Here is a 72,089-nt window from a genome sequence, read left to right as displayed (position 1 = left end):
TAATCTCTAATTTACCTCACATTAAAGAAACACTATAGTTCCCAGAAGCACTGCAGCTTAATGTAGTGGTTCTGGTGTCTATAGCCTGTCCCTGCAGGCCTTTTAATGTAAACACGGCGGCACTCCAGCACTGGCGTTAGTTAACATGGCAGAAAAATAATTGGAAAGGGTTAGGGGGCTACTAATAAGGATAGGGGGAGAGGGGTAGGTAGAAAAATAATTGGAAGGGTTTAGGGGGGCTACTAATATGGATGGGAGGAGGGGGGAGGTAGAAACATTATTGGAAGCGGTTAGGGGAGTACTAATATGAATGGAAGAGGTAGGGTGGGTTCTAATATGCATGGAAGGGGTTAGGGGGTACTAATATGCATGAAAGTGGTTAGGGGGTACTAATATGCATGGAAGGGGTAGGGTGGGTTCTAATATGCATGGAAGTGGTTAGGGGGGTACTAATATGCATGGAAGGGGTAGGGGGTTAATATGCGTGGAAGGGGTAGGTGGGGTTCTTTTGTGCATGGAAGGGGTAGGGGTGGTTCTAATATTCATGGGAAGGGTAGGGGTGGTTCTAATCAGGAGGATCCCGGCGCTGTATCCGGGTAAGTAAAACCCCTTCCTTGTAGTGACCCTTTAATGTTATTATTTAATCATTTATATAGCGACTGCAAATTCCGTAGCGCTGTACAATGGGATAAACAACTCCTAGTTTACGGAATAAGAATATACCCGGCGAGTAAAAATGCTATCCCCCCCAGATTTTTTGGGGTTCCTACGCCCATGGGAGATAGGGAGGGTGACAGGGGGGTGATAGTGAGGGTGGGTGACATAGTGTGATGGGGTGACAGAAAGAAAGGGGGATGACAGTAAAAGGGGGGTGACAGTGTGAGAGGGGGTGATGAGGTGAGGTGACAGGAGAGGGGTGACAAAGTGAGAGAGGGTGAGAGGGGATGACAGAGTAAGAGGGGGGGTGGCAGGGTGAGTGACAGAGTAAGGGTAAGGGGGGGTCACAGGGTGAGAGGGGGTGACAGTGGGGGGGGTGACATAGTATGATGGGCGTGAAAGGGTGGGGGGGCAATCAAAGTAAAAAGGGGTGATGGGGTGAGAGGGGGTGACATGGTGTGAGAGGGAGTGACAGGGGAATGACAGAGTAAGAGGGGGGTGACAGGGTGAGTGACAGAGTAAGTGGGGGGGGTGTGACAGTGTGATGGGGGGTGACATTAGTGTGAGAGAGGGATGACCGAGTGAGAGGGGGTGATGAGGCGAGGTGACAGTAAGGGAGGGGTGACAGGGTGAGTGACAGGGTGTGGGGGGGGAGGGGGGTGACAGGGTAAGAGGGGGGAAACAGGGGGATGACAGAGCAATAGGGGGTGACAATAACAATATCTGATATTAGGCCACATGTGCAATTATTATGAAATTATTAAGGACAACATACTTTTTCACTTTTTTGTTAAATTAGAAATTAAATATTGTTTGACTTTTTTATATTGCCACTTTGAAAAAGATTAAAATTCTTAACAATTTTGAAATCTACAGTATTTTGGCTGGAATTTTATAACCTGACAGGAGGCTTCGTATTTGCTTAAGTCTCTATTTACTAGAACTCCACAGCAGCACAAAAAAAACAACCAATCAGAAAAAAAGTTAGGTACTATAAAAACTCCCCTCCCCATGCATCATTTCCTCTTTCTTTGCTGCTCTGCAGACAGTACAGGTCAGAGTACCACTGCCTCCTGCTTCTAGTTTGTGGCTTGGGGATTTATTTATGATTTATATTATATTATATTTAGTTTATTTGGGATTATCTGTCTTTTTGGTCCTGGGGATTCCTTTTCAGTTTGCTTCCCCTGTAATTTCCCCCTGTTTTAGGCTCTTGATTACTGTTATTTAAGTTGCAGTGAATTTCTAATAAGATTCTAACTTTGCAGAAATCCATGTGCTAAAGATCTGTTATTTTAAAATAACTCATTGCTGGAATCTCCAGATTTGTCATACTATTGTCCCCTTTTTATGTTATTAGTATAATATCCATTTTAGAAATCACCTTTTATTGAGTGTGCTGGTTGTCTTTGACATGTGTTTTTCTGGGTGTGTGCCATGGAACTATCACTATTTCATACACACAGGAGACACAAAGTATATGCACATTATATTCTTGCGTTTCGATATGTGTTCCTTACGTACAAGGCTTTCTGTCAGTTTCCCGCCCTTTTCCCCCGCGAGCTGCGGGTGCGCCGCTCGAGGTTTTCGGTGACTAGCCGTTTTATGCATACTGGCATCGGAGGTACTCGTGGTCGGACGCGAGTACCAAGCGGCCGGATCTGCTTGCGCACATGGCCGCCTCGCCACAACCGGCTCCTTCTCAGAGCCGCGGGCATCCGACCAGCGGGAGGAGGGCGCGCCTGCTCGCGGCCCCTCCTCCACCCACGGTGGTCGGATCTCGTCAAGGTTGCCCTGCAGGGATTCACCGGCTGATTTTACAGGTTTCCTGTAGTTTAGCTATAGATATACAGTTTATATCCCAGGTATCTGTGAGTTTTCAAGGACAGTGTATATATATATATATATATCACAACTTGCAGTGAGTTTTTTCAGTGTATATCACAGCTTTCTCTCAATTTTTACTGACAGTGTATATCTCAGATTACTGTGAGTTACTAGTATATATGAACGCAGTTATACAGGCTCTGTACAGGGTGTATGCAGAGTCAATGTGTTAGTTAACTCTAGGATTGATGTGCTTCACAGTAGATATATGCTGGTCCAGCTATGGAGTCTCAGATGAGACTACTCTGGTATGAATTCACTGTCCATGGCATAGGTTAAAAGCTAAGCAGACCTGGCTCAAACTGGTATGGGAGACCAGTCTATGCTGATACTATTCTATATGGAGATTCATTAGGTTGGCTATTGTTTAGCCCTACTCCTGAAAGAGACCATGGGTACAAGACTCTTCAGGTGATATGATGTTGATGATCCATATAAAGATAAGAAATCTCAAACAGATCTGTATGTGCAGGTGCGTACCCATTCAGTCTAAGGAATGTATCGCTCAGTATATCTTGATTTTATTGACACTATAATCACTGGATCAACTTCAACTTATACCCAATACAGCTGAAATACCTGCTGGGCATATAGGGACTGCAAGTCCCGGTTTGGGTTTATTCACACAGTATTACGCTGTCTAAAAGGGTTGGTGTCTACGGGTCCTATGTCACAGGAGACTCTGACGATTTTCAGATATTTGGGGACTCTGCCCAAGCTCAAGGGTCCCCATTACTCATTTTATACACAACCCAGGATTGGCCTGCTATGTCTGTGCCCATTGATTGGCCTGCTATGTCTGTGCCCCATTGATTGGCCTGCTGTGTCTGTGCCCCATTGATTGGCCTGCTGTGTCTGTGCCCCATTGATTGGCCTGCTATGTCTGTGCCCCATTAATTGGCCTGCTATGGCTGTGCCCCATTGATTGGCCTGCTATGTCTGTGCCCATTTGATTGGCCTGCTATGTCTGTGCCTTTCTGTCTGGCCTGATCCATTGGTGGCCTGATCTATTTGTGCCTGAACCCCCCTTTTGGCCGCAGGCTTGGGGAAATATCACTGAGGTAAGCTCAGTACCCATTATTTACATGGAGATAGGTGGGTGTCCAGGCAAGCACTGCTGCCATACTATCCAAGAGGACACCAGGATACGGGCACCTAAATCTGATTGGAAAGGTGAAGGCCCTACACCTCATTCCCTGAGGTGCAAAGCTTTTATGAAGATTCCCGGGTATGCAACCACGGTTTACACCAACCCAGCGGCGGATCATCTCCAAGGAGTATTTCGCACAAACAGGGACCAGTGTTTAGACGACAACAGGGGAGCACGTTGCCTTCAGCAACTAACACTTTAGCTAATTTTCCGGTATCCATCTTAGGTATTGGTAGTTATTTCCTACGTCATGTTAGCTCCTGACCCCTTCAGTTGGGTTTACTTGACTTGGGTTTTTCGATCGGCTATTTAACATCTCTCCGAGGTACGTATTTTCCGTTATCTACATTATTTGTCGTTTCTTGTTTTTGTACCTTTCTATTGTCCTATCGCTCGGGTCGTCGAGAGGCCTGACTTGACCTCCTCTGACCTCCCGGGCGCTCGTGGATTGCGGAGAACGTCTCCAGCTTTCCTCAGACTACCGACGGTCATCCTGGATCCCGCGCACACGTAATCCGCGGGATCCGGGCGGTCCGTTGATAATGTCCATCTTTGTTTCCAAAGATCGCATTTTCTCATCATCACTTTCTGTTAAGGATGGACACGGCCCGAGGTTGTATATTATTCCATCTACCATCGGTCTGGTGTATTACCAGTGGACACCATCTCTCAGGTGATCCATTCGGGGAGGTCTCGTGGTCAGAGAAAGGCCCACCTCAGGACCTCACCCTTATGCTGAGATTAGTAAACGGTGTACCACCGCAGTTGGTCACTCAGAGTCTCTAATGGACTCTAGTTGGGATTGCAAGAGGGTGCGGCCCTCCATCGCCTCCACCCGAGACTGATACTTTTATTTTCATGAGTAGAGAGCGAACCCTTCTCATACACTGAACCGGACACCGATTGATGCTTAGAGGGCGCGGCTCTCGCTCAGCCTGATATTGAGCTGGATACAGAGGACATGTTTTGAGTGACACATGCTCATAGAGGGAACCGGACATAGAAGGAAACTTCTAATGTTTGGTTATTAACCGGTGCGGCCCGCTCATGCTATCAGCCGGACGCTGACACCGAGTTCGGTCACATTATATGAGAGTGCGGCTCTCTCATACTCTCAACGCACTACGGTGCTGTCCATTTGTTCATCACACAGGCTTGTACCTGTACAGGACAATGAGACTGCATAGAAGGGCGTCCCTCCGGAATTCATTTAGATCTAACGACCGTGCTACCGATTTCATTATAGAGGGCTGTCTGATCGTGCAGGGTACACGTAGCTAGACTGGATCCCTCTATTTCACGTCCTATAATGGATCTACTGGATCCGGACCACGGTATCCCACGCGAGAAATACAGAGGTACTACTGGGGGGGATTCCCCGCTTATTTACACACACTCCTGGAGACGGTACGGCTACGGATAAGTCTGTTATTACAAGAGTGCAGGTTTTGGTATAATCTGCACTATATCAAACAGACAATTGCACTCTGTGTAAGATATTCAGACTATGGCGAAGAAGCTGCGCAGACGGTTCTTCCCATGTCAAGGTGACATGAGATCCTGAGGCCTTCATAGAGCAAACGGGCACTGCCTTGCTCGGGTAACAAGACTAGTGAAAGCCCGCAACCAGGTGAACCGTGTGCTTGGATCGCATGGAAAGACTGGAATCCTCGGTTGACTTGGATTCCCTGGTCATTACAATCTTGGGATAAGATGACAGGCCTGCACGCACACCTCTGCTGAGCACATATCTGGAGAACATGGTTCCGACATGGAGGGCCCTCCTTCTATACTCTATATCTACTCTATAGTTCTCACTACCCACCTATTAAACTACCATCAAGGAACCTACGGTGGACTCTATGGAGGAACCCTGTGTATCCCAGCTCCTACACAGACGTCACAAGTCGGGATGCAACCTACCATTGGAGTACTGTTTAGGATGTGTAGCGGGCTCAGATAGGGCTGTCGACGTTCTCAAATGAGATTACACCTGCTTAGGATGGTTCAAACTTCACCTTTGTTTTTTCATTATATCTAGTCTCTGGAGTCACCTGTCGTGAGTGAAGGGACTTTACGTCATGCCTGCATATTAGAGAATGCTAGGTGTTCGCGGGACTCCAATTTAAGAAGGGAGGTATTCCTCTTCAGGGAGGCCTTGACTTCGGTTCTCGAAGTCTCATTCCTGGGTCCTTTGACCTAGGGCCTACTCTACGTGCCCGGATAGTCAGGGGTACAGGGATCTAAGGATCCCACTATATTTTACGCTATCTTGTAGGTGGTGTGTAGACCAGGATTTTGATAGGTTGGGCATGGAACAGGATCGTACAAACGGGTGCTCGGATTATTTCACTCTCTCACTACAACACGTGAGGACTCTTCTTTGTTATACAGGTCCCAATCACCATTGGATCCGGACATCTTATCAATCTTAGACGATGAAATATCTGAATGGAAATCTCAACCCGGTTTACGTTCCCATCCTTTTGAATATTTCTGGGATTCACAATTCCCAAAATAATCAAAAACCGTTTTCATCACACAAGTTCAGTATGGGACCTTGGACGTCCTTTGGGGGTCCTTGCTATGCCGCAGCCGTGGATTACACAGTCCATTTGGAATACTGGAATCACTTAGGATATGGCTAGTTTTGACCACACGCTTGCCTGCATAATAAATTTATTCTCGGATGAGACAACTCACCGGGTAGGTCATGAGGGAACGAAAAGACCCTACTCGGTTCTATTATGGAATTGGTGGTGGACTTAGGCTTATTCCTTGAGGTTGGAGTTTGGCTGCAAGGCCACATCGCGTGGTGATCCTGGTACGATCAGAGGAGTCACCTTCCACATCAAGAGTGAAGACATGGTGGCGGTTTCTTCTCACGGCCCTAAGTCCGCAAATGACCTTCGGCAGTTTACACCTACAGGAAAATGGCTAATAGGTCAGCTTGGCAGCTCATGGACCGTCTGCTAGGAAACAGGTCGCCACCCCACGTACAATAGATCTATCAGCGGATGGTGTTTTTCCGTATTTGGGATGTGTTGTTAGCTGACATCTTCATCGATCCGTCTACTGTCACTTCTTGCAGTTGGAAGATGCATTTAGGATTGCTCTAATATCGCACGGAATGGGTACCAGCGAAACAAACAGCGTTGGATTTGTTGGCTTAGCGTTAAAACAGCAAATACGAAGCCTCCTGTCATGTTATAAAATTGTAGATTATGCTAGCTTTAGTGTACCTATAATCTTAATTTTATTAATGACAGGAGGCGAGTATTTCCCACCCATTCTTATCCCTCCCTTGTTTAAATTTATAATTTGAATTCATCAGGTACGTATGCAACTCTGCTTGTTGTCTCTGCTACCTGTCACTTGTTCTTATGTCTGTTTTTCATAAGTAGGGTAGTAGTAGTAGGGTTGGGATCTATGCAGGTTACGGTAATTTTGGTTGCTACTTTGGGTACCTACATGTTTGTTCAGAGTACAATTCATTGGCTAACCAACCTGTTCGATTCTGTTTTTTCTCTCGTTTCAGTTTAAAGTCCATCAACACTATCTGGTTTGGCAGTTTCTCGGATGGTGGACATTGTCGTATTCATTATATCTAGGACTTCGTTTCTTCCCCATTATTTTTTCTGCCTTTTGTTCTGTTTTGTTGCAGCTTGAAAGAGGAAATAATGCATGGGGAGGGGAGTTTTATAGTACCTAACTTTTTTATGATTGGTTGTTTTTCTGTGCTGCTGTGGAGTTCTAGTAAAGAGAGACTTAAAGGGACACTCCAGGCACCCAGACCACTTCTGCCCATTGGAGTGGTCTGGGTGCCAACTCCCACTACTCCTAACCCTGCAAGTGTAATTATTGCAGTTTTTTATAAACTGCAATAATTACCTTGCAGGGTTAACTCCACCGCTAGTGGCTGCAATAATTACCTTGCAGGGTTAACTCCACCTCTAGTAGACAGCCACTAGAGGTCACTTCCTGCTCTATGTACTAGAGCGTCGCTGGATCTCCAGCGTCGCTCAAATCCCCATAGGAAAGGATTGAAATTATTTTTCAATGCTTTCCTATGGGGAGCGCTAATGCGCATGCGCGGCATTGCTGCGCATGCGCATTAGGTCTCCTCGGCCGGTGGGCGGGATCAGTCTCGCCCACCGGCCGACGCAATGGAGAAGAGGAGCGTCCCGGAGGAAGAGACATCGCCGCTGCCTCAGGTAAGTGACTGAAGGGATTTTCACCCCTTCAGTACCTGGGGATTGGTGGGTGGGAGGGAGAGGGACCCTCCAGTGCCAGGAAAACGGATCGTTTTCCTGGCACTGGAGATTCCCTTTAAGCAAATACTCGCCTCCTGTCATTGATAAAATTAAGGTACACTAAAGCTAGCATAATCTACAATTAACGTTAACCTGTTATTTATTGTGGGACACTGGAGAGCAACCCCAAACTGGGACTCGACCAAACAATCCAGGACTGTTAGGAAATAGGGCTTTGTAACAACATATGATAATTTATGGTGAATCTAGGTCCTTTTGTCACTGTGCCTATGCATAGTTTTGCTCATACATGTGATGACTTTCAAAAGATAGCAATAAGCATAGTAAGAAGTTGATCTTTAAAGGGACACAGTAGGCACCAAGCCCACTTCATATCGTTGAAGTGATTTGGGTGCAGTGCCTATGTCCCCTTAACCCTGCAATGTTAAATATTGCAGTTTCTGAGAAACTGCAATAATTACCTTGCAAGGTCAACTCATCCTCTATTGGCTGTCTACCAAACAGCCACTAGAGGCGCTTCACGTAATTAACAGAGTACAACTACGTGAAATGACATTTTACATCCTTACGCTTTGTATGAGGACAACCAGCGTCTTTAAAAACCCTATAGAAAAGCATTGAGTTAACGCTTTCCGATGGGTAAGCCCACATGTGTGCGCAGGAGGGACTGGATGTTGGCGGTGCCTGACCTAGTAATCAGGTAACTGACAAAAGGGGTGCAGAGGGAACTATAGTGTTAGCAATACAGTTTCATATTCCCAGCACTATAGTTTACCTTTAAAAAAAAAAAAAAAAAAAAAAGAGTCTTTACCCTATTTCTAAATTTATATAGGGTCCCAAAAGATCTAAAACGCCAAAAAGGCACTCCAATCTGTGTTCAACAACAGAAACTGAGGTTTAGTTGTGTTTTCTCCTCTGAAATCCACCATTTCATCACCCCCACTGTAGAATTGCAGTGGTCATACAATGGGACGCAGCAAGTGCTGTTACTATTTGTAGTTAAGTAACACAAATTGCATGTCAAGGTGTCAGCAATATACTTTATTTCTTCAAAGTTAATATGCAGTTTTTAAAAAAAAAATCTTTATTTTTCTGTGCTGAGATAGTTACAAACAAGTGTCAAGTGCCACAGCAGCATACATGAGTTGATCATTGTTTTTGTTACAGTGACATGAAGGAGAGTTGCACAATTTTTCTTATATATATTGAGACAAGCTAGGAACAATGTTAGAATTAATATAACAGTGTGAAGATACTATACGTTGGAGACGTAGCTTTATAACAGTGTGAAGATACTATACGTTGGAAACGTAGCTTTATAACAGTGTGAAGATACTATACGTTGGAGACATAGCTTTATAACAGTGTGAAGATACTATACGTTGGAGACATAGCTTTATAACAGTGTGAAGATACTATACGTTGGAGACATAGCTTTATAACAGTGTGAAGATACTATACGTTGGAGACGTAGCTTTATAACAGTGTGAAGATACTATACGTTGGAGACATAGCTTTATAACAGTGTGAAGATACTATACGTTGGAGACGTAGCATTATAACAGTGTGAAGATACTATACGTTGGAGACATAGCTTTATAACAGTGTGAAGTTACTATACGTTGGAGACGTAGCATTATAACAGTGTGAAGATACTATACGTTGGAGACATAGCTTTATAACAGTGTGAAGATACTATACGTTGGAGACGTAGCTTTATAACAGTGTGAAGATACTATACGTTGGAGTCATAGCATTATAACAGTGTGGAGGCATTATACGTTGGAGTTTCAGCATTATGATAGTGTGAAGATACCATACTTTGGGTACATAGCGTTCTATGTGCTATTGAGGGGCATGGTACCCATGTCGAAACAATCCGGGGTCATGGTGGTTAGATGGCTGCAGGCTTATAATCATGCTATGCCTTTTTGGTGTACCAATGGGTTCTAGGTATGATAAGGGCTGCCCTATACTAAAATGCTCATGTCGGCAGGGGCGCTTGAGCTGCGTGGGATTTGCAGCGGCTGGTTACAACTTGGTAGTCTGCTTACACGGGAGCCAGGGGTGCCTCAGGCTATGTAATAGAGGAGCGAGACAGTCGGCTTTAACCCCTGCAGTTCTGTGTTAACCCATCTGTATTAAATCTGGACATAGCTAGTATGAGGCATTAGAAAAGTGTATAACGTATATAAACAAACTGTATATTAAAAAAAACAAAAAACATAACCTATAAGCATACTGAGTGTCCCCTGGTATTGTGCAGTATGCCTCTCGTACAGTTCATTTTGGGCGCTTCAACCTATGCCCGATGTTGGGAAGATTCGGCCACTGTGACTGCGTGTGTCTTTCTTGGTGCCCCTCAGTGCGATGTATCTGTGGCTGGGGTCAGCTCCGGTAGTGCCCCTGTATTCCCCAATCTTGGGCATGTTGTTGGGACTTTGGGGTTGACTGGCGTTCTCCTTACCGCTTGTGCGGATGTATGTGCCTGGGTTGGTGCGATCTCTCTCCCGTCTGCGCGCTTGCCGGTGCTTAATTGGGCGGATGCCCGCTTGGAGTGCCTGTAGTGGGGCACCACAGTAGCGTCGGCGGGTCTCCGGGCGGATCCACAAGGCCACTGCCCGGGCCGCTTGGAGAGAGGACATACCCCTGCTGCGCAGCATCCCGTGGAAGGCCGAGCAGAGCCGGTCGAGGGCTTCTAGTGAGGAAGGCTGTAATCGGATGCTCGTGTCTCCTCTCTGTGGTTTTTGATTGGCGGCCATCTTGGACGTGCTCCCAGTATGTATGCCTGCTCGCTCGCTGTTGTCGTTTGTCCGCGTGGGCAAATCGTTTGCCCTGCAGGGACCGGGATAACCCCCACCGGTCTGGGGGGGGGGGAGGGATGGGTTAGGGGGTCACTTGTGGTTGCTGGGGATTCTGGCGTCGAAGAGAGCTGCCGCCTCCCTCCGGCACCAACTCCCGCAGGCCTCAGATTGCTTCTCGGTTTATATGCCCCGATAGGCTTCAGAAGGGTATCCCCTGAGTCCTCGATGCACTCCCGACGTGGGTAGCACACCGTGGGGAGTCGTTGGGCTATATAGCCACCGATATTGCCTTAAGTTTCACTCGCCCGCCAGGAGCTCTATCCCCGTGCGTCTGCTTGGCTTGGCGGTCAGACTCCGCCCCCCCTAATATGCAGTTTACGCCTTATATGTATAGTGAAAAAATTATAAGTCACAATTTGGAAACTGGTTAAGAAAAAGCAACAGTGTGGTATCCAGCATGGAGAAAGTTCAATCACCTGTAAAGAAAGGCTGTATCTTTATAATATAATGGTGTCTTTCTCTGGGCCGTCCACGATTCTTAATCACTGGAAAATGAAGGTTACGTCATGTCTGCAGCATGTGTTCCGAAGCAGTCATATGGACGATTTCTGTAGAATAATCTCTTCTGTTTGAGCAGGTCTAGGTTTATGGTGGTGGGTTTGTCTCAGAAGATTGAGGATAGGGGTTAACAACTTAATGAACCTGCAAACACTAAAACCAAGTAAAAAACATGACATTTACAGTGTAAGCAGTGTGTAGGTGGCATGGTCACAGTGTAAGCAGTGTGTGGTCACAGTGTAGGCAGTGTATAGGTGATACGGTCACAATGTAAGCAGTGTTTAGGAGATACGGTTACAGTGTAAGTAGTGTTTAGGTGATACAGTCACAGTGTAAGCAGTGTTTAGGAGATACAGTCACAGTGTAAGCAGTGTTTATGTGATACAGTCACAGTGTAAGCAGTGTTTAGGCGATACAGTCACAGTGTAAGCAGTGTTTAGGCGATACGGTCACCGTGTAAGCAGTGTTTAGACGATACAGGTGTTTCATTCTCCACAGTCACAGTACTTTTGGTTACCTTATAAGTATTACAGTCACTCACATTGGTTGAATTGGCACATGAATACACATGTGAGCAGTAACGCCACCTTAAGGCTTCAACCCTTGTTACGGACCATTCACACACACACACACACACCATACTTTTCATTCATACGCATTCGGTATTCCAGATGTTTTGGACTACACCTCCCATAATGCTTTGCCAGATGTAATTCACAGCTTCTGGACTGCCTAAGGTTACCTACCTTTCAACTAGATGATCACAGTACACAATGTTGAAGTCGCTGTGCAAACAGGAGAAGCTTGTCACGTGTCAGATGCCACTTCAGTACTCCACCCTGGACACCAGCCTCGAACATGGGCTTCTTCATTTCTCTTCATGTACCCATAGGAGAACATGCTTGTCAGAGTTGTGACACACACACACACACACACAAAAAAATAATTGGTTAGAGTTAATGGCATAACAGACACAGTGCATGCAGACTTACGTGCCACATATATACAGGTGATACTCGAAAAATTAGAATATCGTGCAAAAGTTCATTTATTTCGGTAATGCCACGTAAAAGGGGAAACTAATATATGAGATAGACGCATTACATGCAACGCAAGATAGTTCAAGCCGTGATTTGTCATAAGTGCGATGATTATTGCTTACAGCTCATGAAAACCCCAAATCCACAATCTCAGTAAATTAGAATATTACATGCAATCAATAAAACAAGGAGTGTACATAGAACAATATTGGACCTCTGAAAAGTATAAGCATTTTCTTTCTTTCTCTTGGCAATGCCCTATAGATTCTCTATGGGTTTCACGTCAGGCGAGTTGGCTGGCCAATCAAGCACAGTAATCCCACGGTCATTGAACCAGGCTTTGGTGTTTTTGACAGTGTGGGCAGGTGGAAAATTAAGTCAGCATCCCCATAAAGCTCGTCTGCGGAAGGAAACACGAAGTGCTCCAAAATCTCCTGGTAGATGGCTGTGTTGAACCTGGACTTAATGAAGCAAAGTGGACCAACACCAGCAGATGACATGGCTTCGCAAATCAACACAGACTGTGGAAACTTCACACTGGACTTCAAGTATCTTGCAGTGTGTGCCTCTCCATTCTTCCTCCAGACTCTGGGTCCTTGGTTTCCAAATGAGATGCAAATGTTGCTCTCATTAGAAAAGAGGACTTTGGACCACTGAGCAACAAACCAGGTCTGTTTTTCTTTAGCCCAGGTAAGATGTTTCTGACATTTTGTTGTTCAGGAGTGGCTTGACAAGAGGAATACATCATCTGAAGCCCATGTCCAGGATCCGTCTTTTTGTGGTGGCTCTTAATCAGGGCCGGCGCTACCTGTAAGGCGACCTAGGCAGCCGCCTAGGGCGCACCTTAGCAGGGGGCGCCCGATCCCTGTGCACGGTGTGGCTCCTCATGCTGCGCCACCTGAGCGCTTTTACAAGCCTCAGGCGGCGCAGCACTGCTGCATGGAGGGCGGCCGGCTGCATGGAGGGCGGCCGGGTTTGAGTTTGAGTGACGGTCTCTCCATGTAGCGTGGCCGGGCGGCGCGGAACGCGGGACAGGAACCTCTGTTTCCTGTACCCGGCCGCCGGCGGAATGACAGGAAGTGCTCACTCAATAAGCGCTTCCTGTCATTCCGCCGGCGGCCGGGTACAGGAAACAGAGGTTGCTGTCCCGCGTTCCGCGCCGCCCGGCCACGCTACATGGGCAGGAGGGGAGGGATAAGGACCACTATGGGAGGGAGGGGAGGGATAAGGACCACTATGGGAGGGAGGGGAGGGATAAGGACCACTATGGGAGGGAGGGGATAAGGACCACTAGGGGAGGGAGGGGGGATAAGGACCACTAGGGGAGGGAGGGGGGGGATAAGGACCACTAGGGGAGGGAGGGGGGGGATAAGGACCACTAGGGGAGAGGAGGGTAAGGACCACTAGGGGAGGGGGGAGTAAGGACCACTAGGGGAGGGGAAGGTAAGGACCAGTAGGGGAGGGGAGGGGGGAGCAAGGACCACTAGGGGAGGGGGAAGTAAGGACCACTAGGGGAGGGGAGGGTAAGGACCACTCGGGGAGGGGTGAGTCAGGACTACTGGGGGAGGGGGTGAAGGAACAAAGGGGTAACGGGGGTGGGGAGGTAAGGACCACTGAGGGAGGAGGAGGGGAGGTCCACTAGGGGTTTGGGAGAGGGAGGACCACTAAGGGGGGGAAGGACCACCAAAGGGGGGTAAGGAGGGAGGACTACTAAGGAGAGGGGAGGAGGGTAAGGACCACTAAGGGGGGAGATTACCACTAAGGGGGTGGGGGGAGTAGGGGAAGGTCTACTAAGGGGTTTGGGAGAGGGAGGACCACTAAGGGGTTTGGGAGAGGGAGGACTACTAAGGGGGGAGGGGGGAGTGAGAAGACCACCAAGGGGGGACTGCACAGGGACAGGGGGCCAAGGGAGAGCACTAAGTGACAGAAGGGGAGAACACGGAGGGACAGAAGGGAAGGGGAAATCAATAATTGACCGGAGGGGAGAGCACTATGAATTTTTTTTTTTTTTAAAAGAGCTGTTCCCCTCTCAGTCCCTATCCTACCCCACAAACCCTCTATTTTACACTACACACATACACAATGCATCCCCTCCCCACACACACACACAGAAACATACAATGCATTCCTACTCACACACAGACACACCCGAAACACACAATGCATCCCTTACGTTCTCTTACATAATTAATGCACCCCTTACAGACACACACTGCATTCAATTACATACACAGAAACAAACCTTGCACCCCTTACACACACACACACAGAAACATACAATGCATTCCTTACAAGCAAACACACACTACATCCCATATAAACACACTACATCCCTTACACAAATTGCACACATAAAACATCCCCAACTCATGGATGGGCCATGTAGGTGGATTTATGGGTGGGCATTGTAGGCGTATGCCCCCTGGGGCCCCAGACCTTGAGCTGTATAAGGGGCCCTAAAAAATGGAGCTGCTTCCTGTACGTTATTTGTTGTTGTGAGCACTTTTAAAAACAGTCTCCAGAGAGCCTCTTCTACACCAGACCTGTGGAGCCAGACTGAGCCCATCATCAGCCTCTTGTCCTCATCTGGTGGTAAGTAGGCAATCCAGTATATTAATAGTGGCACTAATCTCTAATTTACCTCACATTAAATGGATACTATAGTCACCAGAAGCACTACAGCATAATGTAGTGGTTCTGGTGTCTATAGCCTGTGCCTGAAGGCTTTTTAATGTAAACACACTGTCTTTTCAGATAAAAGACACTTTGTGAAGACTGGCGTTAGCCCATATGGCAGAGCATATGGGCGAGGCATTGTGATGTCACATGGTGGGCAGGACATATGGGGGGCGGCAACATTTTTTTTGCCTAGGGCGGTAAAAATCCTTGCACCGGCCCTGCTCTTAATGCACTGACTCCAGCCTCAGTCCACTCCTAGTGAAAGTCCCCAACACTTTTGAATGGCTTTTTCCTGACAATCCTCTCCAGGCTGCGGTCATCCCTGCTGCTTATGCAGCTTTTTCTTCCACACTTTTCCCTTCCACGTAACTTTCTATTAATGTGCTTTGATACAGCACTTTGGGAACATCCAACTTCCTTCGCAATTACCTTTTGAGGCCTTCCTCCTTATGGAGGGTGTCAATGATGGTTTTCTGCACAACTGTCAGGTCAGCAGTCTTCCCCATGATTGTGATTCCTACTGAACCAGGACGGGGAGACCATTTAAAGGCTCAGAAACCCTTTGCAGGTGTTATGGCTTACTTAGCTGATTAGAGTGGGACACTGTGAGCCTAGAATATTGCACCTTTTCACAATATTCTAATTTACTGAGATTGTGGATTTGGGGTTTTCATGAGCTGTAAACCATAATCATTGCACTTTTGATAAATCACGACTTGAACTATCTTGCTTTGCATGTAATGCATCTATCTCATATATTAGTTTCCCCGTTTACGTTGCATTACTGAAATAAATTAACTTTTGCACAATATTCTAATTTTTCGAGTATCACCTATACATTAGACCATGGGTCGTCAACCTGGTCCCTACCGCCCACTAGTGGGCGTTTCAGGATTCCAGGTGGGCGGTAGGGATTTCCAGGTTGATAGTGCGGGCGGGTGCGAGCCGGCGGTACCCGTGCGACTGGATACCGCTGTGACCATTTGCGGCTCCTGCCCGCGCGGTAAACCGCCGGGGCCGTCTTCCAAAGTGTCCATCGGGTGGCCCATGCTGTTAGGGCCACCCGATGGATGCGGATTGTAAGGGGGCCCGGTCAGCGCTGGGCGCTTTAACAGCGCGACCAGGCCCCCTGTGATGACATCACAGAGCTGGGAGGAAGTGATTCCCCGGTCACTCCTCCCAGCTAAAACTGAGAGCCGCGCGGGAGGAAGCAGAGGGAGTCAGAGTGGGAACTCTGACTCCCATCCACCTGAGCCACCACTGGACCCCAGGAAAAGTCACCCTCCTGCACCTTAAATGTAGGAAACAGGAGGGTGACTTAAATATAATGTGTGTGTTTGTTTGTGTGTGTGTGTCTTTGTAGGTATGTCTTGTGTGTGTGTGTCTTTGTATGTCTTGTGTGTGTCTGTCTGTATGTGTCTTTGTATGTATGTCTTGTGTGTGTATGTGTCTGTCTGTATATATGTGTGTGTGTGTGTGTGTGTGTGTCTGTCTGTATGTGTGTCTTGTCTTTGTATGTATGTGTCATTGTATGTGTGTCTTGTGTGTCTGCATGTGTGTGTGTCTATGTATGTCTTATGTGTGTGTCTGCATGTGTGTGTGCATGTCTTTGTGTGTCTGTTTGTATGTGTGCCTGTCTGTTTGTATGTATGTGTCTTGTGTGTGTCTTTATGTGTGTCTTGTGTGTCTGTATGTGTGTATGTGTGCCTGTCTATGTGTCTGCATGTGTCTGTGTGTGTGTCTTGTATGTGTGTGTGTGTGTGTCGTATGTGTGTATGTATGTGTGTCTTGTGTGTGTGTCTGTATGTGTCTTTGTGTGTGTGTCTTGTATGTGTGTCTGTATGTGTGCCTGTCTGTTATAGTGGACTATAATAAGTGGGCTACCTAGCTCAGCCTTCCTACTGGGCATTGCTATAAGGAAGGTTAAAAAATAGAAAAAAAGGGAAAAAAAGTGGGGAGGGGAATTGAGGAGGGAGAGGAGGTGAGCTGACGCACAAATGAGAAATCATATTATGCGCAAACAGAGAAGTCGTCTGAATATCACTGAAAGAGACCTTTGTTTGTTCCTTACGAAAATCGAACCAGATATCAAATATTTAGTCGCGCAGCATCAACCTCAAGGATCTCATTAATCACTAGTAAAGGTAATTTCTATTTACTTTATTGTTTTCTCATGAAACTTTATAAAGTTAAAAACCTTATAAACGGGGCGGGGCCTGCCCGCCATGCTGACCGGTCGCATAAGGGAGAGGCTCCTGCAGAAACTAGCCTTTTCGACCGATAATCCAGGCTTACAGCCCTTATCTGAGCTGGGGAGAAGCTGTACTGTGCCGGAGCTGAAGTGGGCACAACAGCAGGCTCCGAGATCGGGAGCTTTGGGGCCACACGGGCCACACGAGGCTTTGGAGCCTGCGGCCTTCCTGTGAGAAAGGTGGGATGGACGGCCGCCACCCTGCCTAATTGCTTGATGGTCCGCCACACAAGGGCTCTGCGGCACGCCTCACAGGCCCTGTCCCCCCCCCTTGGGCCGGGGGGGATATCCCGGTCCCCACTGGAGGGCACCAAGGCGATCCTCCCGGGACACGCAGGGCGCACTCTGATGCTCCGGAATTACAATGGCCGCTACACTGCCTCTTCGCCACGCGGCCAACTGAGCAGCACCGCACCACCTCATGGTAATGGGGCCTCAGCAACACAGGCAACCAGCTACGGACCCTACCTGCCCAAGTTGCAAGCCAGGCGACACAATACCCCACATGGCATCGCTACACCCCTGGAGGGGGGTCCACCGGAACCGGGCCGCCACCGATCAGATACCCGACTCTGGGCAAGACCTCACTCAGCTGCTCTTCTACTGGGGGGAAAGCAGACGAGATGCTGGGCAGGAAACGAAACGAGAGGACCTCACACACAGCCTCACAGAGTCAATCGACTACTTACCTTAGAATTAATTTTGACCGCCATGTCCTGCGACGTCGAGACCCCATGGGACTCTCCGGTATGTGCCCGGCCAGGGCCGACTGCAGGAGTCAGCCGACTTCCACTTACTCTCACTGCCGCAATGAGGCATGGACTGCTGCCACGCCACCACCACCATGCAGTCTTGGAGGACTATGTCCCACAATGTTATTAAGCCTTGTCCCTCGGCGTTAGGCGAAATCTGGCACACTCTGATAAGCATGATTGTGCTAACGGTTATTGCCCTGGTCAAATACGATGTCAAAGCAACACTCGTTATAAATGCACCTGCTAACAATCTTATAACACGTTAAGTGATTGTACCCTATTGGTGTTAATGAGCAGACATGCCTGTGCACTACCCCGCTCACCCTCAAGCAGGTCTCACAGATTAGCCCTCCGAGTGGCTTAAAGGGACACTATAGTCACCTGAACAACTTCAGCTTAATGAGGTTGTTTAGGTGAATGCTACAGCTACCCGGAGCCTTTTTCTTGTAAGCACTGTATTTTCTGAGAAAATGCAGTGTTTACATTAGAAGCTTGGAACACCTCTTGTTGCAGTCAATCAGACGGCCACCAGAGGGACTTCCGAGTTCAGAGGCCCTAAAAAGGCCTCTCGTCCGATGCATTCTGGGTGAATGCATCAGACGGGCTATCAGCACACAAAGCACTGTGAACGCGCTTTGTGTGCTGACAGCCTGTCAGCACTGCTGTGGGCGTGGCTTCAGCTGACAGCTGAAGCCCGAACCCACAGGGATGCTGTCCGGCCACAATAGTGGTTGAAGGGGGGGGGGGACCTATTCTCCTCCCCCCCCCCGGCCCCCACCCCTGAGCGGTGGGTGGGGGCCCTAAAAATAAGGGGGGCACATACTGCCCCCCCGGCCCCCACCCCTGTGCGGCGGGTGGGGGCCCTAAAATAATCAATAAGGGGGGACCTATTGTCCCCCCCGGCCCCCACCCCTGTGCGGTGGGTGGGGGCCTTAAAATAAAAAATAAGGGGGGGACATACTGCCCCCCCCCCGGCCCCCACCCCTGTGCGGCGGGTGGGGGCCCTAAAATTCACAATAGGGAGGGGACCTACTGTCCCCCCCCGGCCCCCACCCCTGTGCGGCGGGTGGGGGCCCTAAAATTCACAATAAGGGGGGGGGGGCTACTGTCCCCCCCCCGGCCCCCACCCCTGTGCGGCGGGTGGGGGCCCTAAAATAAAAAATAAGGGGGGGACCTACTGTCCCCCCTCCGGCCCCCACCCCTGAGCGGTGGGTGGGGGCCCTAAAATTCACAATAGGGAGGGGACCTACTGTCCCCCCCCCGGCCCCCACCCCTGTGCGGCGGGTGGGGGCCCTAAAATTCACAATAAGGGGGGGGGACCTACTGCCCCCCCCCCGGCCCCCACCCCTGAGCGGTGGGTGGGGGCCCTAAAATTATCAATAGGGGGGGACCTATTGTCCCCCCCCGGCCCCCACCCCTGAGCGGTGGGTGGGGGCCCTAAATACAAAGGGGGTGGGGACCCTAGTTAACCCTCTCCCCCCCACCCCCCCTCCCCCCAAAAAAACTTATCTCCCTACCTACCCCCCTCACCCTAAAAATAATGAGGGGGGACCCTTTAACTAAAAACCTGTAAAGAAAAAAAAAATAAGATAAAAACAACTTACCATTCGATGTTTTCTTTCTTCTAAAATCTTCTTTCTTCAGCCCCAAAAAAGGCCAAATAAAAATCCATAATAACCGACGGAATAAAAAAAAAAAAAAAAAACCCGAGCGCAAAAAAAATAATCCATCTTCACCCATGGAGGGCTCCGCGCAGACTGAGCTCCGCAGGGCGGGGGAAGGCTTATAAAGCCTTGCCCCGCCCTGCAATTAGGCTAAGAACACTCTGATTGGTGGGTTTAAGCCAATCAGAGTGCTCTTGGTCATTTTACAAGCGTGGGAAAATTCCAAATAACTTTCCCACGCTTGTAAAATGACAAAGAGCACTGTGATTGGATGGCTTGAAATCCATCCAATCACAGTGCTCTTTGTCATTTTACAAGCGTGGGAAAGTTCTTTGGAATTTTCCCACGCTTGTAAAATGACACAGAGCACTGTGATTGGATGGCTTTAAATCCATCCAATCACAGTGCTCTGTGTCATTTTACAAGCGTGGGAAAATTCCAAAGAACTTTCCCACGCTTGTAAAATGACAAAGAGCACTCTGATTGGCTTAAACCCACCAATCAGAGTGTTCTTAGCATAATTGCAGGGCGGGGCAAGGCTTTATAAGCCTTCCCCCGCCCTGCGGAGCTCAGTCTGCGCGGAGCCCTCCATGGGTGAAGATGGATTATTTTTTTTGCGCTCGGTTTTTTTTTTTTTTTTTTTTAATTGCGTCGGTTATTATGGATTTTTATTTGGCCTTTTTTGGGGCTGAAGAAAGAAGATTTTAGAAGAAAGAAAACATCGAATGGTAAGTTGATTTTCTCATTTTTTCTTTTTTTACAGGTTTTTAGTTAATGGTCCCCCCTCATTATTTTTAGGGTGAGGGGGGTAGGTAGGGAGATATTTTTTTTTGGGGGGGGGAGGGTTAACTAGGGTCCCCCCCCCCTTTGTATTTAGGGCCCCCACCCACCGCTCAGGGGTGGGGGCCGGGGGGGACAATAGGTCCCCCCTTTATTGATAATTTTAGGGCCCCCACCCGCCGCTCAGGGGTGGGGGCCGGGGGGGGGGACAGTAGGTCCCCCCCCCCTTATTGATAATTTTAGGGCCCCCACCCGCCGCTCAGGGGTGGGGGCCGGGGGGGGGACAGTAAGTCCCCCCCCCCTCATTGATAATTTTAGGGCCCCCACCCGCCGCACAGGGGTGGGGGCCGGGGGGGACAGTAGGTCCCCCCCTTATTGATAATTGTAGGGCCCCCACCCGCCGCTCAGGGGTGGGGGCCGGGGGGGGACAGTAGGTCCCCCCCTCATTGATCATTTTAGGGCCCCCACCCGCCGCACAGGGGTGGGGGCCGGGGGGGACAGTAGGTCCCCCCCTTATTGATAATTGTAGGGCCCCCACCCGCCGCTCAGGGGTGGGGGCCGGGGGGGGACATTAGGTCCCCCCCTCATTGATCATTTTAGGGCCCCCACCCGCCGCTCAGGGGTGGGGGCCGGGGGGGGGCAGTAAGTCCCCCCCCTCATTGATAATTTTAGGGCCCCCACCCGCCGCACAGGTGTGGGGGCCGGGGGGGACAGTAGGTCCCCCCCTTATTGATAATTGTAGGGCCCCCACCCGCCGCTCAGGGGTGGGGGCCGGGGGGGACAGTAGGTCCCCCCCTTATTGATAATTGTAGGGCCCCCACCCGCCGCTCAGGGGTGGGGGCCGGGGGGGGACAGTAGGTACCCCCCTCATTGATAATTTTAGAAAGCGAGCTGAGCTGTCAGTCAGACAGCTCAGCTCGCGAACGCGCATTCCGCGCACATGCGCGGTAAAGCGCTCAGGTTCTTCATAGGGCGGCATTCAATGCCGCTCTATGAAGAACGCGATTGGTGCAGCGCGAAGCCGTCCCATTGGGCCCCGCGATTTCGTCATTTTGACGAAAAAGGGGGCGCGGCCTAGCGGGGAGCTCGGCGCTGGAACGGAGGTAAGTTTTTAATATAAAAACACCTCGAAATTTATTTTTAATAAATGAAAGTACATATAAAAGCAAGAAGGAAGGCTGGGGGACCTGTCTTTCTTGCTTTTATATGGTGACTATAGAGTCCCTTTAACTTGTATGCCTTCTCATGACCATATATATTTAACAAGTTGACTACTCATTTTTACACTCAATGGTTATACCCACACTAATCTTGATCCATAAAACAAAAATGTGCAGCTATCTCAAATGTCACATATGTTTCACACTGTGTTATTAAGCTTGTTGATGCTGTCGTGGCATTACATGCACGTATGTTAATTCTTGCACAATAAAATAAAGAATTAAAAAAAAAACCTTATAAACCTGCATTAAGTAGAAATAAAAAGATAAATGTACGTACATTTATTTTTTTTTTTAAAACACCCTCCTTTCTAAAAAATATTCTGCATTTGCGCGAAAACTGGTGGGTGGTAAGGAAATTTTTTCAACCAAAAAGATGCATTAGTGGGCGGTAGGTAGAAAGAGGTTGACTACCACTGCATTAGACAGACACAAAGATTGTGGGAGACACACACTATTAAATATAAGAATTGGGAGACAGAGATAACAGTATTCAGTGACAGATGGATTTAGTTGCAGATTTGGGGCAGTCCCTCTGGCTGGGGTGCAGTTTCTCATCCATCCCTGGTGAGTGACTAGGTGGGTGGGCTTTTATAGCAAAAAGCAGGCCATGGCATATGAGATCTCAGAAATAAATGTTTTGTTGTCAAACTAGGGCTGTACACGTCTAACACACAGGCTGCACAGCACCTAATTTAATACACTGCTATCCCCCCCCCCCCACATCTAACGCACAGCCCCCCATGTACTGCACAAACAATTTAATACACTGCTATCCCCCCCCCACATATAACGCACAACCCCCCAATATAATGCACAAACTGCCCCCCATAACACACTGCACAGGCTCCACCAATATACAGCACAGACCCCCCCAAATACAGTGCACAGACCACCCCAATATACAACAAAGACCCCCTCAATATACTGCACAGACCGCCCCAATATACTGCACAGACCCCCCAAATATACAGCATAGACCCCCCAATATACAGCACTGACCCCCAAAATACACCGCCCCAAAATACACTGCACACATCGCCCCAATATACATCACAGACCGCCCCAATATACAGCACAGACCCCCCCATTATACAGTACAGACCGCCCCAATATACTGCACAGACGGCCCCAATATACACTGCACAGACCCCCCAATATATTGCACAGACCGCCCCAATATACAGCACAGAACCCCCAAAATACACTGCACAGACCGCCCCAATATACAGCACAGACCCCCCCCAATATACTGCACAGACCACCCCCAAAATACACTGCACAGACAGCACCAAAATAATGCACAGACCCCCACAAAAACACTGCACAGACCTCCCACAATATACTGCACAGCAACCCCTCCCACAGATGGCTGAGAGTGTTGGGAGCAGGACAAGATTGACCTGATAGATGCCAGTCAGGATGCACTTGATGATCGGACACGCGCATGCACACTCAGGGGAAGGGAGATTTCTCAGAAGAACAAATAGCCATCATATCTCCCTACCCTGAGTGTGCACGCGCGGGCCAGCCACAGCTGATTGTGTCCGCGCGTGCGCAGTGTGGGGTAGGGAGATTTGACAGTAAAAGTGACCATCAGATCTCCCTACCCCCATACGCGCGATGTCCGTGTGTGTGAGGCTGTGCTGTCTGGGTCGACGCGTGCGCAGTGTGGGGCAGGGAGATCGGATAAATGTTCGGTATAAGTGCTTTCCCTGCTCACTGGCCCATTACTTCTCCTACCGCACAACCCCTCTTATGGCTCCAGGCGCATGCGCAGTGTCTCCTGGTGTCCAGCTGGTCTGTTTCGAGCAAGCGCAATAGGTGGCATCTTCTCTTGGTATGCTGGCTGTAAATTTCCCCACCTGTGGTTCTGCGCCTGTGCAGCGCGGTACACCTCCTCCCCCAGCTGGGAAACATCATGTCCGATGCGGCCGCGTCATAGGAAATGACATGGGTATGGCATTCTGACAAGGTATGGGAATCTGATAGAACACCGTCACTAGGAACAATGTATGGGACAGAGTAAAGATGTGGAGGAACTTTTCATGTGATTAGAATAGTTTTCCAGACCCCTCCCACACCACCCTTTACATATAGCTGATATACCCCCCAAATGAAAACATGCATGTATGCATTTTACGGGGGTATGTTTAAACACAGCTTATAAAAAGCTGTATATCTCATCTGAATCTTTTACAAGCCCTCCCATTCTAATCTTGCCCAGATTTGCAGTGGCTGATTACAAACTTCCCAATGCAGCTCAATGAGAAGTCTTTGTAAGGCAGGTGCTCTGAGCAATTGCTGCCTCTTGAGTTTAGCTCCTCTTAGCTACCAAACCAGGAAGTAACAGGACCTGTTATCTGCTTGAAAGCCAGGGGGGTGTAACAAGGCTAAATTATAAAAGTGCAAATTCTTTTGAAATCTGCACTTTTTGTAAAATGAAATTAAGAGGACATACTGTTCACATATAATGCACTTTGTGTGTGTGTGTGTGTGTGTATATATCATAGTATGTGTCTGTCATCTGTCATGGTATATGTGTGTGTCTGTGTCTGTCATTGTGTATGTGTGTGTCTGCGTGTGTTTAGAAATAGTGTTTTTACTCACCTTTTTTTTCCGCAAGCCGTGCTGCGGGGCTGGCATAGATTTTTTTTCCAGGGCTGCTTTGTATCCCCAGTCCGGACCTGCCTACACACATACACTCTACTCCTTGTGAGAGAACTTATGGGTGGGCCTTGTAGGCATACTCACGGTCAGGCCCTGGGGACCCAGGCCTTGAGCTGTGTAAGGGGTCCCAAAAAAATTGAGCTGCTTCCTGTTCGTTAATTGTTGTGAGCACCGTTCACGACTACTAGTGTGGTCCAGCATGCAGAAACTATGTAAACATATACATAGACAAGAAAAGGAAAATAAAAGGACAGAGCGTAAACCGGACCTTAGAATGGCCGGACTAATACGCTAGAGACAGAGAATAGTCAAAGGGAAAGCCGAGGTCAAGGAAGCCAGAAAATACACAATACCGTTTACACAAGCCAAGTCAGGGAAACCAGAATTCAGAATAACTGGGGAAAAGCCAAGATCAGGATACCAGGAAATCAGATTCACAAATATAACGCACTCTCAGGAAACCAGGAACAGGAAAACACGACAGGGCAAGGTACTGGAGTGAGCTAGGGATTTAAATATCCATCTCAAAGGTCTGATTGGTCAGAGGGCGACCTCTGACCCCAGAACGTGCGTGCGCGTTGACGTCGTGACGTCAGTATAAACTTCGGGGGCGGAGCTAAGTTTAGGCGCGACCACGCGGTCAGCGCCATTTTGGATCCGGGCGCGACGGTCGGAGGATGCGGAGAAGCGGCTGTCAGCTCGCCGGTGAGCATGTAAGCTTGTGCGTCGGCTAGACTGTGCCGGTCGGGCACAGCTTTGCCACGCGGCGAGCCAGCAACCGCAACAGTACCCCCCACTCGAAGACCGCCCACCGGGCGGGAAGGACCCGGCTTGAGGGGAAAGCGGTTGTGAAACGACCGGACAAGACGGGGCGCACGAACCCGGTCAGCAGGAACCCAACAACATTCCTCGGGACCATACCCCTTCCAGTCAACAAGATAAGACAAGATACCTCTGGACATTTTGGAATCCATTATAGAACGAACTTCGTACTCCTCCTGGTCACCCACTACCAAGGGCGGAGGAGGTGTGGACATTCTAGTGTATCGATTGCAAGTAAGGGGCTTGAGTAAAGATACATGAAACGAATTGGCAATCCTCATATGGGCAGGAAGTGCCAAGGAATAGGTCACTGGATTGATACGTCGGATGACTCGAAAAGGACATATGTACCGAGGGGCAAATTTCATGGAAGGAACCTTAAAGGACCACTCTAGGCACCCAGACCACTTCAGCTTAATTAGGTGGTCTGGGTGCCAGGTCCCTCTAGGATTAACCCTTTTTTTTTATAAACATAGCAGTTTCAGAGAAACTGCTATGTTTATACTGAGGGTTAATCCAGCCTCCAAAACCTCTAGTGGCTGTCTCATTGACAGCCGCTAGAGGCGCTTGCGTGCTTCTCACTGTGAAAATCACAGTGAGAGCACGCAAGCGTCCATAGGAAAGCATTTTAAATGCTTTCCTATGCGACCGGCTGAATGCGAGTGCGGCTCCTGCCGCGCATGCGCATTCAGCCGATGACGTCGCAAGGAAGAAGGAGAGAATGAGGAAAGCTCCCCGCCCGGCGCTGGAGAAAGAGGTAAGTTTAACCCCTTCCTCCCCCCAGAGCCCGGCGGGTGTGGGTCCCTGAGGGTGGGGGCACCCTCAGGGCACTATAGTGCCAGGAAAACGAGTATGTTTTCCTGGCACTATAGTGGTCCTTTAAGTTTGATATGGCGTGTGGATAGCCACACCTTGTCACCTGGATCATAGACAGGATTGGCACCCCATTTCTTGTCAGCTTGGACTTTCGCACGTATCGAAGCCTTTTGCAGAGCTGAACGGACGGAATCCCAAGTATCATGAATAGATTCTAAACGGGAGTTTAAAGCAGGAATGTCCATGTCGGAGAACTCAGAAGGGAAAACTGTGGGGTGATAACCCTGATTTACAAAAAATGGACTATGATTAGAAGAATCATGAGTCGCGTTGTTCCTGGCGAACTCAGCCATGGGTAAGAGCTCATACCAGTTAGACTGATTGGCATTGTTAAAACAACATAAATAGGATTCTAAAGACTGATTGGCCCTCTCTGCTGCTCCATTTGTTTGAGGATGATATGCTGACAAAAAGGAGAGTTCGATACCCAATTGTTTACAAAAGGAACGCCAAAACCTATAAATAAATTGGGTACCTCTGTCAGACACTATGTTTTTGGGCACACCGTGCAACCGAAAGATCTCTCTCAAGAATATCTGAACGAGATCTTGAGCAGATGGTATTTTTTTAAGCGGAATAAAATGTGCCATCTTCGAGAATCTATCGATGACCATAAGGACTGTATTGAACCCGTTTGAACTGGGTAGATCCACAATGAAATCCATGGCAAAATGGGTCCATGGAGCATTAGGTATGGGCAGTGGTTGTAACAGTCCAGGAGGTGATCTAGGAGGAACTTTAGAAACGGCACATATTTGACATACCCCCACATAATCTTTGATATCGTTCCTAAGAGTAGACCACCAAAACCTTCTGGAGATAGCAGAGAGGGTTTTATGGACTCCAGGATGACCTGCTGTGAGATTATCATGGAATAAATTAAGTACCTTTTTTCTTAATGGAGGTGACACATACAGTTTATCCGGAGGTTTTCCCACGGGTGCCTGAGTTTGATCTGCTATTATGGCACAGAAGAGTGGAGAAGACACTTCGGAAACTGTGGTGGCAATGAGGCATTCTGGAGGTATGATAGGAAATACCTCCTGTTCAGGAACTTCATCTGTCTCAAACTGTCTAGAAAGTGCATCTGCCTTTGTGTTCTTAGTCCCAGGCCTATAAGTAATTACAAAGTTGAATCGGGAGAGGAACAATGACCATCTACCCTGACGAGAGGACAATCTCTTAGCGTCCCCAATATAAGCCAATTTCTTATGATCAGTAAAGATCAAAAGTGGCTCTTTGGAATCTTCCAAGAGATGCCTCCATTCCTTAAGGGCAAGTACAATGGCCAAAAGTTCCCTATTCCCTATGTCATAGTTATTCTCTGCAGGTGTGAGTTTGCGAGAGAAAAATCCACAGGGATGTAAAGGCGTATCAGGGCTTTCTCTCTGAGACAGAATGGCTCCAACTCCTGTTTCTGACGCATCCACTTCGAGAATTACTGGCTTGGTTGGATCAGGATGGGTCAGGACAGGTGCTGAGAAAAATAAAGATTTTAACTGTTCAAATTCCTCTCTTGCTTCTTTGGGCCAAGATATGCAATTTGCTCCTTTTTTGGTTAGGTTGGTTATAGGAGAAATTACAGAAGAAAACCCTTTAATAAATTTGCGGTAGTAATTCGCAAAACCTATAAAGCGTTGTGTAGCTTTAAGGCCCTTGGGCAATGGCCACTGTAAGACTGCCTCCAGCTTGCGGGGATCCATCTGGAAACCGGACGGAGATATAACATATCCAAGAAATTGTATCTCCATTTGGTCAAACTGGCATTTCTCCAGCTAACAGTAGAGACCGTTCTTTAACAGGGTTTTGAGTACTACTCTCACATGTTCGTGATGTGTCTCTAGGTCTGGGGAATAGATGAGAATGTCGTCTAGGTACACTAGAACGAACATGTGGAGGTACTCTCTTAGGACATCGTTAATAAAATCCTGGAATACCACTGGAGCGTTGCATAATCCAAACGGCATAACCAGGTATTCGTAATGTCCGATTCTAGTAATAAATGCGGTCATCCACTCGTGACCGTCCTTAATCCTGACTAGGTTGTACGCACTTCTGAGATCGAGCTTAGTGAAGACTCGAGCTCCTTTCAACCTGTCGAATAACTCTGATATAAGGGGAATAGGGTAGGCGTTTTTTATCGTAATCCTATTCAAACCCCTATAGTCTATACAGGGGCGTAGGTCTCCTTCTTTTTTAGAGACAAAGAAGAACCCAGCCCAGGTGGGTGAGGAGGACCTATGGATATGACCCTTTCTGAGAGCATCCTTTATATACTCCTCTAAACAAAGATTTTCTTGGGGGCATAGAGCATATACTCCTCCCTTTGGACGCATAGTACCTGGTAATAAATTTATGGCACAGTCATAGGGTCTATGTGGTGGCAACCCCTCCGAATGGGCCTTGTTGAACACCTCCTTTAAATCCAAATACTGCGGCGGTATCTGTGTGGTCAGGGGAGGTGCAATGGGAACATTGATGGTACCAATTGGTTGTGGTATCTGCTTTAAGCAAACACCTTTGCATCTCTCACCCCAACTCACAATCTCTCCTTCAACCCAATCTAAACGTGGATTGTGTTTCAGGTGCCAAGGGAAACCGAGTATTATCGGGCATGTAGGTGAAGATATGATTTTAAAACCATCTCTTCAGAGTGAAGAATACCCACTGAGACAGTGATTGGCAGAGTTTCGTGTGTGATGAAAGGCTGGGTAAGAGGCCTTCCATCAATAGCCTCGACTGCTATAGGTCTCTCTTTCTGTTTTAAGTGCAGGAGAAACTTTGCAGAGAATTCTTTGTCTATGAAATTCTCCGCTGCCCCAGAGTCAATCATAGCCTCACACTGTACAGCGGTTTTCTTAAAAGACAAGGTAACTCAGACAAGGAAACAGTTCTTAGTCAATTTAGGGGACATATACATCACACCTAAGGTCGGTCCTCGTATGTGCCTTAGGTGTGCAAGTTTTCCGGCCGAACCGGACATGAAAATCTTTGATGTCCCTTCTTGCCGCAATACATACATAACCCTTCATTACGTCTGTGTTGTCTCTCTGCCTCAGTGAGTTTAGCAATACCCAATTGCATGGGTTCAGGTTCTGGAGGTGGAGCTTGGCTAATCACCACTGGGTTAGAGAAACGAGGGGCTATGGACAAGTTAGGACGTCTATTACGTTGTTTGTTTTTCTCTCTTTCTCTGAGCCTGTTATCGATATCTATCATGTACGCAATAAACTCATTGAGATTAACCGGAAAGTCTCTAGCTGCGGTCTCGTCCTGTATACTCTCAGCTAGACCTTCAGAGAAGGCAGCCACCAAACCACTATTGGTCCAGTCAACCTCAGACGCCAGTGTTCTGAACTCTATGGCGTAATCGGCTACAAAGTGACTGCCTTGTTTTATCCTCATAAGGGCTTTGGCAGCGTTCTTTTCTCTGCCTTTAGGTTCAAAAGTAGCTTTAAATGCTGTGAGGAAGACACTGTAATCACGGGCTACTGCGTTTCCACTCTCCCATAAGGGGTTAGCCCAGGTTAAGGCCTTTCCTGTTAATTGGTTCATCAGATAGTCAATTTTCGATCTATCTGTAGGGAATGAACCGGGGGAAGCTTCGAAGTGGTACTCAATTTGGTTTAAAAAACCTCTAAATTCTTTGGAATCACCTCCATAACAAGGGGGAGGTGAAAGGGTTATGGACGGTGGTTTATGTGGCATGGGAGCCACTACAGGTGGCGGAACCACAGGTGGTACAGGAGGTACAGGAAAAAAGGGGAGAAAAGGCTGCGCCAAGAGATACAATAAAATAAGTCCCAATAAAAATATAAAAAGGATATATATAAATATATATAAAAGTCAATATAAAAAGGAGGATAAATGTCTATGTTGCGCTGGTGTTCTCTCTTCTTATGATGCTTTGGATCCTCCCGTGATATGTAAAATATAAAAGGGAAAAGGACCAATGGTGCAGATTGTGGGGTACGTGGAAAATGAAGAATAAAGATGTAATAAACTCACATTTGTATGAGCTATAACCAGCTCAGGTGGAATGGGGGTTCTGCAGTATAATCCCTGCTAGTAGGATATCAGGAAATTCTGATCCACTGGTGCTGTCCAATTCTCAGGAGAAGGGAGAAAAATATATAACAGATAGTGCTCTCTGAAGATAAGATGTGGTATATACAAAACAAAATAAATATACTCACAGTATACAGTGCAGATGACACTGCACTTGAGATATGGCGTGGGTGGTATAATCCCCACCTTAGGATATATAAAATGCCAGGAAAGGATAATATAAAATTGGAGTGATAAAAATATATATAATAAAAATATGAATGGCACAGAGATAAAGCCAAACGTAATTTATTATTAAAAGTAAGTATTATTAAATAGGCAGTCCTCTGGAGCAAGGTCTGAAATGCCTGAGCAAATTGGTCTATCCTGTGGTCCATATCCTCCACCCTATTCTCACAAGTAATCATATGTTTGCATAGTTCTGCAGGATCCATGGCCCTGTCGTAATGTCACGACTACTAGTGTGGTCCAGCACGCAGAAACTATGTAAACATATACATAGACAAGAAAAGGAAAATAAAAGGACAGAGCGTAAACCGGACCTTAGAATGGCCGGACTAATAAGCTAGAGACAGAGAATAGTCAAAGGGAAAGCCGAGGTCAAGGAAGCCAGAAAATACACAATACCATTTACACAAGCCAAGTCAGGGAAACCAGAATTCAGAATAACCGGGGAAAAGCCAAGATCAGGATACCAGGAAATCAGATTCACAAATTTAAAGCACTCTCAGGAAACCAGGAACAGGAAACCACGACAGGGCAAGGTGCTGGAGTGAGCTAGGGATTTAAATATCCCTCTCAAAGGTCTGATTGGTCAGAGGGCGGAGCTAAGTTTAGGCGCGACCACGCGGTCAGCGCCATTTTGGATCCGGGCGCGACGGTCGGAGGATGCGGAGAAGCGGCTGTCGGCTCACCGGTGAGCAGGTAAGCTTGTGCCGTAGGCTAGACTGTGCCGGTCGGGCACAGCTCTGCCACGTGGCGAGCCGGCAACCGCAACACTGAGCCCATCATCATCCTCTTGTCTTCATCTGGTGGTAAATAGGCAATCCAATATATTATTAGTGGCCCTAATCTCTAATTTACCTCACATTAAAGGGCCACTATAATCACCAGAAGCACTACAGCTTAATGTAGTGGTTCTGGTGTCTATAGCCTGTGCCTGCAGGCTTTTTAATGTAAACACACTGCCTTTTCAGATAAAATACACTTTGTGCAGAACTGGCGTTAGCCCATATGGCAGAGCATTTGGGTGTGGCATTGTGATGTCACATAGTGGGCAGGACATATGGGGGGGGGCGGCAAATTTTTGTTTGCCTAGGGCGGCAAAAATCCTTGCACCGGCCCTGGGTAGAGTGGCAAGAGCTTTCTCCTGTTGTTAACCAACAATGTTTTTGTTTAAAAACCGAAGGAAACAGTTACCTGTACACTTCCCCACATTTTTGCCTGAAGCTGAAGAAAGCAAGATGAATTGTTAGTGTAATACTCACCTAAGAGGTTTGCCTTTATGTGGCAGGTGGGCTTTTGTGAATTTATTTTTTTGTTTAACCATGATCTCTTTGCATAACTTATCGATAACTATTGTACATTGTTTCTGAAGGATAATATTTAGGGTTTCTTATTTTATTAAATTATGGCTTTGATGTCAGTGTGCTTGAAAGAAGATAGTATATTTTTATTTTGTAGTTCTAATGCACAGTATTGTAAGTACCTAAAGAAGGCAGAATTCACTTGCTCTGGTCAATCCCACCTGCAATATCTATATATCCCACTTTTTGATTTTATTTGTTAAGTGTGTATGTATTATTATTAATTTTATTATTGGTATGTATATATCGCCAACTTATTCTGCAGAGCTTTACAATAAGAGGGGAATCTACTAAATGAGACAATAACAAAATGTAACAGGAACAATAGGTAGTTGAGGACCCTGCTCAAACGAGCTTACAGTCTAGAGGAGCTGGGGTATAAAACACAACAGGAAGGGTATTGAGGGAGACAGCAAATAGATATGGTGGGAAAGTAGCAGAACTGGAAGTGTGAGTGGAGAGTGGCCCTTTAGGAGAGAGCAAGGGGAAGGATTCAGAGATAGAAGTTACTCTTGGAGGCCATAAGCAATCCTGAAAAGATGGGTTTTGAGGGACTTCTTAAAGGATTGAAGATTAGAGGAAAGTCTGACAGGGGTAGGCAGGCTGTTCCAAAGGAAAGAAGCCGCCCATGAGAGGTCTTGCAGGCGTGAATTTGCAGTAAGGGTGTGAGCAGCCAACGGGAGAAGGTCAACAGTAGAGCAGAGAGACCGAGAGAGGGCCTACTTATGAATCAGTGAAAAATGTAAGAGTGACTAGAGTTGGTTAGAGCTTTATAGGTAAGGATTGGTATTTTAAATTGACACCTGTAGGGTACAGGAAGCCAGTGTAAGGATCGACAGAGGGGTGAGGTGTGAGAGGAGCGACAGGAGAGAAAGATCAGCCTGGCAGTAGCATTCCTCACATATTGTAGGGGGGCAGTATGGCTTCTAGGGAGAACAATTAGGAGAGAATTACAGTAATCCATGCAAGAGATTACTAGAGCATGAACAAGCTCCTTCGTAGCATCTTGCATAAAAAAGGGGTGTATGTGGGCAATGTTTTTAAGCTGGAATCGACAGGTTTTAGCAACAGATTGGACATGAGGCGCAAAGGTGAGGCCAGGATCAAAAATTACACCAAGACAGCGAGCTTGGAAAAGGATGAGGTGAAGCAGGTACCATCAACCTGCAAGGAGAGTGAAGGAGGAGGATCAGTGTTATGAGGAGGAAAAATAAGAAACTCAGGTTTAGAGAGATTGAGTTTCAGAAAGCGGGAGGACATCCAATAAGAGATTAGCAATTGGTGACATGTTGTAGGACAGCAGGGGAGAGGTCAGGGTAGGAGAGGTATATCTGGGTGTCATCAGCGTACAGGTGGTAATGGAATCCAAATGAATTAATGAGTTTTCCAAGAGAGGCAGTATAGAGAGCGAACAAAAGGGGACCAAGAACTGAACCTTGAGGGACTCCGACTGAGACATGATGAGGAGAGGAGGTTTCGTTGGAAAAAGAGACACTGAAGGAGCGTTGGGAGAGATAGGAGGAGAACCATGAGAGGGCTGTGTCACAGAGAACAAGAGATTGAAGAGTTAGGAGAAGGAGGCCACAATAACAGCCTCAAAGGCAGCAGAGAGGTCAAGAAGAATTAGTATAGAGTAGTGGCCTTTGGATTTAGCTGCAATTAGATAATTTGTAACTCTAGTCAGAGCAGTCTCTGTGAAGTGGAGGGGGTGGAATCCAGACTGAAGAAGGTAAAGGAGAGAGTTGGAATTGAGGAAGCAATGTATAACTCCTACAACACCTGCAATGTAACCTAATGTCAGATATTCATTCATTGTTATTGTTGATCTCTTAGAGGGTGTAAAGTTCTGAGCTCCATAAACCATACAATTACTTTCTCCCATTGTATTTCCTTATGTTCCTAGGACATTTTGCTACAGAGTTGCCTACCGGTTTATGCACCAAACATCAAACTGTAAATAATTTGAAAAACAAATTGCAACCTCAAACCAAAATAGGTGATTTAGAACAGTTCCCTAACATCATGACTTTCAGCCTAAATTTGCCTTGTCTCTGCTGCAGTAATAACTGTCAAAATTAAATGAAATCCAATACATATGGCCATTTTACTAATGAGGAAGGACTAATAAAGGAATCTATTCAGAATTATTTTTAATAAAGCTGCATAAACTATAAGTAAAACTTTTTTAATTTATAAGTAACTTTTTTTTTTTTACATTTTTCTCATGTTTAACCCCTTAAGGACCAAACTTCTGGAATAAAAGGGAATCATGACATTTCACACGTCATGTGTCCTTAAGGGGTTAAAAAATGTTATTCGTGAATGCTGTGTTATATAAATATAAAATATCAGAAGAAAGCCTGTCATTTAAAAAAGCACCATATAAAATGCACGTGTGCGCTTAAAAAGAAACCATTGGGGGGGGGGGGCCTGACCGCCATGCTGACCGGTCACAGGCTTGAGGGGCTCCTGCAAAACTTATTCCCCTAGGGGAAAAATATTGAAGTTTACCACCTGCATCGAAGCCCAGGAGATATCCCATGTGTCCGGGTAGCTGCCGGTGGCACTGCGGTCCCCAAGATCGGAAGTTTCGGAGCCTGTGGGGGCGCTACGGGGCCTGTGTAGGTGAAGAGCGGGGCGGACGGCCGCTGTCCTGTTGGTAAGCCCGGCTGCCGTGTGGCGACCTTGAGACGTGCCTCGCAGGTCCCGCTTCCCCCCCTTGGACCGGGGGGGCTATCCCGGTCCCCACTGGGGAGAATCACAGCCTACCATCGGCCCCTCACCAGGCTTACACTGCGTGGTGCACTGTGTGCCCGAGCACCCAAATGGCGGCAATGTGACCAACGTTGACAATGCTGACAACTTCGCCTGCCTGCAGACACCTCCGCCCGTGCCCTGAATCAACCTACGGTACCTGACTCACACACAACGGATCCCTGTAGAAGCTCCTGCCCACAAACTCACTGATTACAACTGGCACCCACGGCTGCCTTCCTGGGCAAGGAGCCCTCAGAGGTAAACCCTCACACCACAGCCCTACACCTGGACATTTCACCTCCCCCAGGAGTCCCGTTGTTGGGCATAAATCACCAACCGAGGGCGCAAGTACAGGGCCCATAAAGTGCAGGGGGCGGGCGGCGGGGTAATATCAAGACCACACACCATGATGCTCTATACTGCTGGAGGGAAACAGGAGCCGACCACAATCTGAAGACACGGCAGCTCAGTCTGTAAGCGTACTCCTGGAGACCACAGGCGATAGCCAGACAGCATGCCCTGGCAACCTACTACACCCACTGGACGTAATTGAGCTCTGATAGTTTTATTTTGATTTTGGCCTGTTGCCTTATGCTATATTATTTTATTGCACTCAAATGTTCATGCTAGTTCAGGTGGGGTCAATACTGCAGTGACTTGTTTTATCATATCAGATGTAACCAGCATTGTTGATGATAACCCAGGCTCAATGTACCCCTATATGTCTCTCAGTGTTGTGTTCATTCGATTAGCTTAATCTAAGGGAGAAATAGCCTCAGGGCATGTTACTGGGTCACCGTCCCCAAGCGTAGAGCTCATCTTGTCTCTCATTACCCTCTAAGGCAACACTGCCTGACGCATACCTACCACTCCTGGCATGGCCACCGGCGGCATGGGATGGAGGACACAAGTGGAAATTTTAATCAGTTCACACCCTAATTTAATATCTAGCTTCCAGCGATGCAATGCCACCTTCTACCAAAGATAGCCTGAAAGTGCGTCCCCCCCAGTGGTCCTATAATGTGCTGAAGAAAGCTATAAATAATCATTTACAATTGCTATTGAGTCTAGATAGATTTGAATACCCTAAGAACCTACGTTATGATCTAACTCTATAATAGTGATACCAAGCATGTACCTACTCTTGTCTTTGTAACTTTAAAAATTGTGCATATTTTCTCACTGCCTTACTGCTTACAAACTGTGTATTTTGTCTCCTGTTACAAGCTGTTGGGGCGTGACAAGCTGTATGTAATTATCTGCACTTCAAAAATAAAGAATAAAAAAAAAAAAAAAGAAAAAGAAACCATTAAATTACAGTGGAACAAACACAAAGTGTCATTGAAATAAAAGTCACACTCACACATTCCTATTATTTCACATTAATAATATTTAATGTCAGTACATCACAATTAACAATACTCTGCACCATCTCCAATAACATTCCCATCAACACTATTTGTGCTTGGCTTTTAATGTAACAGGGACGGAGCCATCTTCTTTGGTCTTCCCACAGTCAAAGCAGCAGCAGAATATTTTTAACAGAAAGCTTCCAATTTTTTTCTCAGATTTTTGCTTTGCTACACTCTAACAAAGTAAACACAAAATATTAGCATTAACATTTTTATTTAATGCGCCACCTCTATATTCTAAAAGCTAAAGGAACACTACCACCCTTTAACAAATTTAGCTCATTGAAGCTGTTATGAGGGCAGAGTGTCCAGACGTCCTCTTGCCATCATGGGTTAAACCTGAAACAGTTTAGCTCCAATGTTCAGGCACTGGTGCCCTCTCTGCCTCTACAGTATGAGGACGGTTTAGCCAGACAGCCAGGTATTGGCTGAGGGACTCAGCTGACACTCAGCCTATCACAGGCCTCCCACTGAGAGAAATAGTACGCCTGGACACTATTTCACATAGACATAGAATACCTAAACGCCGCACGTCTATGGCATTCTGTGCTGAGCGGCGAGAAATGCGGCGGCCATCTTGGACCGGTCGCCGCTCTACTGAAGCTATTGAGGATCCCTTGGAAAGCCCATCTCACTAAAGGTAAGTGAAGGACTTGGGGGCACTCATAGCCCTTAATGCCCCTACCCCTACCCCATGTCATTAATACCCCTACCCCTAATCCTTAATACCCCTACACACACAGTGTTAATACCCCTATCCCAGCACACATAGTCCTTAATACCCCTACCCCAGCACAGGGGTATTAACATTGTAGGGGTATTAACACCATAGGGGTAGGGGTATTAAGGACATGGGGTAGGGGTATTAAGGGGTAGGGGCATTAAGGGCTATAAGTGCCCCCAAGTCCTTCACTTACCTTTAGTGAGATGGGCTTTCCAAGTGTTCTTCAATTGCTTCAGTAGAGCGGCGACCGGTCCAAGACGGCCGCCGCATTTCTCGCCGCTCAGCACAGAATGCGGCATCTAGGTATTCTATGTCTATGCTATTTTACCAACCTCACAACTTCACTAAACTGAAATTAATAATCTGAAGTTGTTTGAGGGGATGGAAGTGTTCCTCTAATCTAATTAGTAAACTGATAGTATGAACATTCCGAAATGCAGAAATGATTTCTGAAAAGTGGCAAAACATGATAGAGGGCGGGAAATTACATAATCTTGACCAATAAGCTAATTCCTTTTCTGCAATGTAATGCTTGCTTGCCCAATCCAGTTTCACTATTCCCTGTCCAATGAAATGAGCACATGTTTGTGATTGATTTTAGAGGACAGCCAATTAATGATGATTTTGTCACTGACACTTGGCCAAAGAAGGCACACAGAGTCATTGAGGTGGGATAGTATATAAATCAGGCTGTCAGGGTGTTGGCTTGCATTCATGTGACCAGACTAGTTGTGATAGCACCAGAGACTGAGAGAGATAAATTACATTACATTTATTGTACTTTACTTGTCGCAAACTTGGGGAGTCACATTGCTCTTAAGTGTTCGTTCCAGGGAGAATATGGGAGACCGTAAGTTTTGCCTTTTTTTTCCTGCATTTTGTTTTCTTTCTTTAAAGGGGGGCTGGGGGTGGTGAGAGAGTGTGTGGCTGTGCAAGCCAGGTAGTCTGATGGCCAGGGTGTCTCTCTGCTGCACTGTGACTTTACTACAGTGATTAATTGTGTGTACCAGCCAGCACTTGCTCTAACTGTGTTCTCGCTCACACTCTCACTTGCTTGTTCACACACATATTGCTTTTTCTCTGCTCTCCAACTCTTCTTACGCTCTGCTCCTAAACCCTCCACAAAGATGGTGTCACAGGGGTGGGATTATATAGGGTGCAGAAGTGTTGCATGCTGGTAGTGCTCCCTGATTGGCTGCACTATCTGTACAGTGAAAATATAATTTTGTAAATTGTATATATACTAAACTAAAATTACTAATTATTAATAATAAATTAATAATTTAAAACATTGCTGTTTAAAGGACCACAATAGTGCCAGGAAAACATACTTGTTTTCCTGGCTCTATAGGGTCCTGGGGTCCCCCTCATCCTCATGGCGCCCCTCTCTCCAGGCTCTAGGGTGAGGAAGGGGTTAAACAGTTACCTTTCTCCAGCGCCGGGCTCCCTCGCCGCTGGGGACTCTCCTCCTCCTTTCCCCGTTATCGGCTGAATGCGCATGCGCGGCAGGAGCCGCGCGTGCATTCAGCCAGTCCACAGGAAAGCATTCTCAATGCTTTCCTATGGACGCTGGCGTCTTCTCACTGTGAAAAATCACAGTGAGAAGAGCGGAAGCGCCTCTAGCGGCTGTCAATGAGACCCATAACCCATATGTAAACATAGCAGTTTCTCTGAAACTGCTATGTTTACAGCAGAGAGGGTTAATCCTAGATGGACCTGGCACCCAGACCACTTCATTAAGCTAAAGTGGTCGGGGTGTCTATAGTGGTCCTTTAAGTAAAAAACACACAAATGTTTATTTTTCAAACCAACGACATTCCGAACTGCCGAATGCCTGAAATGAATGACGTGCAGAACTGCCGAATGCCCAAAATGAATGTCCGAATGCCATTCGGCAGTTCCAAAGTGCCGAACCGAATGCCATTGGTCCACATTGCTGAAGCAGACAAATTTTTTTAACTTACCCGAATTTCCAAACCGAACCAAATTTTTTGCCCGTGCACATCCCTAGTTATTTGAATCGTCTGATACCCCAGTCTACAATGAGGTGGAGTGTGCTTTTGATTTATAAATAATAATAATGTTAATAAGAAATATTTAAATATATAATATTTCCCTGTTCTTGTTTAAAACTGCGGTATATTGAGGAATTATTTATTAATCATTTTAAATATGCCTGGTTTCCCTACTCTAATTCCCTTCCATTGTAGAAAAAATAAATCTTTAGTTGTTTTAAAGAGCCAATAATTGGCTTATAACTAAAGTAGAGAGAGGGGAGGAATGCTGGACCGTGATAAAGCACAATGAATGGATGCGATTCTCAATGATAAGCTAAGTTACTCTTAGGAATCTTAGAAGGTCTTAGAAGAAGTAAATGATCTGCCAAGAGCTAACACTTCACCAAATGATGATCAATTTAGCTATTTTAAATATTGAAATTTACTTCTTTCTATATATGCTTCACAATTTTGAATCTTCTGCTTTCTCTTCCCCTACAGAACTCTAAATGGATTGATTTTCCAATTGATCATATAACACCAAACAGTTGATCTCCCCTGGCCTGTTAAGTCTGAGCAGGAGGGAGCAAAGTGAATTTAATTTTATAATGTTCCTAATTTAATTTACAGGTTGTATTACAGAGACTGAAAATCTTATGATTTAACTATAGCATATTGTTTAGTCTGTTACCTCTTCTTTAGTAGCCTCTTTGATCTCCAATGTTGGTTCTGATGTTCTTTCCGGTGCTGTAATCTATGAAAGAAAAGAAAAATCTTCAACTCAATGATTTCAAATATCATTAACAAATATCCTGAGCCAAGGCCTGATTTTCCATTAGGCAGACAAGGCAGCTGCATATAGTCCCATGTCTGATGGGGAACCTACTCTGTTTGTTAAAATCTCCCCTTTAACTTCTGACCAGAACAAGGGGTGCTTGCCTCTGAGATACCTGTATTAGGTCTGATGGAGTCTGATCTGTACATGGCTCTGCCACCCAGATTGAACACAGTGATCTCTGGTAGTGAGGGGGAGAGGACTGGGACCAGAATGGCCAACTCAGAAATGCATGAGAGGTACACAAAGCCACACTGACACATAATGCTAGAAAATATATCTACAAGCATTGCACACACATTGTATTACAGAGACTGAAAACCTTATAGATTAACTATAAAATATTGTTTATTCTGTCACATTCACTATAGTGGCACTTTCAGAACAGAGGCTACTGCCCTTTAAGATCTCTGTATGCATTCTGATGAAGCCGGATCTCTTCATGGCTCCGCCCTCTTAGACTGAACACAGTGATCTGAGCATGGCCCCGCCCCCTCAGACTGAACACAGTGATCTCTGCATGGCCCCACCTACTGAGCCTGAACACAATTATTTCTGTATGGCTCTGCCCTCTAAGACTAAAAATATTGATCTCCTGGAGGGAGGGGTAGAGGTATGGGGCCAGAATGGCCAACTCAGAACTCTAAATGCATTGATTTTCCAATGGATCAGATAACACCAAACAGTTGATCTCCCCTGGCCTGTTAAGTCTGAGCAGGAGGGAGCAAAGTGAATTTAATTTACAGGTTGTATTACAGAGACTGAAAATCTTATGATTTAACTATAGCATATTGTTTAGTCTGTTACCTCTTCTTTAGTAGCCTCTTTGATCTCCAATGTTAGTTCTGATGTTCTTTCCGGTGCTGTAGTCTGTGAAAGAAAATAAAAATCTTCAACTCAATGATTTCAAATATCATTAACAACTATCCTGAGCCAGGGCCTAAATTCCCATTAGGCTGACAAGGCAGCTGCATATAGTCCCATGTCTGATGGGGATCCTACTCTGTTTGTTAAAAGCTCCTTACTATCTCCTGACCTGAACAAAGGGTGCTGGGCTCTGAGACACCTGTATTAAGTCTACTGGAGCTTGATCTGTGCGTGACTCCACCCACACACAGTATTACAGAGACTGAAAATCTTATAGATTAACTATAGAATATAATATTTATTAGTCTCTTACCTTTACTATAGTGGAACTTTCTGTTTCCAGTCTTGGTTTTGATATAGGCTATTAAAGAAAAAAAAAATATTCAACTCGATTAATTCTAATATAATAAGATAGTAGGCAGGTGCATACAGTGCCATGTCTGATGGGGGCACCTACTCTGTGTGTTACGAAGCCCCTCCTTACCTCCTGCCAGGTGTTTGCTGATCAGAAAAGAGACTGCTGCTCTCTAAGATCTCTGTATGCATTCTGATGGAGACTGATCTCTTCATGGCTCCGCCCTCTCAGACTAAACAGTGATCTGAGCATGGCCCCGCCCCCTCAGGATTTACACAGTGATCTGTGCATGGCCCCGTCCACTGAGCCTGAACACAATTATCTCTGTCTGGCTCCGCCCTCTAAGACTAAAAATATTGATTTCCTGGAGGGAGGGGGAGAGGTCTAAATGGATTGTTTTTCCAATGGATCAGATAACACCAGACAGTTGATCTCCTCTGGCCTGTTAAGTCTGAGCAGGCGGGAGCAAAGTGAATTTAATTTACAGGTTGTATTACAGAGACTGAAAATCTTATGATTTAACTATAGCATATTGTTTAGTCTGTTACCTCTTCTTTGGTAGCCTCTTTGATCTCCAATGTTGGTTCTAATGTTCTTTCCGGTGCTGTAGTCTATGAAAGTAAAGACAAATCTTCAACTCAATGATTTCAAATATCATTAACAAATATCCTGAGCCAGGGCCTGATTTCCATTAGGCAGACAAGGCAGCTGCATATAGTCCCATGTCTGATGGGGAACCTACTCTGTTTGTTAAAAGCTCACCCCTAACTTCTAACCAGAACAAGGGGCGCTTGCCTCTGAGATACCTGTATGAGTCTGATGGAGTCTGATCTGTACATGGCTCTGCCACCCAGATTGAACACAGTGATCTCTGGTAGTGAGGGGGAGAGGGCTGGGACCAGAATGGCCAAATCAGAAATGCATGAGAGGTACACAAAGCCACACTGACACATAATGCTAGAAAATATATCTACAAGCATTGCACACACATTATATTACAGAGACTGAAAACCTTATTGATTAACTATAGAATATTGTTTATTCTGTTACATTTACTATAGTGGCACTTTCAGAACAGAGGCTATTGCTTTCTAAGATCTCTGTATGCATTCTGATGAAGCCTGATCTCTTCATGGCTCCGCCCTCTAAGACTGAACACAGTGATCTGAGCATGGCCCCGCCCCCTCAGGCTGTACACAGTGATCTGTGCATGGCCCCACCCACTGAACATGAACACAATTATCTCTGTCTGGCTCCGCCCTCTAGGACTAAAAATATTGATCTCCTGGCGGGAAGGGGAGAGGTATGGGGCCAGAATGGCCAACTCAGAACTCTAAATGGATGGATTTTCCAATTGATCATATAACACCAAACAGTTGATCTCCCCTGGCCTGTTAAGTCTGAGCAGGAGGGAGCAAAGTGAATTTAGTTTTATAATGTTCCCAATTTAATTTACAGGTTGTATTACAGAGACTGAAAATCTTATGATTTAACTATAGCATATTGTTTTGTCTGTTACCTCTTCTTTAGTAGCCTCGTTGATCTCCAATGTTGGTTCTGATGTTCTTTCCGGTGCTGTAGTCTATGAAAGAAAAGAAAAATCTTCAACTCAATGATTTCAAATATCATTAATAAACAATCTGAGCCAGGGCCTGATTTCCAATTAGGCTGACAAGGCAGCTGCATATAGTCCCATGTCTGATGGGGAACCTACCCTGTTTGTTAAAAGCTCCTTACTATCTCCTGACCAGAACAAAGGGTGCTGGGCTCTGAGATGCCTGTATTAAGTCTGATGGAGCCTGATCTGTTCATGGCTCTGCCCTCTCAGACTAAGCACAGTGATCTGAGCATGGCCCTGCCCCCTAAGACTGAACACTGATCTGAGCATGGCCCCGCCCCCTCAGGCTGTACACAGTGATCTGTGCAAGGCCCCACCCACTGAGCCTGAGCACAATTATCTCTGTATGGCTCCGCCCTCTAAGACTAAAAATAATGATCTCCTGGAGGGAGGGGGAGAGGTATGGGGCTGTAGCGGTACTTACCCTTTCCAGGGGCTGCCCGGGGTCCTCTGTTTGAGCCGCGCGTGGACCTGCTGCTGCACGAGCGGCGCGCGGCTCATCCGATGGCTGGAACAGGAGGGCGGGCAGTGACCACGAGAAGCGGTCACGTGTCCCGCCTGACTCTAAGAGCGTGCCGCGGGTCTCGGGCGCGCTCTTAAAGGGACAGTGGGAGCCTAAATTGGAAAAGGTCTCCCATTGGTCCCTGTCATACCACACTCCCCATACACTTACCTTTTGGGGGCGTGGATATGACAGGGGCCAATCAAAATAGGTGTTTAGTTATTTATACTCACCTTTTTCCCTTAGTTCCTTGCCCTATCGTGGTTTCTGTTTCAGTTCCCTTTAGCGCTTGTTGTGTTCAGTTGTGTTCCTTCGTACTTGACCATGGCTTTGTTTTCTGACTACGTTATCTCTTTATCCTTATCTGTTCTGTTTGCCGGCTTGCTGTTTTCTGTGTACCAGACCCCGGCTAGTCCTAGTTTATGCTGTCTCTTTGTGCCCTTGACCTCGGAACGTTCCTGACTCTGTACTTCTCCTATATACGTCGAGTCCGGCCACTCTAAGGTCTGGTAGACGTATCTCCCCTCTGTGTTGTCTTCTGTTTAGCTGAATCCTGCGTGTTGGGGTATATTTTCGTTACATTATGATAGGGCCATGGACCCCGCAGATTTAGCTCAGCAGATGGCATCCCATGAGGCTAGATTTGTAGAGCAGGATCACCGTATGGATCAGATAGCCCAGGCTCTCCAGACACTCTTATCTAGAACTATTCCAGCAACCACACCTAACCCTCCTACACCTTTTCTTCCTGAGGTATCTGCTTTGCCTAATACTTCGGCCCATTTAACATCTCCTCCTAGGTATGGAGGGGACTCTAAGACATGCAGAGGTTTCATTAATCAAATAGAATTCCACTTTGAGATGTATCCACGTTCCTTTCCCACAGAAGGTGGGGTTCCTTATGCACCAACTTACCGATAAAGCACTTGAGTGGGCAAATCCTATTTGGGAGGCTAATGGACCTATGGTGCATGATTTCAACAGTTTTCTTATGGCTTTTTGTAGAACTTTTGACACAACGAAAAGGTCAAAAAATGCCGCAAGAGCATTAATGAGAATTAAACAGGGTTCTAGGACTGTGGCTGACTATGCTATTCAGTTTCGTACCCTTGCTTCACAGGTAGATTGGACCAACAATGGGTTAACTACTGCATTCATGGAAGGTTTATCTGACACTATATTGGATGAGGTAGCAGCTAAGGAGCTTCCTATTGCATTAGAGGACCTTATTGACTACCTCATTGATATAGATAATAGGATTCGTGACAGGCTATATACTAAGAACGGGAATAGACGTTTGGTTACACCTATTAACCCCCAGAGTTGATAAACCTGAGGGTGTTAAAGTATCTGAGGAGGAACCCATGCAATTAGGGGTTGCCAAACTCTCTGATACTGAAAAATTACATAGGAGAAGGAACAGACTCTGCCTATACTGTGGTAGGAGAGACCATATGGTAAAGGAATGTCCTTTGCTTCCGGAAAACTCTCGCACCTAAGACCTTATAGGGGACTGGCCTTGGGTGTGATATCTAAGTCTCCTAAATTGCCTCCTAACTGTTTACTTCCCCCTGTTTCTTTACATATGGGAGAGAGTTGTATAGCTGAGCACATATACGCTCTGGTTGACTCCGGGGCAGCTGAAAATTTCATAGACTCTGGTTTTGTTAAGAAAAACAACATTCCCATCAGAGAGAAGGAGATAGCCTTGGCCGTTGATGGTAGACCATTAAGTTTTCCAGTTGTTACTCATGAAACTGTACTGTTACACATGTACACAGGGGTTTTACACTTTGAAACCATTCGGTTCCAGGTCATCACCTCTCCTTCTTCACACCTCGTGTTAGGGTACCCATGGTTACGTGCTCACAATCCCATTTTCGACTGGGAGTCAGGGCAAATAAAATCATGGAGCGAAGCCTGCCACGAGTCTTGTACTATTGAAGTCACCCCTTTGAATTCTATTAATGTTCCTACTACTCCTCCTTTGTCTACGGTTATACCCCCTCAGTACTTATTTCTCAAGACTGTCTTCGATAAAAGGGAGGCTGACAAATTACCGCCTCACAGACCCTACGATTGTGCTATCGATTTATTGCCTGGCACTATACCTCCAAAGGGCAGGGTGTACCCTTTATCTGTTCAAGAAAACCGTGTCGGCGGGGCTTGGGAGCAATGCTGAACAGACGCCATCTCCATCAGCTCCCGACCTCGCAACGATTAACCTGTGAATATCACGAGCATCTCAACCCAATCGAAGACATTAATCCCACCCCGAGTATTGGGAAACCGAGAGGAGTCAACTAATGCCCTTCTTTCACCAAACAGAGCCGGGAAAGGTGAAACAAAAACACCGGGCCTACCTCACACCCACGAGATACAGCCTGGAATCTCTCCTAGACAGCATCGGGACACAATACCACCCGGACTCGGAGGAGACTGTCACCGCAACACACAGCAGCCCCACTGCAACCATGGGGCGTCGCACGCAGAAACAGCACCCGGCATCGGCAGCAGACCAGCCAAACATCGGGGAGATGCTGCAACGACAAGCACCCTCCAAAATGGCCGCCACGAGAACCTCCACAGAAGGCCCACCGCCAGCACTACCGGCGATAGCTCACTCACTGGAGCTAAGGCCTGAGGACACACGACCCCTGGCTTGCACAGAGCTGAGCGACAACACCTTCGCTACAAAACAAGACCTGCAAAATTGGATGCAGGAGATTCAATCCTTGCTGGCCACGGATATTGGTACTCTGCCATGGAAGGGGACATACAATCACTAACAAGTGGGACATCAAAAGTCACCGAAGCACTGCACTCCCTGCAGACAGCCGACCAAGCACTAGCGACACAGGTGGCCACCAAGGAGGACCGCCTGCGTCGCAATCATATTAAGCTTAGGGGAGTGCCGAAAGGAATCACCTCAGAGGAGTTGCCCCACTTTGTAAGAAGGCTTTTAACCACTATACTACCACCAGCTATAGCCAGAAAACGCACACTAGAGGGCATATGTCGCCTGCCAGCAGGGAACAACACACCTGCCGCAGAGGCAAGAGACGTTATCCTGAAATGTGCCACAACACAAGATAAAGCAGCAATAATGGCAGCAATCAGAGGCAAGACTCCCCTACCATTCGAAAATTCCAACCTGTTTTTTTTCCAAGACCTAACTCGAGCGACACTGCACTGGCGAAGATCGATAAAGCACCTAACAAGCTGCCTGAGAACCGCAGGCATACAGTACAGATGGGGCATGCCGCGGACTCTGATGATTACGCACAACGGGACTATCCACAGAGCCACATCGGAGACAGACATACTTGCAGTCCTCACACTTCTGGGACTATCGGACGCTCTCCAGACAACCGCCCAGACAGGAACATCCCAGATGGGAGATCCAGCCACCGCAAGACCATTTACCCCCGAGCCCCAATCACAGACTCGGAAACCTGACAAGGTCTGCAAGCAAAACTAGCCAACCCAGCTAAACCGGACTCTATTATACCTGCATACAGAACTGTTATTCTTTAAGTATAGCTGTTTTTCGTTATTTCGTCGTTATAACCGTTATAACCTTTGTTCTTCATCCACTTGGTACACACACATTCGGTGACAATCACACAACACCTCACTAATGCAGGGAAGCTCCAAACAAGCTCCCTACATCTCCCCCCCCCCATAGCCCCCCCTAGGTTAGGGGCTTCCACTACCGTGGTAACAGCCGTGACCTCACACTAACGCTCCACCACAGCCGACCCGCACATAAAGGGTGACAACACCTCATATAAAACCACTGGTAGACTACCCTTGACTACTCATGAACACCACAAACTAGTGCACTTACACATAGCAATAAGTAGCCTCACCAATGGTACAAACCTGTGACCCTAACTACAATGAGCAGAAATAAGGGCTACCACTATTCCATGAAGGGCTATAAACCCAGGAACATATGTAAGCACTAATATCCGCAATTCTTACGCAACATGTATAAAAATAAAAATATGTGCTGATCAACTTGACTAAATACTGTGAAATGCATACTCTTATAAAATAAATTGCTTTATCTCCTGTATATGTCAATATAATGCATGAAACCTAATAATGCACAAACAAAATAAAGAATAAAAAAAAAAAAAAAAAGAAGAAAACCGTGTCATGGAGGAGTATATTAAGGAATCACTAAAAAAAGGGGTTTATTAGATCCTCTTCTCCGGCTGGAGCGGGGTTCTTCTTTGTATCGAAGAAAGAAGGTGATTTAAGACCGTGTATCGATTATAGAGGTCTAATTAAAATCACTATCAAAAATGCATACCCTATTCCTTTAATCACGGAATTATTCGACAGGCTCAAACATGCTACTGTATTCACTAAATTGGGTCTTAGAGGTGCATACAATTTAATACGTATTAAGAAAGACCACGAATGGAAGACGGCATTCAACACTAGATCTGGCCATTACGAGTATACTGTTATGCCATTTGGTCTATGTAATGCCCCAGCAGTATTTCAAGAATTTATTAATGACGTCTTAAGAGACTTTATTCACACATTTGTAATTGTGTACTTGGATGACATATTAATATATTCTACAGATTTACACACTCATCACAGACATGTTGCAACAGTTCTGAAGACCCTTCTTGCTAATGGTCTTTATTCTAAACTGGAAAAATGTCTATTTGACCAATCCGAAGTCCAGTTTTTGGGGTATTTGATTTCCGCTAAAGGTTTTCGTATGGATCCCCAGAAGCTTTCTGCTGTCATAGAATGGCCTCTACCACAAGGTTTGAAAGACATTCAGCGTTTTCTTGGTTTCTCTAACTATTATAGACGTTTTATTAAAGGTTTTTTCCTCTATTGTAGCGCCTATCACCTGTATGACAAAAAAGGATGGCAATACTCGTGTCTGGTCTCCCGAGGCACTTCAGGCTTTTGAATTTCTTAAGACTACGTTCGCCTCTGCACCTATTTTACAGCATCCTGTCCCCTCACTGCTTCCGATATCGGGGCAGGTGCTGTCTTATCCCAAAGAGAGTCGCCTGATAAGCCATTGCATCCTTGTGGCTTCTTTTCCAAACAAATGTCCAAAGCAGAAAATAATTATGATGTGGGTAATCGCAAACTCCTTGCTATTATTTTAGCACTTAAAGAATGGAGACATTTGTTAGAAGGAACTAAGGATCCTATCCTCATATTTACAGATCACAAGAACCTATCCTACCTTAGTGAGGCTAAAAGATTGTCTTCTAGGCAGGCTAGGTGGTCACTGTTTTTGTCTCATTTCAATTATATTATCACCTATAGGCCAGGTGATCGCAACACTAAAGCAGATGCTCTATCCAGACAGTTCGAAACTGCTGACAAACAGGAGATTGATGTTACTCCCGTCATTCCCCCAGACAGGATAATAGCTACTACTATTTTGTCTATTTCCTCGTCCCTCTTGCAGGCCATACAAGCAAAACAAAGCATGGCCCCTAGCGAGAGGCCTACTGATAAACTATTCGTTGATGTTACCGAGAGACGGGAGATTCTGTCGTTGTATCATGACACTAAGACTGCTGGACATCCTGGTATTTCCAAAACGGTGTCAGCTGTTTCTCGGTATTTCTGGTGGGATTCCTTACGCAAGGATGTCACCGACTATATAGGTGCTTGTACTACTTGTGCCTGTATGAAATCTTCTCGTAGAGTTCCCTGTGGGCTGTTGCATCCGTTACCCGTTCCCGAGAGACCTTGGTCTAACCTGTCCATAAATTTTATTGTTGAATTACCCCCTTCGAATGGTAACACAGTTATCCTAATGATAGTAGATCGGTTTTCCAAGATGGCCCACTTTGTGTCTCTTCGCAAGCTGCCCACGTCTAGGGAACTGGCACTTATCTTCGCTAGAGAGGTGTTTCGGTTGCATGGCATTCCCGTATCTATTGTGTCCGATAGGGGTAGCCAATTTATTTCCAGGTTCTGGAAAGCCTTTTGTTCGGAAATGGGTATTACTCTCTCATTTTCTTCCGCATACCACCCCCAGTCTAATGGAGCTGCTGAACGTGCCAATCAATCTCTGGAGCAGTAACTTCGTTGTTTTGTATCCCACCATCAGAACAATTGGTCTGACCTTCTTCCTTGGGCTGAGTTTCCTCGGAATAACGCTACTCATGATTCTTCCGGCAAAAGTCCTTTATGGCCAGCATCCCGTTGTTCTACCGGCTGCTTTCTCCTCACAGGTCATGCCAGTTCTGGATGAGCATTTGGCTGGTTTGCATAATACTTGGGAGCAGGTTCAGAGTTCTTTGGTGGATTCCGCTGCTAGCCAGAAGGTGCAGGCTGACAAGCATCGCAGGCGGCTCCTTCTTATGTCGTGGGGGACAGGGTTTTTCTTTCCACGCGAAATATTCGCCTCCGGGTGCCTTCTATGAAATTGGCTCCCCGCTTTATTGGTCCTTATCGTGTTTTGCATAAGGTTAATCCTGTTTGTATGCCTTGGGTCTTCCTAAGAATCTGCGTATTTCCAATGTCTTTCACACTTCGTTGTTGAAGCCTTACGTATGCAACCGCTATACCCGGCATACCCCTCCTCCCCCTCCTGTCTCTGTGGAGGGTCATGAGGAGTTTGAAGTTTCTGCCATTCTTGACTCTCGTTTCCTAAGAGGTCGACTTCAATACCTGGTGCATTGGAAGGGCTATGGGTCTGAGGAGCACAGTTGGATTTTCGCTGATGCTGTTCACGCTCCTCGCCTTGTGCATTCCTTCCATTCTCGTTTTCCTGCCAGGCCTGGCCCTCCCCGCCCGGAGGGCATGTCCTCAGGGGGGGGTACTGTAGCGGTACTTACCCTTTCCAGGAGCCGGCCAGGGTCCTCTGTTCGAGCCGCGCGCGGTCCTGCTGCTGCACGAGCCGCGCACGGCTCATCTGACGGCTGGAACAGGAGGCAGTGACCGCGAGAAGTGGTCACGTGTCCCGCCTGACTCTAAGAGCGCGCCGCGGGTCCCTGTCATACCACACTGGTCCCTGTCATACCACACTCCCCATACACTTATCTTTTGGGGGCGTGGACATGACAGGGGCCAATCAAAATAGGTGTTTAGTTATTTATACTCACCTTTTCCCTTAGTTCCTTGCCCTATCGTGGTTTCTGTTTCAGTTCCCTTTAGCGCTTGTTGTGTTCAGTTGTGTTCCTTCGTACTTGACCTTGGCTTTGTTTTCTGACTACGTTATCTCTTTATCCTTATCTGTTCTGTTTGCCGGCTTGCTGTTTTCTGTGTACCAGATCCCGGCTAGTCCTAGTTTACGCTGTCTCTTTGTGCCCTTGACCTCGGATCGTTCCTGACTCTGTACTTCTCCTATATACGTCGAGTCCGGCCACTCTAAGGTCCGGCAGACGTATCTCCCCTCTGTGTTGTCTTCTGTTAAGCTGAATCCTGCGTGTTGGGGTATATTTTCGTTACAGGGGCCAGAATGGCCAACTCGGAACTCTAAATGCATTGATTTTCCAATGGATCAGATAATACCAAACAGTTGATCTCCCCTGGCCTGTTAAGTCTGAGCAGGAGGGAGCAAAGTGAATTTAATTTACAGGTTGTATTACAGAGACTGCAAATCTTATGATTTAACTACAGCATATTGTTTAGTCTGTTACCTCTTCTTTAGTAGACTCTATGATCTCCAATGTTGGTTCTGATGTTCTTTTCGGTGCTGTGGTCTATGAAAGAAAAGAAAAATCTTCAACTCAATGCCAGGGCCTGATTTCCCATTAGGCTGACAAGGCAGCTGCATATAGTCCCATGTCTGATGGGGAACCTACTCTGTTTGTTAAAACCTCCCTCCTAACTTCTGACCAGAACAATGGGCGCTTGCCTCTGAGATACCTGTATAAGGTCTCATGGAGTATGATCTGTACATTGCTCTGCCACCCAGATTGAACACAGTGATCTCTGGAAGAGAGGGGGAGAGGACTGGGACCAGAATGGCCAACTCAGAAATGCATGAGAGGTACACGAAGCCACACTGACACATAATGCTAGAAAATATATCTACAAGCATTGCACACACATTGTATTACAGAGACTGAAAACCTGATAGATTAACTATAGAATATTGTTTAGCCTGTTACATTTACTATAGTGGCACTTTCAGAACAGAGGCTACTGCTTTCTAAGATCTCTGTATGCATTCTGATGAAGCCTGATCTGTTCATGGCTCCGCCCTCTCAGACTGAACACGGTGATCTGAGCATGGCCCCGCCTCCTCAGACTGAACAGTGATCTGAGCATGGCCCCGCCCCCTTGGGCTGTACACAGTGATCTGTGCAGGGCCCCGCCCACTGAGCCTGAACACAATTATCTCTGTCTGGCTCCGCCCTCTAAGACTAAAAATATTGATCCCCTGGAGGGAGGGGGAGAAGTATGGGGCCAGAATGGCCAACTCAGAACTTTAAATTCATTGATTTTCCAATGGATCAGATAATACCAAATAGTTGATCTCCCCTGGCCTGTTAAGTCTGAGCAGGAGGGATCAAAGTAAATTTAATTTACAGGTTGTATTACAGAGACTGAAAATCTTATGATTTAACTATAGCATATTGTTTAGTCTGTTACCTCTTCTTTAGTAGCCTCTTTGATCTCCAATGTTGGTTCTGATGTTCTTTCCGGTGCTGTAGTCTATGAAAGAAAAGAAAAATATTCAACTCAATGATTTCAAATATCATTAATAAATATCCTGAGCCAATGCCCGATTTCCCATTAGGCAGACAAGGCAGCTGCATATAGTCCCATGTCTGATGGGGAACCTACTCTGTTTGTTAAAAGCTCCTTACTATCTCCTGACCAGAACAAAGGGTGCTGGGCTCTGAGAGGCCTGTATTAAGATATGTGCGTGACTCCACCCACACCCTGTATTACAGAGACCGAAAACCTAATAGATTCACTATAGAATATTGTCTAGTCTGTTACATTTACTATAGTGGCATTATCAGAACAGAGGATGCTTCTCTCTAAGATCTCTGTATGCATTCTGATGAAGTCTGATCTCTTCATGGCTCCACCCTCTCAGACTGAACACAGTGATCTGAGCATGGCCCCGCTCCCTCAAACTGAACACAGTGATCTGAGCATGGCCCACTCCCTCAGACTGAACACAGTGATCTGAGCATAGCTCTGCCCCCTCAGGCTGTACACAGTGATCTGTGCATGGCCCCACCCACTGAGCCTGAACACAATTATCTCTGTCTGGCTCCGCCCTCTAGGACTAAAAATATTGATCTCCTGGAGGGAAGGGGAGAAGTATGGGCCAGAATGGCCAACTCAGAACTCTAAATTCATTGATTTTCCAATGGATCAGATAATACCAAACAGTTGATCTCCCCTGGCCTGTTAAGTCTGAGCAGGAGGGATCAAAGTGAATTTAATTTACAGGTTGTATTACAGAGACTGAAAATCTTATTGTCAGGACCCCGCGGGCGGCTGCAAGGGGAGGCTGCAGTCCGCTCGCGGCACTCACCCTCCAGCCGTCCACGGTCCCCTTCCTGCCAGGTGTTCGGCGGGCGGCATCCTCCCAGCCACGGGTGCCGTCCGCGTCTTCTTCCGGGTCCCCCAGTGGCAGCATGCATGACGCTGCACGCTGGGAGACCGGCCAATTTGTTACACGCCGGGGTCAGTCACCTGACCCGGCGTTAAAGGCACAGTGCCTCAATCACAGTGGGAGGTTTAGATATCTCCCACGTGTGATTGTTAATTCTGATTGGAAATTAGCCAATCAGAATTAACCTTCTGGTTTATATACTTACCTTTCCTGTTCCTCCCTGCCCTGTTGTGGTCTTTGCTTTATAGTATTGATTCTGAACGTGTGATTTCTGGTTACGTACTCTCTGGCTTGTTATACTGACTTTGTGACTTTCTCCTACCCTTTGACCTCGGCTTGTTTCTCGTTATTCTGTTTTCTGGTTCCCCTTACTCGGCTTGTCTCCTGACTATTCTGTGTGTGCTTAGCCCGGCCACTCTAAGGACCGGTACTGCACACTTTCTGTGTGTGTGTCTGTGTGTATGTTAGCGTGTTGGGTTCCCCGAATCGTGACATTACAACAGGGCCATAATGGAACCTGCTGACATACCACAGCTCCTAGTTAATCAGGAGGCTAGAATGGATGGCTTGGACCACCGCATGGATCAGTTTGCTCCAGCTTTGCAAACCATACTGGCTCGCACTGCACACTTGCAGCCTGCCGTTCAGGAGGTGGCTGCTGCTGTGCCCGAGCCCATTCCCACTGACAGATCTAAAATAGCCTTTTTGATAAACCACTTGTCAGGGAGAGCTTTAGCATGGGCTAATCCCATGTGGGAGAATGCTTCCCCAATGTCCTTTGCAGACTTTTTGACCGCTTTCAAACGCACATTTGATCAACCCGGCAGGGTTGCTTCTGCTGGCAAAGCTCTGCTTAGGGTCCGACAGGTTAACAGATCTGTAGCGGATTACACTATCGAATTCCGCACTCTAGCAGCTGAGGTGGTTTGGAATAATGATGCCCTCGTTACAGCCTTTCAGGAGGGTTTGGCCGCTTACATCCTGGACGAAATAGCCTCCAGGGAATTGCCTGTCCTTCTGGATGATCTTATAGATTATATCATCCGTATTGATAATCGTATTAGAGAGAGACGTAGTCAGAGGCGTATGTATACTCAGATGTTACCTGCTTTACCCAGTACTGCGTTACTGGCATTACCCCCTTCTAGCCAACCTCCCCCTGAAACCTTGCAATTGGGTGTTACTGGGTTAACTGAGGTAGAAAAATCATACCGAAGAAGGGAAGGGTTATGCCTTTACTGTGGGAAAAGGGGACATCTTCTAAGAACCTGCCCTGAATTGCGGGGAAAACTGCAGCACCCAAGGCCTATAGAGGGGTCGGCCTCGGGTGTTATGTCGTTTACCCCTCACGTCCCCATTACTAGACCGTTTATTACGGTTACCCTTTTTGTTGGTAATACTACCGTGATTACCAAAGCCTTGATAGATTCAGGGGCTGCTGACAATCTTATGGATGAGAGTTTTGCTAAAACCGCATCTTTGACTCTGATCCAAAAGGTCACTCCCTTGGCTGTGGAGGCCATAGATGGTAGACCACTGGAGAAACCTCTGGTGACCCATGAGACCAAAGAACTGGTTATGTCTGTGGGTGCCTTGCACAAGGAAAGATTGTCCTTTCAAATAATCAACTCCCCTACAGCCTCTGTCGTTTTGGGCTTCCCCTGGTTGGTTAAACACAATCCGATGATTGATTGGGGTTGTTTGGAGATTCTCTCCTGGGGGAAATCTTGTCAAAGGGAATGTATGACTCGTGTTTGTCCTGTTGGCTTGCTTAATGTACCCACAGCCAAACCACTTTCTGTTAATGTTCCTCCTGAGTATGCGGACCTAGCTATGGTGTTTGAAAAAAGGGAGGCAGATAAACTACCACCGCACCGTGAATATGATTGTGCCATAAACCTCTTACCTGGTACTATGCCGCCTAGGGGTAAGGTATACCCTCTTTCTGAAAAAGAGAACCAGGTAATGGAGGAGTACATAAAGGAAGCCTTAAGTAAAGGTTTTATCAGAAGGTCTTCCTCTCCTGCTGGGGCTGGTTTCTTTTTTGTTGCCAAAAAGGAGGGTGACCTACGGCCTTGTATAGACTACAGGGGCCTGAACAATATAACGATTAAAAATGCCTACCCTATTCCCCTCATCACGGAGTTATTTGACCGGGTCAAAGGTTCTAAATACTTCACTAAATTAGACCTCAGGGGGGCTTATAACCTTGTTCGTATAAAGGAGAATGATGAGTGGAAAACAGCATTCAATACACGTAGCGGACATTACGAGTATCTAGTCATGCCTTTTGGACTGTGTAATGCTCCCGCTGTGTTTCAGGACCTAATAAACGATGTCCTCAGGGATCTATTGCATGTCTGTGCCGTGGTGTACCTTGACGACATCCTTGTATATTCCCCTGATTTGCAGACACATCATAATCATGTTAGGATGGTGCTGAAAAGGTTATTACAGAACGGACTTTATTGTAAATTAGAAAAATGTTTGTTCGATCAGACCTCGGTGCAATTTCTAGGATATATAATTTCCGAACAGGGTTTCAGTATGGATCCTGCTAAGTTAGAAGCCATACTATCCTGGCCGCTTCCCCAAGGTCTTAAGGCTATCCAGCGTTTTATAGGATTTGCCAACTATTACAGGAAATTTATAAGAAACTTTTCACCACTTATCTCCCCTATAACGAAGCTGACTAAGAAAGGTCTACACCCTAGGGTTTGGACTCCTGAAGCCCTTAAGGCCTTCGAAACTCTCAAGAAGGCATTTGCCTCTGCTCCAGTACTACGCCACCCTGATCCTTCCCTTCCCTTTGTTATGGAAGTGGACGCTTCTGAATCAGGCGTGGGAGCAGTACTGTCACAGAGATCATCGTATGACGAACCCCTCCATCCCTGTTGCTACTTTTCAAAAAGGTTATCTGATCCAGAAAAGAATTACGATGTTGGGAACAGGGAACTATTAGCTATTGTGTTGGCTTTTAAGGAATGGAGGTACTTATTAGAGGGTTCTAGACACAAAGTTATGGTTATAACAGATCATAAGAACCTCTCCTATATAGCTGATGCTAGAAGGTTGTCCGCCCGGCAGGCTAGATGGTCTCTATTCCTTTCACGCTTCCAATACGTGATTACCTATAGACCTGGTTGCCGTAATGCCAAAGCTGACGCTATCTCTCGACAGTATGAACCTCTAGAATCTGTTAACCCGACCCCTGAACCTATTGTACCTGCGTCTCAGATAATAGCTGCTACCCGTTTGGTTGTTTCGTCTCTTGTTCTTGATAATATTAAAACATACCAAACTCAAGCACCCCCTGAGACGCCTGTTGGCAGACTATACGTTAAAGTGAATGACAGAAAGAAGTTATTAACTTTATTTCACACCGCCAAAACTGCTGGTCATCCAGGGGTTACCAAGACTTATAAGGGCCTCCTTCAACAGTTCTGGTGGCCTTCACTCAAACGAGACGTGGTGGATTTTGTGCAGGCTTGTCGGGTCTGTACGCAGTGTAAGTCCCCTAATGTGAGACCCCAGGGTCTCCTGATGCCTCTATCGATACCCAAGAAACCATGGACCCACTTATCCATGGATTTTATTGTAGACCTTCCTCCTTCTGATGGTCAGACAGTGATATTAACTGTGACGGATAGGTTCTCTAAAATGGCGCACTTTATTCCGCTTAAGAAACTGCCTTCTGCGATTCAGCTTGCTCAGGTGTTTGCCAAGGAAGTGTTCCGCTTGCATGGGGTACCTGAGGATATTGTATCTGACAGGGGTCCTCAATTTGTCTCTCGGTTTTGGAGGGGTTTTTGTGCTGAGATGGGGGTCTCCTTGTCGTTTACTTCCTCCTATCACCCGCAGTCTAATGGTGCAGCCGAACGTGCTAATCAGTCTGTGGAGTTGTATTTGCGCTGCTTCACTAATGCGCACCAGGATGACTGGTCTCGCCTCCTTCCGTGGGCTGAATTTGCCAGGAATACGGTGTCTCATTCGTCTACTGGCTTAAGTCCTTTTGAGGTTGCTTATGGGTTTCGGCCTTCCGTCCTTCCCGGTGCGTTCTCCGACAAGGGCATGCCCGCTTTGGACCAGCACCTCGCCTCTTTGCGGAAGATGTGGGATCAGGTCCATGTTGCGCTGTCCCGTTCAGCGGCTGCTCAGAAGAAGTTTGCTGATCGCCATAGGGGTGCGGCCCCTTCCTATGTTCCGGGTGATAGGGTATGGTTGTCCTCTAGGAACCTCCGCCTCAAGGTTCCCTCGATGAAGTTCGCTCCCAGGTTCCTTGGTCCCTACAAGGTGTTACGTAGGGTTAACCCCGTTTCCTACTCCCTGGACTTGCCCTCTTCCATGCGCATTCCGAACACGTTTCACGTTTCGCTTTTGAAGCCCTTGCTTTGCAACCGGTTCTCTCGTCCCCTCGGGCGGCCTGTTTCCCCTCGCGCTGTCCCCAGTGATGTGTACGAAGTGGCTGCCCTTCTCGACTCTCGCGTTTCTAGGGGTCGGCTGCAATATCTGGTGGATTGGAAGGGGTACGGCCCTGAGGACCGGTCGTGGGTTTCGTGCTCTGATCTGCACGCTCCCTCTTTGATCCGCTCCTTTCATGCCCGGTTTCCTTTGAAGCCTTCTGCTTCCCGCCCTCTGGGCGGTCTTCGAGGGGGGGGTAATGTCAGGACCCCGCGGGCGGCTGCAAGGGGAGGCTGCAGTCCGCTCGCGGCACTCACCCTCCAGCCGTCCACGGTCCCCTTCCTGCCAGGTGTTCGGCGGGCGGCATCCTCCCAGCCACGGGTGCCGTCCGCGTCTTCTTCCGGGTCCCCCAGTGGCAGCATGCATGACGCTGCACGCTGGGAGACCGGCCAATTTGTTACACGCCGGGGTCAGTCACCTGACCCGGCGTTAAAGGCACAGTGCCTCAATCACAGTGGGAGGTTTAGATATCTCCCACGTGTGATTGTTAATTCTGATTGGAAATTAGCCAATCAGAATTAACCTTCTGGTTTATATACTTACCTTTCCTGTTCCTCCCTGCCCTGTTGTGGTCTTTGCTTTATAGTATTGATTCTGAACGTGTGATTTCTGGTTACGTACTCTCTGGCTTGTTATACTGACTTTGTGACTTTCTCCTACCCTTTGACCTCGGCTTGTTTCTCGTTATTCTGTTTTCTGGTTCCCCTTACTCGGCTTGTCTCCTGACTATTCTGTGTGTGCTTAGCCCGGCCACTCTAAGGACCGGTACTGCACACTTTCTGTGTGTGTGTCTGTGTGTATGTTAGCGTGTTGGGTTCCCCGAATCGTGACACTTATGATTTAACTATAGCATATTGTTTAGTCTGTTACCTCTTCTTTAGTAGCCTCGTTGATCTCCAATGTTGGTTCTGATGTTCTTTCCGGTGCTGTAGTCTATGAAAGAAAAGAAAAATCTTCAACTCAATGATTTCAAATATCATTAATAAATATCCTGAGCCAATGCCCGATTTCCCATTAGGCAGACAAGGCAGCTGCATATAGTCCCATGTCTGATGGGGAACCTACTCTGTTTGTTAAAAGCTCCTTACTATCTCCTGACCAGAACAATGGGTGCTGGGCTCTGAGAGGCCTGTATTAAGATCTGTGCGTGACTCCACCCACACCCTGTATTACAGAGACTGAAAACCTAATAGATTAACTATAGAATATTGTCTAGTCTGTTACATTTACTATAGTGGCATTATCAGAACAGAGGATGCTTCTCTCTAAGATCTCTGTATGCATTCTGATGAAGTCTGATCTCTCATGGCTCCACCCTCTCAGACTGAACACAGTGATCTGAGCATGGCCCCGCTCCCTCAGACTGAACACAGTGATCTGAGCATGGCCCACCCCCTCAGACTAAACACAGTGATCTGAGCTTGACCCCGCCTCCTCAGACTGAACACAGTGATCTGTGCATGGTTCACCCCCTCAGACTGAACACAGTGATCTGAGCATGGCCCCGCCCCCTCAGGCTGCACACAGTGATCTGTGCAAGGCCCCGCCCACTGAGCCTGAACACAATTATCTCTGTATGGCTCCGCCCTCTAAGACTAAATATATTGATCTCCTGGAGGGAGCAGGAGAGTTATGGGGCCAGAATGGCCAACTCAGAACTCTAAATGGATTGATTTTCCAATGGATCAGATAACACCAAACAGTTGATCTCCCCTGGCCTGTTAAGTCTGAGCAGGAGGGAGCAAAGTGAATTTAATTTTATAATGTTCCCAATTTAATTTACAGGTTGTATTACAGAGACTTAAAATCTTATGATTTAACTATAGCATATTGTTTAGTCTGTTACCTCTTCTTTAGAAGCCTCTGTGATCTCCAATGTTGGTTCTGATGTTCCATCGGGTGCTGCAGTCTATGAAAGAAAAGAAAGATCTTCAACTCAATGATTTCAAATATAATTAACAAATATCCTGTTCCAGGGCCTGCTTTCTAATTAGGCTGACAAGGCAATTGCATATAGTCCCAAGTCTGATGGGGAACCTGCTCTGTCTGTTAAAACTTACCCCCTAACTTCTGACCAGAACAATGGGCGCTTGCCTCTGAGATACCTGTATTAGGCCTGATGGAGTCTGATCTGTACATGGCTCTGCCACCCAGATTGAACACAGTGATCTCTGGTAGTGAGGGGGAGAGGACTGGGACCAGAATGGCCAACTCAGAAATGCATGAGAGGTACACAAAGCCACACTGACACATAATGCTAGAAAATATATCTACAAGCATTGCACACACATTGTATTACAGAGACTGAAAAACTTATAGATTAACTATAGAATATTGTTTAGTCTGTTACATTTACTATAGTGGCACATTCAGAACAGAGGCTACTGCCCTCTAAGATCTCTGAATGCATTCTGATGAAGCCTGATCTCTTCATGGCTCCGCCCTCTAAGACTGAACAGAGTAATCTGAGCATGGCCCCGCCCCCTCAGACTGAACACAGTGATCTGAGCATTGCCCCGCCCCCTCAGAATGAACACAGTGATCTGAGCATGGCCCCACCCACTGAACCTGAAAACAATTATCTCTGTCTGGCTCCGCCCTCTAAGACTAATTATATTGATCTCCTGGAGGGAGGAGGAGAGGTATGGGGCCAGAATGGCCAACTCAGAACTCTAAATGGATTGATTTTCCAATGGATCAGATAACACCAAACAGTTGATCTCCCCTGGCCTGTTAAGTCTGAGCAGGAGGGAGCAAAGTGAATTTAATTTTATAATGTTCCCAATTTAATTTACAGGTTGTATTACAGAGACTGAAAATCTTATGATTTAACTATAGCATATTGTTTAGTCTGTTACCTCTTCTTTAGTAGCCTCTGTGATCTCCAATGTTGGTTCTGATGTTCCTTCGGGTGCTGCAGTCTATGAAAGAAAAGAAAGATCTTCAACTCAATGATTTCAAATATCATTAACAAATATCCTGAGCCAGGGCCTGATTTCCCATTAGGCTGACAAGGCAGCTGCATATAGTCCCATGTCTGATGGGGAACCTAATCTGTTTGTTAAAACCTCCCACCTAACTTCTGACTAGAACAAGGGGCGCTTGCCTCTGAGATACCTGTATTAGGTCTGATGGAGTCTGATCTGTACATGGCTCTGCCACCCAGATTGAACACAGTGATCTCTGGTAGTGAGGGGGAGAGGACTGGGACCAGAATGGCCAACTCAGAAATGCATGAGAGGTACACAAAGCCACACTGACACATAATGCTAGAAAATATATCTACAAGCATTGCACACACATTGTATTACAGAGACTGAAAAACTTATAGATTAACTATAGAATATTGTTTAGTCTGTTACATTTACTATAGTGGCACTTTCAGAACAGAGGCTACTGCCCTCTAAGATCTCTGTATGCATTCTGATGAAGCCTGATCTCTTCATGGCTCTGCCCTCTCAGACAACACAGTGATCTGAGCATGGCCCCGCCCCCTCAGACTGAACACAGTGATCTGAGCATTGCCCCGCCCCCTCAGAATGAACACAGTGATCTGAGCATGGCCCACCCCCTCAGATTAAACACAGTGATCTGAGCATGGCCCACCCCCTCAGACTGAACACAGTAATCTGAGCTTGGCCCTGCCCCCTCAGACTGAACACAGTGATCTGAGCATTGCCCCGCCCCCTCAGACTGAACACAGTGATCTGAGCATAGCCCTGCCCCCTCAGGCTGTACACAGTGATCTGTGCAAGGCCCCGCCCACTGAGCCTGAGCACAATTATCTCTGTATGGCTCTGTCCTCTAAGACTAAAAATATTGATCTCCTGGAAGGAGGAGGAGAGGTATGGGGCCAGAATGGCCAACTCGGAACTCTAAATGCATTGATTTTCCACTGGATCAGATAACACCAAACAGTTGATCTCCCCTGGCCTGTTAAGTCTGAGCAGGAGGGAGCAAAGTGAATTTAATTTACAGGTTGTATTACAGAGACTGAAAATCTTATGATTTAACTATAGCATATTGTTTAGTCTGTTACCTCTTCTTTAGTAGCCTCTTTGATCTCCAATGTTGGTTCTGATGTTCTTTCCGGTGCTGTAGTCTATGAAAGAAAAGAAAAATCTTTAACTCAATGATTTCAAATATCATTAATAAATATCCTGAGCCAGTGCTCGATTTCCCATTAGGCTGACAAGGCAGCTGCATATAGTCCCAAGTCTGATGGGGAACCTACTCTGTTTGTTTAAAGCTCATTACTATCTCCTGACCAGAAGAAAGGGTGCTGGGCTCAGAGATGCCTGTTTTAAGTCTGATGGAGCCTGATTTGTGCGTGACTCCACCCCCACACTGTATTACAGAGACTGAAAACCTTATAGATTAAGTATAGAATATTGTTTAGTCTGTTACATTTACTATAGTGGCATTTTCAGAACAGAGCAGCCTGCTGCTCTCTAAGATCTCTGTATGCATTCTGATGAAGCCTGATCTCTTCATGGCTCCACCCTCTCAGACTGAACACAGTGATCTGAGCATGGCCCTGCCCCCTCAGACGGAACACAGTGATCTGAGCATGGCCAACCCCCTCAGACTAAACACAGGGATCTGAGCTTGACCCCGCCCCCTTAGACTGAACACAGTGATCTGTGCATGGCCCCACCCACTGAACATGAACACAATTATCTCTGTCTGGCTCCGCCCTCTAAGACTAAAAATATTCATCTCCTGGAGGGAGGAGGAGAAGTATGTGGCCAGAATGGCCAACTCAGAACTCTAAATCTCAGAATTCTAAATGGATTGATTTTCCAATGGATCAGATAACACCAAACAGTTGATCTCCCCTGGCTTGTTAAGTCTGAGCAGGAGAGAGCAAAGTGAATTTAATTTTATAATGTTCCCAATTTAATTTACAGGTTGTATTACAGAGACTGCAAATCTCATGATTTAACTATGGCATATTGTTTAGTCTGTTACCTCTTCTTTAGTAGCCTCTGTGATCTCCAATGTTGGTTTTGATGTTCTTTCCGGTGCTGTAGTCTATGAAAGAAAATAAAAATCTTCAACTCAATGATTTCAAATATCATTAACAAATATCCTGAGCCATTGCCCGATTTTCCATTAGGCTGATAAGGCAGCTGCATATAGTCCCATGTCTGATGGGGAACCTACTCTGTTTGTTAAAATCTCCCCCTTAACTTCTGACCAGAACAAGGGGCACTTGCCTCTGAGATACCTGTATTAGGTCTGATGGAGTCTGATCTGTAAATGGCTCTGCCACCCAGATTGAACACAGTGATCTCTGGTAGTGAGGGGGAGAGGACTGGGACCAGAATGGCCAACTCAGAAATGCATAAGAGGTACACAAAGCCACACTGACACATAATGCTAGAAAATATATCTACAAGCATTGCACACACATTGTATTACAGAGACTGAAAACCTTATAGATTAACTATAGAATATTGTTTAGTCTGTCACATTCACTAAAGTAGCACTTTCAGTACAGAGGCTACTGCCCTCTAAGATCTCTGTATGCATTCTGATGAAGCCTGATCTCTTCATTGCTCCGCCCTCTCAGACTGAACACAGTGATCTGAGCTTGGCCCCGCCCTCTCAGGCTGAACACAGTGATCTGAGCTTTGCCCCGCCCCCTCAGAATGAACACAGTGATCTGAGCATGGCCCCGCCCCCTCACACTGAACACAGTGATCTGAGCATGGCCCCGCCCCCTCACACTGAACACAGTGATCTGAGCATGGCCCGCCCCCTCAGACTGAACACAGTGATCTGAGCATGGCCCACCCCTCAGACTGAACACAGTGATCTGAGCATAGCTCCGCCCCCTCAGGCTGTACACAGTGGTCTGTGCATGGCCCCACCCACTGAACATGAACACAATTATCTCTGTCTGGCTCCGCCCTCTAGGTCTAAAAATATTGATCTCCTGGAGGGAGGGGGAGAAGTATGGGGCCAGAATGGCCAACTCAGAACTCTAAATTCATTGATTTTCCAATGGATCAGATTATACCAAACAGTTGATCTCCCCTGGCCTGTTAAGTCTGAGCAGGAGGGAGCAAAGTGAATTTAATTTACAGGTTGTATTACAGAGACTGAAAATCTTATGATTTAACTATAGCATGTTGTTTAGTCTGTTACCTCTTCTTTAGTGGCCTCTTTGATCTCCAATGTTGGTTCTGATGTTCTTTCCGGTGCTGTAGTCTATGAAAGAAAAGAAAAATCTTCAACTCAATGTTTTCAATTATCATTAATAAATATCCTGAGCCAGGGCCTGATTTCCCATTAGGCTGACAAGGCAGCTGCATATAGTCCCATGTCTGATGAGGAACCTACTCTGTTTGTTAAAAGCTCCTTACTATCTTCTGAACAGAACAAAGGGTGCTGGGCTCTGAAATACCTGTGTTAAGTCTGATGGAGCCTTATCTGTGCGTGACTCCAAAGCCACACTGACTCATACATACATGCACTCAGACATATACGCATACACTATACACATTGACATACATAGTTTATTAGCCATTGTATGGGTGAGTATATACATATATATATAACAATTTTTATAATAATTAAACAGTAAAATGTTCCGGGAAGGGTTGGAATTCTTTTCCTAAAGAAGCTTGTGATGTGCATATGGTCCTTTGAAAAGCAATAATCCATTTTCAAGGCTAGTTTATTAATAAAGACTTAAAGTATGTGAGTTTGAATTACTAGTACCTGGTTTGGAAGGAAAGGTTTTTCTGTCCGTAAATCCATTGACATTGTTTTTATTTGTTTTTCTTTATTCCCTGACAACTGAAAATAACAATATTATGAACTGTGGATATACATTTAATAAAGATGATCAAGAAAGAAGCTCACAGTATTAAAAAGAGCAAGATTTGGCATGCAGTTCCAAGGGAGGACAACTGAAAGCACAGCAGGGTTATTTACTCTACTTAGTAAATCAATGGGTAAATTTTTTTGCTTTCCATATCAGTAAAGATGTTACCTGTCTGGTCGCGCGGCGGGAGCTCTTCCGTCTGCGTTTGGATTTTGTCCGCCTGCGTTTGGATTTTATCGATTTCTTACGAATTTTAAACGTTGCTCTCTGTCTTGATTTCTGTCTTGATTTCCGTCTTGACTTCCGTCTTGATTTTCCTTCCTATAAATGGAAATGAAAAAGGTTTTCAATATATTTCATTTCTTTTACAAGACAGTATTTTAATTGAGACATTTCTGGACATTTTTATATGTGAGAGAAGAGACTTCAGAAACGTAAAACTACATCCAAACATAACACTCACTCTCCAAAGAAGTTATTTAGGCTAATAAAGAACAATATGGGCTTCCCTAATTACCTTTTAATGTTTACTATCATCACAGTGTAATCTGATCCCATATAGCAGATAAAGGTAACTCCATGAAAGAAACACTCCAGGCACCATAATCACTCTGGCGCAAGGAGTGCCTTCGTACTACCCCATTTTAAGCAGTCAAATTATTCTAGTGGCTTAGCTCAGGAGAGCTTCCGGTAGCTTTCCTAAGCTGAGCTCTGCAGTGCAGAGCTAGCTTATTGGCTGAGAGCCCCAGCTGATCATACTCTGCTTTGGTTAGACAGAGAGCTACCGGCTCTCTGACTTAGTTAGGAGAGTTGGTGAACAGTGCTCAGCAGACCTCAGGTAAGAGGTTAAACCACTCTAAACTGGTTACTTACATCAGGGCAGTGGCGGCTCTCTAATTAGGCGATTTCAATGGCCCTCCAATCCTGACCTCCAAGCGTGCCACACTCACCCCTAATCCTGTCACTCTTTCTCCCCCCCCTTAATCCTGTCACACTCACCTCACCTCGCCCTGTCACACTCCCTCCTCCAACCATGTCACACTCACCAAAACCCTTTGATACTTCCCTCCCCAATCATGCCACACTCATCCAGTCACTTTAACCCCCCTTAATTCTATTACTCACCTACCCTTGTTCTGTCACACTCCCTCCTTCAACCATGCCACATTCACCAAAACACTGTGATACAACAATGCCACACTCACCCCAACCCTATGATACTTACCTCCCCAATTATGGTACACTCATTCTGTCACTTTAACCCTGTTCCTCACTTCCCCTTGTTCTGTCACACTCCTTCCTTCAACCATGCCACATTCACCCAAAACCTGTGATACAACCCCCAACTATGCCACGCTCACCATGTCACATTAACCCCTCTAATCCACTTGCCTCGACTAGCCCTGTCACACTCACCCCCAACCCTGTCATACTGACCCTCCGTCATTCTGTGTCACTTTATCTTTGCATTGCCCATACCACCCTCACATTGCATCCATAGACACAAACATACTAAGACATGCACACATATACACACTCTGCGTGTATGTATGTGTTTATACACATACACACATTCTGCATGTGTGTGTGTATATGTATATATATATATATATATATATATATATATTTATTTATGTTCAGGGCATCCAAAGCCATACAGTTAAGAGATATAAAACATACAGGGTAGAGGCAAAGTTGGTTGTGGTGTGCCGATGATGCAGTAGGCCTGAAATAAAAGAGGGCATACCTTACATAAAGATAAGAGAAAATGGGAGTGGTGGGTGGGGCAAATCACCAGACCTGAGATGGTGGTGAGGATGGGGCTGGTGCTCCTTAAGAAGGGAAACCAAGCCCTTCTCACAACTTCAGGCCCAGCTTTCCATTTGTGTTCAGGGCATGAAAAGCTGTATAGTTAGAGATATAAAACATACAAGGAAGGGGCAAAGTCGGTTGTGGTGTGCCGGAACCGACGATGCGGTAGGCCTAAAACAAAAGAGGGCAAAAGAGAGATATCATAACAAAATTTATTTAGCCTACAGATACAACATATATACATCACATAATCATATACCTCTTGTACAGGTTGAGGTATGTATCTAATGTAGGCAGTGGACTTCCACCGACCTAACGTTTTGATAATGTGTACGGGAATATTTCTCTTGGATGCCGTGGTAGCGGCTCCTATACGGAATGACCCAAGTAATTTGCCAGGTTAACACCTAACCATACCAACAACATTCTAACATAAAGCATAAACCTACCAGTGGTGAGTGTATTCCCGTGTAAAGCCAGAAATGGTTGATTTGGTGAACTTTGAATGAAGGAAAGGTAATGATCCAACACTTTAATGGGGCACCATTGATTGCTTGTGGGGTAATATATGATTGTAACTGTCTGACCCCTTCCCCCAGTTTTCGTATGGTTTAGTGAAAGTAGGTAGTGGTCGTGTGATTTTACCAGATGTGCTCTTGTGATGAAGTCAGGGGAGTTAGTGTTAGTGGTGGTGAATTCTCTAGGCCGGAGAAAGCCGTAGAATGCTAGATATATGGCAGTTTTAATGACATTATTTATCTGTGATTCAAATGATGAGGGATCTAGGAGGTCTGAAAGTGACTGGAACACGTGATCGTGAATGGATAGTCTAGAAGGTGTAGGTATTGGTGTGGAGTCTATGATACCTTTCAATATGGTTTTAACCTGTTTCATTTTTTTATTAGGCCATGTGGTGAGGATATGGTGTTGAATGCCGGTAAGATATAATTTTATAGTGTTGAAGGATAGCTTAAGGTGAAGGTGGCAAAAGGAAATGAAAGCAACCACAGTTTCCCTAGAGAATCTGTCTATAATGTGGAACTCAAGCAAAAATCTGATGAAAATGTATTTATTTATATAATATTGTACCAGGAAAGATACATTGAGATTTCTCTCGTTTTCTTTTTTTAAATTCTTTATTTTTTTAAGTGCATATAGAAAAAGCAGTTACAAATGCGTTTGTCATGCCCCAAGAGCATGTACTCAAGCTTTAACAATTAACATCGATTTACTAAGGCATGGCATGGCAACACAATGCACATTTTTATAGTATGCTATAAAGACCATTTTTGAATGTGCGTGGTTGTAAATAATGAGATGAACATGCAAGGTGCGTCTTAATATGCAAGTTAGTTAGCATTAGATAGAATCTACACATTTTAGACTGCCTGTAAAGTAGGGTGTCTTTAAGTCAAACCGTCTCAGCCTAGAGGAACATTAGGCAACTCCATGTAATAAAAAACATAATATGTGAACAGAGGCATAGCTTTGTTATATTCAGTAGTAGGCTGCGTGAGGGGCATTATGCAGGGAGTGTATGAACGCTCCGGGTAGTAATAAAGTGATTCACGTTCTGTGTGAACTGGTAAGTGGCCGCGAGTGCCTAGGGGACAGAGCCTATTTGAACTTGGCAACAACTTAAATAAGGACAACTAACAGACCGTAAGTCAGAAACAGGCATTAGCTCAGTACTCAGTTGTGATAGACGATATGTCTCCCTGTCCGTCGCGGACTCCGGTCTGGATTGCGTCCATCAAGGTAAAAAAGAGTGGTCGGTAGTCGCAGAAAGTTCGGCAACAGTTAGGGAGCGCTAGTGGTAGAGGACCAGGGAAAGTTAGCCAATGCCTCTTGTGGGCCACTGCTGCCGGCCTCCATCCAGATCAGCCATGGGGGTAATTGCAGTGGGTCGAGCCTCCGTAATTTCCGACGTCAGTTTTTGACTGGTGATGTGGTGAGGAAGCCCTTTGGCCCCAGACCCGTGCCAAAGTCCGCATCTCCAAGCCGCCAGCCGAGGGCTTTGCATAGTCCAGGCCTTTCCCTGTATGGGAAAAGTGGGGCCGGGTCGGGGTCTTGCGTTGCCGTGTGGGTAAAAAGCTCAGCTTGCGAGGTCGGTGCCGGAAAGCTGGTCTTTTGGCGACCCTTTTGGTGACCCCCGGACCGGGTCCAGGTTGGTGGTTGCTTCCTGTGGCGGGTGCTGGGTGGTTTTGTGTGCCGCTTTGTAATCCGCGGCCATTTTGTGCTCTCCACCTCTGGTTTTTCGCCTGACAGTCCCGTTTGGAGCTTGCCTCTTTTGCCGTCAGCTTCGCCCAGAAAGCCTCCAGGATGGCATCAAGTTTTGTCTCCAGGCTCTCCCGAGGCATCGGTCTGCTGTGTGCGCTTGTTTGCAGGGCTCGGCTGTTGCAGAGGAGTGTGTCCGCCATCTTGTGTATGGGATTACTCTTTGCTGCTCCGCTGCGTTTGCTGCCCGGAGCCTTCTGCTCTGCTGTCAGTGGAGTGTGGACCAGGATATTCCCCCCGGTCCAGAGGGGGGGGAACGGGACTCTTTGTGGTCCTGCTGGGGGTACAGGCAGTGGACGGGAGATCGCCCGTCTCTCCCGCCCGAAGCTGCCACCAGGCCGCAGCCGCTCTTTCACGTTTTGGACAGGCGGTATCTCTGTTTTCCGGGCCGGAACACTCCAGCCATCATTCTCGACAATTAAGTCCCTCTTCTGTGCGGTTTGTGAGCGGCAGCAGCCTCGGTAAGACATTCTAGGAGGTAGTTTGGTAGAGAGCTCCTGCATGTTGTGGCCGTTCGCCATGCTGGTCAGGCCCCGCCCCCCTTCTCTCGTTTTCAAGTATGTCCTGGGTAAAATGTGAAAAGCCCTATCATAAGATTTCTTTGTGTTAGCGGAAAGACCTAAATGTGAGAGGTAGCGCCCGTGAGCTAGTAGATTATTTAGTCCATGACCAGTTCCTGCCACTGTGATGCCAGGATAGCAACCTGGGCTGCTGTTGGCAATGCTGCCCAGAACTCCTGAAATCGAGATCGAGACAAACGGTCAGCTTCGACATTCGGAATTCCAGGGACATGTGCACATATCAAGAAAAAATTATGGCTAGCAGCTAGCCATGTCAACTTCCTCATGAAACGCAAGATGGTCAGGGATGCCGAGCGTCCCGTGTTAACAATATAGCATGTAGCCATGTTGTCGGAAAAGCACGGTACGTGTTACCTTACCAGCATGCGCTCCATTTGACTGCTGCCACCACTATCGGATAAAGTTCAAATAATGCCGAAGTGCTAGTGAATGCCGGAACCTCCTTAATTTCACCTGGCCAGTTACCCCACAACCACAACCACCTATCGCCAAATATCGGATGTGGCAGCAGCATCTGTCCAGATTGAAAAAGACTTGTCAGTTAGTACTGGAATAACTATGCTTTTCCCATACCAATTCAGCAGGAATTCCTTCCCCATGCGCAAGTCTGTGGTGGCATGCCGATCCAGCGCAATGCGGCTGAAATTGGGGGAAAAGACAATGCAATATAGATATAAATGACCTCCCCTGTGAAATGATCTTCATAGCAAAATTGAGGGAACCCAACAGTGATTGGAGTTCCCTCCTATTACAAGAACCTGCTTCAAGGTACTGGTTGATGCAAGATAGGACGCGTTCAATCTTGTCAGTGGGTAGACTGGCTTGCATATGAATCGAGTCCAAAACTACCCCTAGGAAATTGATAATAGTATCGGGACCTTCAGTCTTATTTGGTGACACAGGGACGCCCAATCTCTCGAATAGTTGTATATCCGCATGGAGGCTGCTGGGAGGAAGTAAGTTATCTTCTACAGCCAGAAAGTCGTCTAGATAATGAATCACTGTTGGGCATCTACAGATGGTAAGTAGCACCTAAAACAACGTCTCAGCGAACATATCAAATATCCTTGGAATGCTCTTCGAACCAAAGGGGAGACGTGTGAAGAAATAGTATGACCCCTGTCACTTAACACCATGTACATGCCAAAGTGAAGGGTGAATAGGGAGGAGCTTGAAGGTGTTTACTATATCGGTTTTGCTAAGTCAAGCTGACAGGATGGCATCTATAGCATTATCAATGGAAGCGTATTGGAGCGAAAATTCCTCAGATGGAATGAGAGAGTTAAAATTGGGTGTTGTAGTACCATGGGGAGCAGAGAGGTCGATGATTAACCTTTGCTTATTGGAAGTTTTACCAGTGACCACACCTATGGGGTTAGTTCTCCACACGGAAAAGGGTGGAGAGTTGAATGGACCCGGTAAAAACCTCTGATCTACTTCTTTCTTGAGCAGCTCATTGATGGTGTCAGTGTTAGCAAAAGTGGTCTGTAAGTTGTTGCATTTGACTATCCCAGAAGGCATGTAAATGATACCTGTGTGAAACCCATCCGTAAACTCAGATACCAGAAATTCCACTAAATGTTGTGAGGAGTGGTCGTGCAACAATTCCCTAAGAAGTGAAATATTGACAGACGAGAGATAAGACTTGGGGTATAATTTATTTGGGCACATAGTCTTAGTATGTGCCCGGAAACACTGTGAGCACACAAGTCTGCACAACAGTCTGCAGGCACTGTAACCGCAAGTGCCTGCGTTGAAATTGTTACAGATTTGTGACTTCCCTGGAAACGCAATATTCCGTCCCAATTTATCTCTCAGAATCCTGTCAGGCCTAACTGTGGTAGTCGGGTTGGGGTAAAAGGCACTTACTTCCGGGGTGTTTGGACATAAGTTAGCGGTGTGGGAAGTGGACGAGCAGACAATACAAGCTGGTGTCTTGAGGCCCGAAAAGTGTTTACAAAACAGTTCCGTATCCAGCAACTCCAGTCTGCTTGGTAGTTAAATTGGGTCAGTGATGGAGGCAGAGCCTGACTGAGCAGGGACATGGCCGCATAATTCCCGAGCTCTGCCAAGGCCTAGCCTTAATCACCAGCCATCAAGAGCATCCGAGCCTCCTGATAACCCCAACACCCCCGGACACCCACCCCAATACCCTCACTCACCCCCTCCATGGGCGGCGGCAAGAAAACAAGAAACTCCGCGGTCGCACCAATCTTCCAGCAAAAGGCCGCGAAGGCCCAGGCGCCATCTTCGGCAAACTCGCCATCAGACTCCGACTCCGAGATGAGCAGCCACACGGTCTCGGACCAGGCAGAAGCACCGTTAACCCGGCGGGACATGCGAGGGTTCCTCGCTGACTTCCGCAAATCGGTCGCAGAGGAGCTGGATAAGAAGCTGGGCCCGATCATGGAGGGAATGGGGGACCTGACGGCCCGCATGCAGGCCACTGAATCAAAAATGGCGGAGGCAATGGAGGTCGTGCAGGCGCATGGCGGGGAGCTACAGGACCTCCGCGAGCAACTGCGCTCCCTGGAAGACTCCAATGAGGACCTCAACAATAGGACCAGAAGGAACAATATTAGGGTGCGGGGCATACCGGAGACCATATCCACGGAGCTGCTAACCGACATCCTCACAGAAGTGTTTCAGCACCTCCTGCCAGAGGCCTCTACCGCTGATCTGCTCATGGACCGGGCACACCGGGCGCTGAGAGCCCCCAGCACCAACACCGCCACCCCAAGGGACGTGATAGTGCGACTCCACTTCTATCATATAAAGGAGTGCATTATGAGGGCAGCAAGAGAGACTCCCATAGAGGTGGAAGGCGTCCCGGTCCAGCTATTCCAAGATCTGGCGCCGACCACCCTGAAAAGAAGACGCGACCTGCGCCCCCTCACACAGCACCTCACCCAGCACGGCCTCAGGTACGCTTGGGGTCACCCATTCAAGATCATCGTCCACAGGGAGGGCAGGTTCCACTCTATCTCACATGCTGCGGAAATCCCTGCCCTCCTGGACCACCTGGGCCTACGGCAACTACCTGAGCCTCCCCAAGCTGCCTCAGGCATCACAGCATCACAAGCAGCACACCGCAACCTACCAGCCAGAAACAGAAATACTCTGCAGCCACACGCAGAAATACCCAGGCCTGACGCCACACGCAACTAAATTACAAGCCAGAGACACAGCAGGAGCACCGACCGGACACAGCACCAGCACCACCGACACGGCACCAGAACCACGCACCCAACCAGGCCACAGACCGACCCCACACCGCAAGCTTGACCCTCTCCAGAGAGAACTCTCCAACAGGCGCCCGATGACCACAAACACCGCTGCAACGACGGAGCACTAACCCTGCCAACCCGACGACAGCATTCGCCCCGGAACCGGAGACCCACAGAGATCCAGCCACCACGTGAAGATATCACAGTATGCAGGAAGGAGGGTGACATGGACTGCTAAACTGGACACTGCCTCTCTACGAACTATGGTCTTACGGCTGCAAGTATTACTGGGGAACCACATTTACACACATTGCACTTGTAGCCACCAGATACCCTCGAGGGGCATGGACAGTGGGGGGGGAGTCGGGTGGGGGGGGATGGCGGGCGACCGGGGGGGGGGGGGCAGGCAAGACCTCGAGGAATAAGGCCAACCTCGCCGCACTCTCTCACATACGCCCCTTTCACCCCACCCCTCCCCCGTCCCTCCCTTCCCTCCCCCCCCCCA

The 72,089-nt window shown here is 46.8% G+C and overlaps 1 protein-coding gene across 1 annotated transcript; it reads right to left on the bottom strand.

Annotated features, from left to right (window-relative positions):
* Positions 1-39,310: 39,310 nt before the first annotated feature.
* LOC134597646 (zonadhesin-like) lies at positions 39,311-66,393 on the bottom strand. Its single transcript, XM_063444849.1, has 16 exons — positions 66,145-66,393; positions 63,856-64,008; positions 63,582-63,659; positions 63,006-63,068; positions 61,824-61,886; positions 60,892-60,954; positions 59,711-59,773; positions 58,699-58,761; positions 57,723-57,785; positions 51,410-51,472; positions 50,452-50,514; positions 42,208-42,270; positions 41,237-41,299; positions 40,647-40,694; positions 40,274-40,336; positions 39,311-39,385 (listed from the first exon to the last, which is right to left on the bottom strand). Exons 1-16 carry the CDS (start codon positions 66,391-66,393, stop codon positions 39,311-39,313), a joined length of 1,296 nt encoding a protein of 431 aa, XP_063300919.1.
* Positions 66,394-72,089: the final 5,696 nt, after the last annotated feature.

This window comes from Pelobates fuscus, chromosome 1 (genome assembly GCF_036172605.1).
Source record: "Pelobates fuscus isolate aPelFus1 chromosome 1, aPelFus1.pri, whole genome shotgun sequence".
NCBI lineage: Eukaryota > Metazoa > Chordata > Amphibia > Anura > Pelobatidae > Pelobates > Pelobates fuscus.
The sequence above is the reverse complement of the archived record's forward strand: the minus strand, read 5'-3'. Positions and strand labels throughout refer to the sequence as shown.

Excerpts from the sequence above, each read along its gene's own strand:
- LOC134597646 (XM_063444849.1), bottom strand. The coding sequence starts at position 66,393 with ATGAAACAGGTTAAAACCATATTGAAAGGTATCATAGACTCCACACCA. Across the intron at positions 58,762-59,710 it reads CAGAGGCTACTAAAGAAGAG|ACTGCAGCACCCGATGGAAC; the intron begins GTAACAGACTAA and ends TTTCTTTCATAG. Across the intron at positions 39,386-40,273 it reads AAGAGGCTACTAAAGAAGAG|ATTACAGCACCGGAAAGAAC; the intron begins GTAACAGACTAA and ends TTTCTTTCATAG.